The sequence below is a fragment of the Enoplosus armatus genome, chromosome 15, assembly GCF_043641665.1.
Source record: "Enoplosus armatus isolate fEnoArm2 chromosome 15, fEnoArm2.hap1, whole genome shotgun sequence".
Lineage (NCBI taxonomy): Eukaryota > Metazoa > Chordata > Actinopteri > Centrarchiformes > Enoplosidae > Enoplosus > Enoplosus armatus.
Genome location: NC_092194.1, coordinates 9,956,991 through 10,010,759, shown reverse-complemented (window position 1 = coordinate 10,010,759; position 53,769 = coordinate 9,956,991). Strand labels below are relative to the sequence as shown.

The window sequence follows — 53,769 nt, the reverse complement described above, 5'->3', positions numbered from 1 at the left end:
TATGACCTCTCCTCTGTAAAGATGAGACCTCCTGGCCCTTCTGTCAACTCCCTCTGTGCTCGGCTGGAATTCCTTACACTTCCTGAGAGGAAAGGTTAGGAATGGGTTTCAGGTCATAGAAGGAAGCTCATTAATATGTTCTCTGTGTAATAGGTCTCATTCCTCTTGCTTATGAAGTGGTCAGCTTTTGCATTGGTGGGGGTTGAATATGATTGTGTTCACTACAGCACAGCAGCAGGTTCTTTTAGCATCTCACAAATGAAACCTGCAGGATATTGAGCTCTTGATTCATAACTCACTGTTGTCATAATTCACAAAATAAGAAGGGCGGATGACTTGAATACTTCCACTGGTTTGCACAAGAATCTGCATGACAGATTTGTCTAAGGCAGCCAGAATGCCTGTTTGTTGGGACAGTTGCTATGACAACGGCCTGATGGGATCTCTGCCAGTGTGGCGTGGTGGTTTTGGTGTCACATAGGTGGCTGACTGTGCTGCAAGTTTCCAGTCAGTTCCTCTATTCTACATGGAAAGAGGAAGAGTGGGAAGAAATCGAAAGAGACCCAACTCTCTATGAGTAAAGTTCTGCAATATTGGAACGCACACCTTTTTTTTTTTTTAACCTTTGACAACTTTTAGTCAACTTGACAAAGATTTAAAACAGCTCCAGAATAACTGTGGTGAGTGGTACTACAGCTGCACCCCTGACATACCTACAAACCTAAGCCTGAATAATGTTTGTGGTTTTCAGGGGTGTGGTTTGTCTTCCTCACTTGTCTTCACTTCCTCTTAGCTCCAGCTGCAGAGTAACATTTGCGCAGGTAGCACTAATATGACACGATATGATCATTTCTGACTGCGGGTTGTGAATATAGTCATCGCTGGCTTAATGTTGGCCTACACAGTTCAACAGCCACACCCAGCTGGATAATCACTGTAGGATTTGTGATGCACGCAGACAGATATTCTCGTGCACATAGGCAAACACCGTCATTAAAGCGGTTTATTTATCTCCCAAATGGTAGGAGGGAACACCTACTCCAAGCCACAGCTCACACAGCTTGGTTCAGTGGCTGCTTATCCTCAAAAGCAGTAAAACAGCCTCTGTGGTTATGAAACCTCTCCCTCTCTCTCCCTCTCTCTCTCTGTCCCCTGGTTAAGTCCTCTGCACCTTCGGTAGCCTCTTCGAGTGAGCTGTTGAATAATGAACTCACGCAGAGCTCAGAAAGCAGGTCCGGAAGTGGCTGGAAGTTGTTTCAGGTTTCCTGCTGAGGTTGACGCTCTTGAATACCATGCTAAATGTCTTAACACACATGCACTCTTTTCTGTCTACATTGCAGGTGTGACTGGGGTGTGTTTTGACTGCAGGTGTTTTCAGTGCAGGGTTAGGGTTTTACTCATAAATGTAATGGTTTTAATAGGGACTGTGCAGCGGTATAGTCCAGCTAAATAAGGTTGAAAATGTGAGGCTGTGAAGTCCAAGGTGCACTCTGGGCATCGGTCCAAATACATTCCATTCATATCTGCGACTGAAGGTTACTTGCTGTGGAGAAATTACAAATTCCGAGAACCAGAAAATTATTATGAAGTGTTGGAAGTCCACATGACTAATTTTGTTATTTTAATGGATAGATAAAGTGCTCATACAAGCATTAACTACATCATTTAATCCACTAACCATACAGTTTTGTTGGTACAGTTTCCCTGGCCTATAATCATGTTTGTGTTTCCACTTTAAAAACCATCCAATCTAAGGCCCATTACAGTTTTTAAGCCTCAGAGCTTCTATTTATATTCCATTATGTGAAAACCTGAAATTTGTCCACATGGTTCCTCTTGAGAATTGCAGGATGTTTAACACAGCTGTGTGAGAGTATGGACCGGCTTGTCCCCGGACTCGTATGCTGTGTTTTTCCAGCTGTAGCACACAGAGTGTAAAGAGGATCATAGCTGAGTGTTAACCGTCTAGCCTTCAGATGTGAGCTACAGTATAGGAGAAGGAGGGGCAGACATTATAGATGGTGCTGCAGTCTCTTGGCTGCAAGGAACAGAAATCTGAGTGCATTTGTTTCTGAAACAAAATGAAATCAATTGGATGTTTTTGAGATTGCCCGAGGCTTGTTCGTACAACACACAGAGCACTGACCTCTGCCATGAGGCGTGTGTAATTTGGCCTCACATAACACTCACAGAAACACTGAAGTAAGTGTAAGGGTACAGTAACATAGACAGGAGTCATTCACCCAGCAGCAGTATCCACCAGCCACATGTGTTCACTCAAAGGCTCCACACACTGACTGACAGAATGATGAAGATCCATGCAAAGCAACCTCAAAGGCTTCCTTCAGCAGCTCGCCACCACACTGTCACACTCCATGACTGACTACATCTGTATATCTGACACGATTGCTGTAATTACAGAGGAGTCAGTGTTTGGAGTGACAGTGCATCTGGATTAGACAACAGTTTGGGCTTGGGAGGAAAACTCAGATCTTTGGAAAGTCAGGCGCTGCTGCTGCTCACACACACACACACACACAGTCACACAGTCCAGATTCAGTCTACAGAGAGGTAATGACTCAGGGAAACGCTACACATACACACACACACACACACGCTGCTCCCATCCCCTCTGCAATTCTCCCCTCGGTGCTGGGCCGCCACACATCCTAATGATGACAAATACATCATTGCACTAGAATGCCGTAGGGACAGCAGTCACAGGCAGTCAAGTCTCCACGAGACCTGCGGTATTTCAAGCAAGGGATCAATACACTATTACATTTTTACTGATACCATGCTGGAGTCAATCCCTCATTGAACCTGTACTGAACCTACAGTACACATACATCACTAACACTATACACAATGTTTATTACAGTTTTTAACAGTTTTACATCTTCAGAGACTTACAGGAGTTATACATGTTTGTCTTATTACTCAAATTCTGTTACTACAAAAATGAAAATAAGGTAATTTTTTGCTTTTTATAACTTTTTTTTTACAGCTTCAGCTCTTTTAATTTCAGTATAAACAATCGCTGGCACGTCATAGTGCTAATATTACTGAACAGGAATGGAAGAAAGCGGCAAGTGCGCACAATATTCTCACAGTACTGGATTTGTGTCCCCTCTCAACTGCAGCACAGCTGTCTTAACAGCACCCCCGCCCTCCTCCTGTTCCCCTGCAGGGTGGTTGGGGTGAGTGTGTGTTGGGGGGTGGAGTCAGCATTGTGTTTCTATAAGCTAGTTGTCCTGTCAGGCTGTGCTTCACTGGCACCGCACCACCTCCTACTAAATCCACTGAATAAGAGTGCCACAAATTATTAGCACTGTTGCGCCTCATTAATGGAGATGGGGATAGAGAGCTGCAGAACAACACTAATCACATGCTCTATTTTGGAATGGAGCTCCGGCCTGTCGTCTCTTTGTGCAGCATAAAGTTCAGTAGGCTCAAGTTGTCATGTGAAAGAGAGAAGGGTGCTCTGTGTGTGTGGAAAGGGTGTTGGTGGTGATGGTGGGGGGGCACTTTTTACAGGATCAGAGGAGTCACACATTTTTGCAGCCTTCTTCTATTTTTAATCAGCCCAGTTTGATGTCTATTCTTGAGCCACTCCCTAATAGTTAGTGAGAAAATGAGTCTTCCTTTCTGGAACAGTGTCTCTTGGCTCCAGGCAGCGTGATGATGGTGACACAAAGGCTCTTCTGTGTCACTTGGCTATGATGCAGCAGAGTGGAGCACACCACACAGGCTCCATGGGAGTCAGACTCTCCTCCGCCCATCTGGTTTGGAGGGGCGCTGCACTGCTTCCTCATGTTCTCTTGTTTTAAAACAACCAGGGAAGGATGCGTGTGGATTACGGAGTCCAAGCTGATGTTTTTGCACTGTGTTTTAACGTGTAGAAAGTGCAAACAGGCCTGGGGTTGAATTTGCGCATGAATCTCAAAGATAACAGTGAAACCAGAAGCACACAAAAAGACAAAACAGCCACAGCGAATGTCCTCATCATGTCATAGGCTAATAAACTGACTGTTAAAGCAGTGCACTATGTGGCCTATTCAGCTATTTATCAGGAGTGTTTTGTTCTTCCTGCAGGTTTTTCCACACAGGTAAAGAGTTATTTCTACTAATAGCACCATCTGTTGGCAGAAAATGCCCCCATTCTGTCTTGGTGCATGCAGCATGTACGCCACATGTTCAGTAATGACTGTTTACGGTCACCAGAATCAACTGTAATGTGTATATGATAACAGATTAGAGCCACCACTGCCTCACTGTTACGCTGTCCTCATTTACTGTGAGCCGCCCTGTATTCCCCTGTAGTGCTAGCCTAATTAGCCAACCACAAGAAGACTATAACTACATTATTTTAATTATTTTTGGTTAACATTTAAAGAGAGAGCACCAGAGAGACTGGAAAATAGATTCTAAATTATTTGACTGAGAGAGCTGTGAGTGGGCAGGGGGATGAAATGTTGACACAGAATAGAGTAGCTTCCCTCTATCCCTCTAATCTTCCCTGTAGCCCCTCTGGGTGCTGTCCCCGCCACACTGGGGGACATGGACTTAATACCAACTGTGAGTCAAATTAATTAGCTGAACATGCCCTGGTCAAAGCCAAAGGAGACCTCAGTAGTAGGCTGATTCTGATTGTAGCAGTCCAGCTGCCTCCCAGGCAGCAGTGAGAGGGCAGAGGAGGGCCACAGGGAGTGATCTGTAGTAATTTTAGTTATTGTTAAAAAAAAAAAAAAAAGGCAATTAATCTCACTCTATTCCTCTTGTGATAGGCCATATCATCGACCAAGGCCTACAGGGATTCAGAGGTCAGACTGTTAAACTATTCAACCCAACCACACCTCCACCTTTCTCCATCAGACACATTTCAAACACTTCATATTGGTTAATAATGAATCTGTTAGTTGGGGCAGGAAGGGTTGTGTTTGTACGTGTATGTGTGTTTTCAGATGAGCAAACAGTTGATAATGTTGTATTTAAACGTATTTAACGAGTGTTAATTAACTCTATACACAGAGCTAAAGGCGTCTGCTGAAGACCGGATTGTGAGGAGATACTTGTTTCTGTTTAAATAAAAAAGTCTAACCATTAAATTCAGGAATATTCATGAGTCTGAGGCACTGTGCCATCACAGATGTTCCTGCCTTACAGAATCAGCAGATTTCAGGCAAGTAGGTTAGCTTTGCACCTCTCGATCCCAGTAGAGAAATACCAGGATGAGCATCTTATTAATGCATAATCAAACTTAGTTCCCATCGCATTCTTCTATAAAGTGATTTGATTATTTAATGGGACCTTCGGAGTTAACCCCACACTGTCAACTTCAGCATTAACATTTTTATTTGGTCTGAGCGTTGGAGGCCACCCTGCTCATTACGCTACAGCTCCGCTGTGTAAACAGAGAGCAGCATGAAAGGCTGTGAGGGGCCCCTGCATGCCTGTGGGAGTATGGGGCGTACTTCATGGTTTATGCTTGAAAAAGAGCCATAATCTTCCAGCTAATCTGGGGCTTGGTGTGGAATTCCCCTCGCATGGAGGGCAGAAGCTTTCAGCAGAGCTGGCATACACTATGTTGGCTTCAGTTTTAAAAACTACATAAAGACAAACATATGGATTGAGATATTTAGTTGATTTATTTTCCTACCTCTCTCGATGCAGTAAGTTCTAATAATGTAGCAACAACATTGTCTTCACAATTTAAGTTAATATTTAGTTCTGCAATAACCATCTTCAGATAAATAATGAGAGGGCCAAGATACTAAACATTTACACATACGTCGCTTTTTGTTTTTTGGATTTTAAGCAACTATTGCCCCCTAGTGCTCCACATGGAAAATGACTGAATTTACATACATCATTTAGAGTAAGAAGACATCCTGTAAGTTATGATGAAAACCTCTCTGACAGCAATTTATGGCATGAAAAAAAACATGAAAATGCTGACTTGGTTTATAGTGTATGAAACAAATAATTTTCACAATGGGCTCACTTTTTTATGCTTTTACTTTACTCCAATCACGCATCAGGACAGTGTATAGTGATAAAGCAGAAAATATTTTTCTTTAAAAAACATTTTAAAAAAGTGCACAAATGAAGATACATTGAATGGTTCATACATGGCAGTAAAGACTTCACAATCTGATTTTCATGTGGTTTCAGGGTGGAACATGTGATTACTGTATGCACAAATTTCAGCACACAAACTCAGACTTTTCTTCGGATGTGCAGGATGTGGATGTCTGGACTACTAAACTCTGGGTCTTGCTTGTCTGAAGGGATCTCCTCACAGCTGAAGTTTTGTTGCAGCAACTAAAAAAAATAACAAGACTCACTGAGAGGTGATGCCAAATATCTCAACTTCTTAATATTTATTTATTAGTATTTAAAAACGGAACACACAGTTGGGTTCTCACCTCAAAAAAACGCCTTTCCACTTTTGGGTTGAAGCCCTCGGTGCGTTGCTCATAGCAGCAAATAATGCAGGTCTCTGGTCCAGAGAGCAGCTTCAAGCTCTCCACCAGTGGAACAACAGACTGTGTGGAAATAAATGATGAGTCACAAAGAGAAAGAAAGAGCAACACTTTGTTCTGTTTTGCAATAATGGTAATACAGAGCAAAAGTCTAAGTAGAGAACTATAGTAAATGACCTGCTCATAGTAGATGCAATCTGCCATAAGGATATAATGTGGGGGAGGCAGGAAGTCAGACACATCTTCACCCCTTTAAGGAAAGTAGAAATCAAACAGTTAGCATTTGGACATATCTTACAATATGTTGAACATGCATCTTGAATATATGAATTAAATCCAATGCAAAAATATATACTAAAGGAAATAAGTACAAACCATTTCAGTACCTTGACAGTAATTGATCCACTGCTGACAAGTGCCTGGTTTTCCTGGATGTTCAGCCTCATGAGGGTCTGCAAATCCTCCAGGTCTGTCACAGTAACTTGAGCTCTATGGGATTTAATACACAGTAATGAAATCTATCTTTTGGTTTTCTATGCCATTAGTTTGAATTAAAGTGATACCGTGGCTGTCGCCCACACACTGCGAAGTACGGGGGTACAAGCAACTACTTAGTCGTTAAACTGGAGTACATGTATATTAACATTTAAACGACAAACTAACCAGTCATCTCACCCCAGTGTTGCTGCCATCAGACCAACAACTCCTGTTCCAGCTCCTAACTCCAACACACTCCTGCCAGCCCAGACGTTCACTCCTGAGGACGGATCATGAAATTGTTTAGTCTCCAAATATTTTGCTAGAACGATAGCTGCATCCCAAACAACACAGCCGACGTCTCCCAAGTAGCACTGCTTCACTTTTAAGGTACAGCCGTCGTTTTTCTCAATTTCTCTCACAAAATAGTGACTCTCATCTGCGTCGGCCGCCATGTTGGCCGCGGCAGGAACAAGAGGAGCACATCCGGTCTGATTTTTCCAGAATAAAATACTTTACACATAGAGTAGAGTAGAAAACTCTATGTGTAAACCACAATTTCAAAATGTTCCCACACCTAAACAGGGACTCCTATCTGGGAAAAGAATTTGAGGCTAACATGTGGCAATCAATATGAGATACCTGAGGTTACTGCATTTCCTAGTCTGACGTTGTATTATTGAGGCATTTAGTTCTTCTTTTCATAAGGTGTATCATTATCCACGGAAAGGACCCATAGACACCCTCGTTTACTCTGGATATCAAGCAATTCCTTTCTCTTAATATCTTTCTTTCTTTTTTCCCTTTTACAGTATTGTCATTTTAACGACTATGAAACCTGAGAACATATAAATAAATATGTCAATAATGTCAATCAATCAATCAGTCTAGCTCCGTGGTTTTAGTGTGACTGACATGCGCAGATGGTAGCTGCTGACGCCAGGACGATCTGATGGTCGCGCGCGAATTTGTTCAGTGTCGGCCTTTGGTAGCTGTCGTCACCTGTGGGGCTTCTTTGCATTTCACTGAGGCCCCATGTTGTTGATAACAGCATTTTGACTGAATTGTACAGTTGTACGAATTAATTTTGTAATATACGTTCATTAACCAGTCTTTGCGAGGTTTTAAGATGTTTCGCAGCAGCACAGAGGAGGTGACAACCGGCGGTGACACCTCGGAATGTGGACACTGGGGGGTGTCCCCGATGGACAGAAGCGGTTCATCCCACCAAAGTTTAGACGAAGGCAGTACGAGCTCCAGCCATGGTCCATCCCTCCCCCCAGTGGCCTCAGGTGATCTGAAGGATAGCCAGAGCACTTTAAGCTAACGCTAGTATCTTCGACTTCCTCCAGCAGGGGTGGGGCCACACAAAGGTTTAGAGACAGTAAAATATGATAACATGAGATTTCCTATATTCAATTCTCAAATCTTTGAATTTGTTTTGATAGTGGATCATAGAAGGACAACTGAGCCACATTTGACTAAAAACCTTGTCTCTGGGCAGGGCACTGCAGTAATAACATGACACTGTCTTGTCGTAGGTCAGTTTCATCGCAGCTTCAGGTTAGGCAGGACAAATTCATCCATCCTTGTATCTACTAGTACCTCGGACAGCTCCCCCCTCCACAGCCATGGAGGAACGCCAAGACTCAGGAGGACCCTGGGGTCTGCTGGGGCCACAGGCTCACATCCTGCACGGACCCCACTGACTGATCCCGCCGGTACTTCAGCCCTTGATGTTTCAAGTGGGTGTCCAACATGGCTGAAGCTGTGTTTCTAATCCTGATTACTCGGTTTTTGCAGCAACAAGTTGCTCCTCTGTGACCACAACCTCTGGTGCCTCGGTGGTTGTGGCGGTGGTTGAAGGCCGTGGTTTGGCCAGGGGAGAGATTGGCATGGCTAGTCTCAACTTGAAATGTCCAGAGCTTATATTGTCTCAGTTTGCAGACACTGGGACATATGCCAAGGTAACCCATGCATTATCTAAAGCTGCAAACTACATGCTTGATTGATTGACTGTTGATCTTAGCTACACTCAGCAGAGACTCTAAAATAGAGGGGACTCCTGTCTCAGTCATATGTTACTCTTCTGAAGGTCATAACCAAGATTCACATCTTGGTGCCACTGGAAATACTGATGCCAGACACAGCCAGTGAGAAGGGGAAAGGGACAAAGCTGTTCAACCTCATCACAGAGAACTTCCCGGTACCAGTGTAGAATAGGTGTTATAAGTAAAACACACAATTCATTCAAACAAATACCTTTAAAGCAGAAAATAGCTCATTCATGCTCAGTCACTCATTCCTGGTTAGCACTACTGTGAAATGTGTGTGCTGCGTCCCACCTATTGACATGCAGCACAGAGGTGGTGTCTTGTCAACTGTTAGTGTGAGGTAATATGTGCATTTTATGTTTTTTTTGTCAGGGAGTAGCTTTCACTGCTATCCAAAGGAAGTATTTCAATGAGAGGAAAGGACTGGAGTACATTCAGCAGCTGTGTGCTCCAGAATTTGGCACTGTCCTCATGGAAGTGCAAGCTAAGTACGCCAGTGAGTGCGATATAGTATAGAAGTTGATATACGTTAATATATATTTTTTATTACCAAATGTCATGATCTGTTCAGGTATTATTGCCTAGCAGCAGCAGCTGCTTTGCTGAAATATTTAGAGTTCATCCAGAACTCTGTCTACGCTGCCAAGTCTCTCAAAGTGAGCTTTAAAGGGAGTGAACAGACGGCAATGATTGACTCAGCGTCTGCCTCTAACTTGGAGTTGGTGGTCAATAATAGAGACCACAGGTAAGAGAGCAAGGCCATGACAGCATTATCTTTGCATGTGTTCCTGTATAATCACATAAGTGTTCAGTCCGTCTGTCTCTGCTTATCTGTGTATAGGAGTGAACACAGTCTTTTAGGGGTACTTAACCACACCAAAACACCTGGTGGTGCTAGGAGGTTGCGCTCCAATATTCTGGAGCCTCTGGTTGATGTAGACACCATCAACATACGCTTGGACACCATACAAGAGCTGCTGCAGGATGAGGAGCTCTTCTTTGGCCTGAAGAATGGTAAGGAACAAGCACGTACAGTTTTTAATCACAAGTTTAATATTGTGAATATCGAAGATGAGGGCATGACTTTATTTTAAATATCTCTTCTTTTGCACTCCTCAGCCATAGGTCATTTCCTTGACATTGACCAGCTGCTCTCTGTTCTTGTCCAAATCCCAAAGCAGGAAACAGTACGTACAATTCTTTCATTACCCATGATTGTATTAGATCGTTTCATTGCAATGGATTTCATGTGCGTTTATTTTAGAATTCTTAACGAACTAAATGCCACAAATGCGCACATGTGAAATGTTGGTCTGTCTTTCTCTGTTGGTGCACTTTTCACTGCTATTAATATATTTCTACAGGTTCAGGTTGCTGAAGCAAAAATTACACACATCATTCAGCTGAAACACACATTGGATCTGGTGCCACGGTTAAGGGTCTGTGTCTGTTTGTATGCATGAAATGAGTTTAAAATCATGGACAAGCCATGGATAGAATGAGGAAAACAAGCATTTTATTCCACAAAAAGCATTGCACTGATTGTTATTTAATTACAATACAAATAGTAAACCCTTCAAGCATTACACTTTATCAACAGATGGTGTTGAAGAACTGCAACACAGCCCTGCTCAAGGCATACAGCACCTCACTGGAAGACAACAGGTACTAAGCCTTGTGCCTATGTCAGATGTAAATGTACTATCGTGTACTGTCTACAGACTTCTTCCAATGTGTATATTTGTGTCTACCTCAGGTTTGACATGATCCTAGAGCAGATCAAGACAGTGATTAATGATGATACCACCTACCTGAAGGGGAGCCTGAACATGCGCGCACAAAAGTGTTACGCTGTCCGCCCAAACATCAATGAGTTCCTCGACATTGCTCGCAGAGCTTACACGGAGATAGTGGACGACATTGCAGGTGTTTATTCTGGCTGTTCAGTTAATATCATTGTATAAAGTGTACGTTTATATATACCACAAAGGTTATTGACATTGTGTTGCACAGGGCTAGTGAACCAGATGGGGGAGAAATATGGTTTGCCAATGCGTACCAGCTTCAGCACAGTACGAGGTTTCTTCATCCAGATGAAGCTTGAAGGAGTGGTCTTGCCTGAAGGGAAACTCCCCCCAGACTTTATCAAGGTAGACTCCACTAAAAGCAGGGATATTGAGAACACAGAGAGCTAACAGACTAATTAAAAAGAGAAAAAAAGCTAAATTGCCCCCATGGGGACAATAAAGTTTGGATCATTGACTGACCATAAAAGCTGTCTTTCAACATCTGCAAACCTCAGGTAACCAAGCACAAGAACAGCTATGGCTTCACTACTGCAGACCTGATGAAGATGAATGACCGCTGTGATGAGGCCCTGAGGGAGATCTTTCACATGTCCTATGTGTGAGGAGATCATGATTCTATGATTTACAAACATGCGCAGTAATATATTGTATGCACTTTACTACTATTACACTGTACTGAATGTTGAAAGAAAGAAAGATTGCTCCGTACAAGGGCTGTCCTCGACTTCCGTGATCATGGGATTTCGTTGAGTAATTAGTTGATTTAATCTGTCAAATTGTTTCTCTGGGATTGTTTCGTTTCACAGATGAATATGATTATGCAGAAGTGGGCCTAAGTTCAAAGCTTATCTTTACATATTGTTTGGATGCCAGAGATGTGACTATTATTTTACTGTAATGACTGACTTAATCCCCAGATAAAAGGCCACATTAATAATTTCTTGGCTGACAAAGACCTTAACAACTAATTAATCAACTCATTCATTAAAAAAGGGGGCACTGCAAGTTTGTACATTTCTCTATCTAAACAAGTTTTCATGTCATGAACAGCTGAATTAGATCATTTTATTTTGTACTACTTTGTGTCCACTAGAGGGTGCTGTTAGTTAGATATAATCTTCCTCCAGTGCTTTGCCCCTGCAGCATCTAACCTGTCTTCATGCAGTGTGATATGTCAACTGCTGAGCACCGTCCACGTGCACATCCACTGCCTTTACAAGCTCTCTGATGCTGTATCCATGCTGGACATGTTGCTGTCTCTGGCCAATGCATGCACCATCTCAGACTATGGTAAGTATGAATCACTGTTGATTTCCAATCTCTAGCCAAACTGTCAAAATGAATCTTGAAGATGTGTGATCTGTTGTCTGAGGGAGAAATAAGGAGAACCCAGCCAACGTCACACATGACAGCCAGAAACTGCTCCACTGAGCTGGCAGCTCTGCTGGCCTCAGTCCTTTCTTTGTGAGGGTCGTCGGCAGCACCAGCCCCGTCAGCCATGTGGGTTGTGAGCGCTGGCCCTCAGCTGTCTGAAAGCGTATCTCCATCGACATGTGCTGAGTGCCTGCCCCCTTCTAGCCCAGCCAGCCTGTACTCAGATTACCCTTGTTACATAAGTGTGCACTGGTGCACTGAGACAAATCTCCCCAGCAGAGGAGCTAGCTGGCTGTAACCACTGCACACGCCTCTCTCAGAACTCTGTTTTTATTATATTGTGACACACCTTTCAGTTAACCAACCAGCAATTCATTATGTAAGATTATAATTATATAGATGAAATCATGCCTTTCTTTTTATATGAAACATACAACACATTCGTAATCATTGAGTCACAGTTTACTAGCTATATAGGTTTGTCACAAAATTGCCGTATTCTCATACTCAGTGTAGCTGTATTTTAATGCAATTTGTTCATCCCATGGAAGTGCATGACAGAGTTATTATATAAACAAAAGACCAACAAAACGAGGTATTCTTGATTGTTGCTTTTTTTTCTGCTGTGTCTGCCAGTGCGTCCAGAGTTCACAGACACACTGGCCATCAAACAGGGTCGTCACCCCATTCTGGAGCGAATGGCTGGACAGCAGCCGGTGTCGAACAATAGCTACATCTCCGAGGGCAGCAACTTTGTCATCATCACCGGACCCAACATGAGCGGCAAGTCCACCTACCTCAAACAGGTGGCGCTGTGTCAGATCATGGCTCAGATAGGTCAGCAGCAAACCTTTTCAGCCTCGCATGAATTTGGAATGCAAAGCTGCGCAGTGCTGTGCTTTGATTTGACTTTATGTTTGAGTAAAGCCTTTGCATTACTATTCCAGGATCTTTTGTCCCTGCTGAGTATGCCTCTTTTCGTGTTGCTGACCAGATTTTCACCAGAATTGGTGTGGATGATGATTTTGAAACCAACTCTTCCACCTTCATGTTGGAAATGAAGGAAGTATGTGTATTTTTTATTTTATTTTAGGGCTGCTCACGTTCTTCAACTACATTTATGATTTATGATCATCACTGGCTGCATATTTCCTCTCCAAAGATCTCTTACATAATCCACAACGTAAGTGACAGGTCCCTGATCATCATAGATGAGTTGGGGCGTGGTACCAGTGCTGAGGAGGGCATCGGCATCTGTCACTCCGTTTGTGAGTTCCTCCTTAGCCTCAAGGTAGAGTATGCTCCTATATAGCCCTGCACTGCCACTCCTTTCTCTAAAATGAAAACCAGACTAATCAGATTCCTGTCATGTGAACCATTTAACTTGTCATTGTTTATTGTGGTACACCTCTTTGGTCAACAGTAAAATAATAAAACAAATACAGGAACAGCGCTTGTTTTCCACTGTTTTAATCCTTGTGTGTGATGTTTCCCTACTGTTTGCAGGCGTTCACCCTGTTTGCCACACACTTTCTTGAGCTGTGCCAACTAGAGTCTCTTTATCCCAACGTGGAGAACCAGCACATGGAGGTTCAGCACACACGCAGGGTTGACACTGGTGCTGAGAGCGTGGTGTACACATACTTGCTGAATCGAGGATGCTCTGAAGAAAGACACTACGGTACAGTGAAATCTAAGTAGGACTCTGGAACTGGAAATTGGTCATGAAAATGGTCACAGAGCATGTTTTTGCTCTTCTAGGTCTGAGAGCAGCAGAAATGACTGCACTTCCTTCAAACATCATCCAAGAGGCAAAGACGATCGCCTCCAAAGTTAGCCAGCAGCTTTTGGTATGGTTCATAAAGATCAGATTTGCCTTTTTGTGCTGCTGTCTTTGGTGTCTCAACTGGTGTACCTTATATTTACATAAAGTTTTAGCTGGTGATTTTACAGCATGTCCCACATTGTGTGCAACTGTAAAACAAGCTTTAATGGACAAGAAATCAATGTTAGACACTGAGAGAGTCAAATGCTGTGCCTCTCATAACAGATAGCACAAATATTGTTGTGTCCCATAAATAATCCTGGTTTATATCAGAGAAGTGCTGGATGAAGAGACAAGACCCATGGTGTGGTTTATTGTTACTCTAGGCCAAACATCACAGTGATCCGGAAACACAGAGGCAGAGAGCTGTGTACCATCTGGCTACCCGCCTCCTGCAGACTGCCAGGAACTCCAGACTGGACCCAGACAGCTTGCGTATGTATCTGAAGGGCCTGAAGAAGCAGTATGAGGCCGAGCTGCAGGCAGCAGGACAGCCAACGTCCATTGACACAGAGGAGGAATGACTGACTCAGCCTTACAGCGGGGAGGGGCAGTGATACACTTAGAAAATCAGCCTCTGATGAGCATTACTGGGCATATTGTGTTTATAGATTGGCTTGTTTGGTATTAAATCTGTTTCTTTGAACTCTAGTGTTCATGGTTTTCTTTCTGACCATAGTATTAAAAGCAATACACCACATGTTAATTTTGAAAATGTAATGTAAAATGTTGTAGCAAGAGATGTATTAAATACCCGAAGAAACACTTTCCTGATAGCATAAGAAATTAAATAAACGAAGTGTGGTTAGATCTCTAGATACCACAGACATAGGCCGACTGGAAGTCCCCGTAAAAATATTAAAGTACTTTTTGTACTCATGTGTCTTACGGACTTGGGGGAAGTGCAATGACCACTCCCCTCTTTTGCTTTCGTCGATCGTAAGATTTAAGAGCCAAGGATGTTTCGAAAAGGCGGGGTTATCTCCTGTATAGCGCTATGTAATAACTGCTCCGTACGGTATGCCCCGAGTCACAAAACAAGCGTTCCCGAGCAGCCTGCCTATGACCCGCCCCCGCGAACCAGAAACAGGAGATAGTCTGACGGATAGCGCAGAAGAAAGCCAGGCTGGAGCTGCCCCGGGAAGTCAGGAGTCTGCCAGAGTCAACGCAGAACAACGCCATTTCACCACTTGCTAAAGGAACAGCAAACTGAAGCTACAGGTATGCTGTGAGCGGCTGTTTTCGGCGACATTATGTTTATTTCTTGTCAAAAAGCCGCTCGTCCCGGCCTTAGCGTAGCTAAGCTCTTTACGTTACCCAGGCCTGGGAACGGCCCTCAGGACCTGAACGGAAGAATGAAGCAGCAGACCGGGTCAGAGATTTCAGGAGAGAGGGAGGCTGGGTCACCAGCAAGACGAGGCCCGTGGGGGCAGATGTCCACGCCTCCAGACGGGCTGAGTGTTTGCGAAAGAGAAACAAACTTGGGTGTTTCTGTTAACATTTGAGCTTGTCAGTTTTATGGCTGAGGACTTCCACTGTACTAATAATTGGATTGGCCGGCTAACGTTAGTACCTGGCTCACGTTAGTTGGCTAGCGTTTATGTTAGCTAGCTCATTCATAGTGCTGAGCTCCAGACGAACTTGAGTGGCGAGAAGCCTTTTCCTGTATGGATTTAACTACTATAGCAACTACTTGTAGCCATGTCCAGGCCACGATTGAGCCTCCACGTTTTAAATAAACACTTTTTTTGCGAGTCATGTTGGTGAAGTCAGCTGGTCGTCGACATGTGTGCCTATTCTCTCTCTCTTTCGTGGCTCATTTGATGTTACCGTGTGACTTAGGAGCTAGCTGGGCTAACTTAGCAAGAACGATTAACGCTAGATCAGTTCTGCTTTTTCTGTATCCACACGCAGCCTTTTCTTGGTGTAGGAGCAGCTGCCATTACCTACGTATCTTGGTTCAGCAGTCTGCACAAGGCCGATGATTAGACATGACCTAGCATGCTGGGACATTTGGTACTCAACCATAGTGAAGTGCTCTGGTTGAATGGTGAGGTGGCTTGCAGGATATCACCCTACCTCAAAGACAAGTCCAGGTGTTGTAACTTATGACTGGTACTTAAAATGAACGACACTTGTGTTGGCAACCATACTACATCTGCAATAAGGTGGTGACTAAAGACATTACTATGTATAACTGTCGCACTGTGTCCTGATGACTTCTAGATCTACCTAGTTTAATTTGTTAAACCTACTTTTAAGGATAAGTGAACTAAAGTACGTTTCTGGAGATCCTTGGAGAGGCCACACTATGACAAACTTTGGCTCTGAGTCCATAAAGATGTCCCTGAGCTTCTCCTCTCTTGTGGCATGGTGTCATATCTGTCTTTTTGGCATCTTTGCCAGTTTCCTTGAGCTCTATCTGTTAAGCTCCTATCTAGGGCGTTGTGGTCTCTTTGATTCAATATGTACCATGCTCTCAAGTTTCCTTGTTACAGCCAGGGTTAGGTTAATGTTTTCCACCATAACCAGATGCCCTACTGTGTACTTTGCTACTTGTTTTATTAGTTTATTATCATTACAACTTAACTATTCAGACAGAACCATCTTCCAATAGTCCTACCTATCACTTTAAACTGGATTATTTTTAATTACCTGCAATCACTGAAACTTTCTGGGTAAATGGTACTCTCACTGGAGAGAAAATGCAACTCTATAATCTGAAAGCTGTTCCAGTATTAATACAAGAGGATAGAATGACTGCCAGTGTAGCTTTAATAGCTTTTTCTTCATTTGTGTGTGGAATTGTAATTTGTTACTCAGCTGTTTCACAAACTGCAGGTTTAGTTTAGCCAGGAAAACACTGCTTATATTTGATGTTCATGTTGTATATTACACGTGTGTTCTATGTGTATTATATATATATATATATATATATATATATATATATATATATATACACTACAGAAGTTGTTCACTTGAATAGCTCCAAGTGTCTTTCTTTTTACTGGACCATTGATGTGCTCTTTAGTCAATTGTTGCCATCTTAAAGATGTTAAGCGTAGAGTGCTGCATGGCCTGGTTTTCAAGTACTGTCTGCCCTGCTTTTTGGGCCCGATAGTTATCAGGAGTTCCCTCTCTGTCCAGTCCTGCCAAATCAGGAGGCCTGGCCAGCCAAGTGGCTAGATTCCGGGGAGCCAACAGCCCGAGAGGGCTTTGTCCTCCGGGCTCATTTTGATGCTGGGACAAGGCTCAGGCTGCATAAGGAAACTCATGCACCTTCCACTCTGAGGCCTGGGACTAAAAGAAAGCAAGCAGGCCTCAAACTTTTACACCTCTTACTCCACCCATACTTGATATGCCAAGAAGCAATGTTGCTCAAAGAGTTATATCACAGTTTCATTTTCTCTGAAACGCAAGTTTCCTAAAACATACAATATATGTGACATTGCCACTCGAAGTTATGAGTTAAAACCTTGTGACCCAGTTTACCCATGGTGTGTATGTAGTACACACTGTACTACAGCTTCTTTACGTCTTTGGTCTTATTCTATAAACCTTGAAAAGCGGCCTAGGTAGTTCATGTCCATGTTTTTAGACGGTTCTCCAGGCCCCTGAAGGCTTTTTGGTCTTTGCATGCTGTTTATTAACCTTTAGTGTTGGGTTTCTGTACTGGTATGTTGCTGTCCATCATGAATGACGAATCTTCCAATGAGGCCACACAGGTAAGAATACTATACAGGAGACAAGTAAGAATAACAAACTCTCAAGTAAAAGCTAATATTTTCAAATCGTGATATGGGTTACGATTCTGTGTGCTGAGTTTGCACAGTGCTCTCTAAACCAACAGCCATTTCAACAACATATTTTTTTACGAGTTTGCCCCCAGCTGTAGCTCGTGTGGAGGAATGCATGGTCTTTGACACAGATGCCATAGAAACACATCAGAGGAACTGAAGTGGATAGGTGTTGAATGTGTAAGGCAAAGATTTCTAGTAAGATCAGCCAATCGGATGTGTTCATCAGAGTCAAAGCTCTTCAAAAAATGTTATGTAATAAACTGTTAAGAAATAGTTTCAAAAATGTTATATAATATGTTGTTTAGTTTATGCTCAGAGGAAACGTTTGGTGTTTGAAAGGTAAAATAATGCTTCAGAATATGATTAGATATTGATCATTATATCAGGTCTGGTACATTTTATGTGTATTGTGGAAGATGTAATAAGAGGTTTTCGAAGTGGGAGTGAAACAGGGTCAACATTACACTATAAGACGTCGCCTGCAAGTCCTCAGGAAGCCCTGCAGTGGAAAGTTATTCTTAAATGTATTATCATGGGTAATCTGCTTAATCCAAATTACTAAAGAGGTCTGCTCTACGACGCTGACTCCTACGCTATATTACTGCAACAGATCTTGGGTATAGGATGGGATTGTTCTGCATGTCAGGTGACTCACCATTAGTGCCGCTCTGTACTGTTGACACACAATGCTGCTGCATCGCTGTGTGTTGGTTTGCGAGACATATTTTCCAATGTTTGAAAAGAGTGCTATTTATTTAGTCAGCATTGTTGGCACTATTATTGACTCTGTCGCTTCCAAAATTGCAGCACCACATCAGTGATTGTCACATTTAGGGTGTAGTCAGGTTGATTAAACAGAAAAACTATATGGGCTGTATTTAATTAAAAAAAAGTTAGAAATCAATCAAAGTATTTCTGATTCTAAAAAGAGGAAAATCGGGAATGACTGCCTACAGTGTTGAAACATTTCTTTGACTAATCAGATAAATTGGCTGAGAAACTGCATTAATTGATATTCATGTGTAAAATATATGAGTAACTGTTGCTATGACAAATAAGTCCACCTCATTTTAACTGCCATCATGCAGGCATTTCTTCTGTGTCATTTATTCCAAGAAATGACAATAATGCTTATAGTTGGTTTGGTTTTAGTGGCTTCTAGTGAGCAATGAAATGTGTTGTGACTCAAATTATTACTGCTCTATGTGCATTGATTCCACCCCAGTTCATTTTTACTTCATAGCCTTGAGGAGACAACACATAGTTCCTAAGAATATCTTTGGCAGATGCTAAGATGAAGTCTCAGGACCTCTTGACTCTGTAAACTTTGCCTCTGATGGAAGAGAAACCTCTTCTCCCTCGGCTTGAAGCAGGCAGGGGCCAAACTGCAGCTGCAGCAGACCTCAGCGGGTGACACTTGCATGCGGGGTGTATTTTTGCCTCTTGCAAATCCATCCTGATATGAGTTTAGAATACCACCATGTCTTCCTTGTGGGGGCTGAACGAGGGAAGTGACTAAATGAGACAGTGAGCCATCTTCTTTCTTGCCTAGTTGTCTCTCTGATGTTCTTGACCTATTTTGTCCCCCCTTTAAGCCAATGTGAGTGAAGCTGATGGCTTTTATTCTCCTCAAATAATTTTTTTTCTATCTCTTGACAAGCCATGTTTCTAGTAGGCCTTATTCTCTATGAACTTATAAAAAGGTAGTGAGGATGTTAAGCTGTGTAGCAGGGGTAGTGTTATCTAATTGGATCATATCACTAAGAGAGGACAGGGTGTGAGTGAGAGTCCTCTCACTTACACCCTCTCAGCACTATTGATGTACTAACACCTCCTTTGCAGCCTTTGTTGGTAGAAATCTGTTGCCATAATGTCATACATACAGTATGTGTAAATATTGGCAGGTGCATATCATGATGTGGAATGGAGAGGGTCTGCTGTGACCAAGTGGCCTAAATTAAACAGTTTTTATTCTTGTGTCTTTCTCCTCCTCTTAAGAATGGCGGTGGATATCTACGACTCTCAGTACCTGCTTATCCTGGCCCCTTCCCTGGTCATCGCCCTCATGTTCCTCTTCTTCTGGCTCTTCATGAAGGAAACCTCCTATGATGAGGTGCTGGCCAGGCAGAAACGCGACCTCAAGGTACCACCGTCCAAGCCAGACACCCGTAAGAAGAATGAAAAGAAGAAGAGCAAGAAGAAGGAGAGTGCCAGCGGGGGAGGCGTTGGAGGTGGCGGAGGCGGCGGAGGTGGAGGAGAGTCGGAAGAGGACCTTCAGGATTTTGATGTGGCTGATGGTGCTAACAGCTCCATCCTGGAGGTAGAGGAGGAACCTGCACCGGTGGCCACACCAGATCCTGCTCCACCTACACCTACTCCCTATGTGCCTGTTTCAGTGTCACCGGAGGCTCCTGTCGGTCTGAGGGAGAGAAAGAAGAAGGAGAAAAAGGCCGCCAAGGCCGCCGCTGCAGCTGCTGCTGCTGCTGCTGCTGCAGCTGCTGCTGCAGCTACAGCTCCCTCTTCTGAGGAGCCAGAAGTGAACGGCTCAAAGCCGGTCAGTCGCAAGTCAGAGGCACCTTTGGCTGCAAGCAAACAGTCCAGCCCTCCCTCTCCCCAGCTTGAGGTTCAGGTCCAGGTCCAAGCCGCTCAGGCTCCTGTTCAGGCTCAGACACCTCCCCAGGTCTCTGGGAAGAAGAAGGAGAAGAAGAAACAAAAAGCAGAGCCTGGTGAGTAGCCAAAAGTACAGTTACATTTGGGAGTGTCACTTAGTTTTCTTGGAAAACATGGAAATTGCTAACTCTTTCATTCAATAAACTCCTCCTAAGTTATTGTGGGAATTGGTAGAAAAATGTGAGATGAGAAGTTAGCCTTGGTTGTCACATCCTCAATAGCTGTAATGATAATTAAATATCCTCTATCATCAGTCTCAAGGTAGACTGGCAGAGATTGACAGTATTCTTCCGTTACCTGTCCTTTTCCAGTGGATGAACAGCAGCCAGAGGCTAAAGCAGAGCAGGCTCCGGCTCCAGCTCCAGTCAAGAAGGAGGCTCCCATTGTGGCTGAAACCAAAGTTCTGGACGGTGCAGCCCCAAGTGCTACCAGTGGCAAGAAGAAGAACTCTTCCAAGAAGCAGAAGGCCGAGCCTGGTAATGATGATACAATAGTCCTACACACAAAATATATCTGTTTTTGTTTCATACCTGGACATGTGCTCAAACCAAATCCTGAACTTGTAATCTCCAAATCCAGTAGATGAAGCCCATGTTCTGGCTGACTCGGCAGCTTCTGCCAACCACCAGGCAGCCCATAACGATGACGTACCATCCAAAGGGAGTGGCAAGAAACAGAAGAATGAGACTGACAAAGGTTGGAGGGGGGAAAAAAAGGTTTTTTTTCTGTCCCACATCTACTGTCCAGCCATATAATAACGTGCTAAATTGCATCCCGTCTTGTGTGTTTTAACAGAGAACACGGAGGTGAAGCTGAAGGAGCTGCTGTCTGGTCTGTCCAGCCTGGCTCTGTCAGAAGCAGAGGCTGTCAGTGTGATGGCTCTCCTCAGAGAGAAGAGCCCTAATGCCTTGGATGCCTGGCACAAAGTGAGAGATTAATAAGTGATACATTTGAATTAGGTGTTCTTGACAAGTGACATTTCACGCCATTTGCATTTGGCAGGAGACCTGGTATTTGTAGTTGGACTTACTATTCCCGCTTTTTTAACGTTATGTGTCTCACCACCAGTCTGCGGCTAGGCCTGACCCAGCTGCACAGGAGCGAGAGAGACTTCTCACAACTCTGCAGGAGGAGGCCTCCATTGCCAAGGACAAAGTGAAACAGCTCAGCCAGGTCTAGATCTCCATGTTCTACTCCATGAATCACACAATATGATTTATGATTTATTCCCAGTGCATTCTTTATATGGCAGGAATAATTCCATTTGTTTTAGCAAAGACCTTCATATGCCCTCTTGCCTCTGTGCTTTAGGAGCTTCAGGTGGAGAAGCAAAAGACGGGCCGGGTGGAGGCAGTGATGAGAGAGCAACGTGCAGCCATGGAGAAAGAATTGGGGAGCATGCAGGGCAAAGCACAGGGCAGCTACCAGGAGCTCCAGACCATGCAGATAAAGGTGAGGGCTTTGATTGTTTGCAGAAATATGGAGATGAATTCACTTGTTATTATATTATATTACACAACACTCTATATCACCAATAGTGTGGGAAAAATGTGAAGGAACCCAGAGCTTTTGGCATTCTTCTCCAGGCTGCATCGACACTGAATCCTTTTGTTTATGTGCAGTTCCAGCAGGTGAGGGAGCAGCTGGAAAGCCAGATCACTCGACTGCAGCAGGAGAACGGCATCCTGAGGGACGCGGTCAGCTCTGCCACCAACCAGATGGAGAGCAAGTCAGTGTTACACTACAATAGATAAGACCCAACTGGTCATGCTCTCTTGAGCTTCATACATGTCTCATCTGCTCAGCTTGGCGAAACAGTCGTAGTGATCCAATTCATATTAGTTCACATACAAGTTTAGACTTCCTCTCAACATTATCCTTCATTTCTTCTGCCTATGCTGCTCACATTCATCTGCATGCACAGTTACATAATGTGAAATGCCCCATACAGGCTATTTGTAGTTTGATTCATCAACAAAATCCCACAATAATGCCCCATCAACCATTTTCACATTTTCATTTGTGCTTGTTTGCGTGTGTTCCTTGATAGGAATTCAGCAGAGCTGAACAAGCTGCGTTCTGAGTACGCTGTTCTGATGAAAGAGCTGGGAGAAAACAACAGCAAGCTGCAGCAGGAGGAGCACCAGAGGAAGTCACTGGAGGTCAGCTACAAGCAGAACGTGTCCCAGCTGGAGGTACACTAATCCAGATGCACAATGTGTTGATTTAGCCTGTGCTTCAGTTTCCCCCAGCCGAGACAAAAACGAACTGAGTTGTACAAAACCTTGGCCGTGCCGCACAGCTTTAAATCTGGTTAGCGGGTGTGGCAGCACTATCGGGGGAAATGGAAGGAGGTTGTAGTGGAAGTCCTGGGGAGGGGTGTGGGAAATAGAACCTGGGTTGGGAGGATTGTGTTGGCTTTGGAAGCTGGAATGTTTGAGGCTTTGTGTTGTGTATAAACAACACTTTCCTGCTAGACACCCAGATCAGCCTTTCCTGTCTTTTCATGACAGAATACCCGGTTTTCTTTATCACACACGCTCATAAAATCAAGGAAACAAAGTCCACAAGATCCACTAACTTAGTTTGACAGATCCAGAACTATATTTGAATTCTTGAGGAAAAAGAGTGAAAAGTGAAGGAGAAAAGTGTTACATTGGATAAAAACAATTGGATACATCTCTCCATCTCCAGGCCCAACTGCAGGATGCCAAGCGACGATGGGAAGAACTGCAGAACTTCCTCCACAATGTCAATGCTGAGAGAGAACAACTTCAGGCCTCAAAGAAAGGTGATAAAATATAATGTCACACTGAAAATTTGATCCTTTACTTGTTGCTTCCGCTACGTCAAAGTGAATCTTCAGGTTACATTCAGCAACTGAATATATATGTATGTGTGTGTGTGTGTGTGCGCAGAGCTCCACAACCAGATGTTGGCAGTGGAGACAGAGATGAACAACAAGAACAAGGAGATCCAGACCCTCCACGGCAGCCTGACTGAAGCCATGGTCTCCAAGGAGCGGCTGGAGCAGAGAGTGATGGAGCTTATGGAGATGTCCCAGCACAGTGTGCCTGATGACTCAATGCAGACCCGGGTTCAGGTGAGCCACCACAATATCACATACACAAAATCCATTTTATATTACATCTCTGCTTGATTCGCTATATGAGATTATGCGGAGGTTTGTCAGTTGAGCTGTCACATTGCATTTACACTGATGGATTCTTGAAATGCATTTTAGTGCTCTGAAGTGTTGATTCCACATTGAGATGCAGAGTGAAGCAGAGCAACACAACCACTTTTGTATACGCTAATACAGTCTATGTTTAACAGGAACTAGTGAATGAAAACAAAGGTCTTCAGGTCCAGAATGAGAGCATGCAGGCCCAGATCTCTTCACAGGTATATTTGTCAACCTGATTTGCCTGTGTTTGGTCAGAATACGATTCCCACCTGCATACATGTATGTAGGATAATAGGATTTCTTCTCTTCTCATTTAGGCCGCCCATGTCTCCCATATTGAGGAGATACAGAAGCTGTGAGTTTTTTTCTTTTTACCTTTTCAGACATACTGATACATACAAAGTGATACTGTTGAGCCATGTTTTCATGTGCTCTCCCTACTCTTCCCCTGTTCTGTTCAGATTGGCTGAGAAGGAGTTGCAGAGGAAGAGTCTGGAGGATTCTCTAAATGCTGAGAGGAGCAGCGGGGCCTGTCGAGAGACTAACATGCAGGTATAGTCACAAGAGCGCTTCATCTACAGATTCTTACACTAACATTGCATCGGTTCATTAGTCTGCAGGAATTTGGTGAACATGTTCTAGTCCTCTCATTGTGTTGAGAGGGAATATGGATTGAAGACGATGTACACCCGCCCTGCCAGAAAAAGGGCACGTGGGTTCACATTTTCAGATATTTTGGTTTCAGATAGTGCTATGTCATTGTTCAAACTATTGCTGTCTTTCAGAACCTGTATTGTCTTGGCACAATAAGTGATGTCATCTCTTTCCTGCCTCTTGTCTTTTCCTCTGCAGGCCTTGCACAATGACAACATGTCACTGAAGGCAGAGATTCAGAATCTGCAGGCACAGATTTCTGATCAGGTGAGCTACATACCTTGACTGTTTTTTCCACATTTAAAAGAGGCCTACGTGTTTGGGTTCTTCTGTTTGACACACCCTCTCTCTCTATTTGCTCTCCCCACGCAGACTGCCTCCCAACTGGCTTTGGACCAGTTCCAGATGAGGTGTGTGCATTGGAACATAGTTTGAATACATCAACTGGTTAGGCTTGCTTTGTCCATAAAGCTAATAAGCCATAATCATTAACTGAATGACCTTATAAAACATTGCTTCCTACCCAGTGTCCGGGAGAAGGAGGAGAACATGAAAACCGTAGAGGGCCTGCTGGAGAAGGGGCTGATTGAGGTGGCCAACAAGGAGGAAGAGCTGAAGGTGACTGTTTTCTCTTGTTTAGGAAGGGACGGCCTCAAGAAACAACTGAAAACATGCTGCCTCACACACACCCACATTTAACTGACATCAGCATGCTTTAGGTGACTCTGCATTTTGCTGTTTGCCTTGTAATCACAATCCCTAATGAGCAAAAGAAACTTGTATTTTCCCTGATGCAGGCTCTAAGAGAAGAGAACGAGGCACTAAAACAAGAAATGGAGGCCGTTAAGAGAAAGACAGCAGAACAGGTGATTTGTCTAAAATGACTTATTGAAGTTTTTTTCCCCCTTATTCTGTATTTATTTATTTTGAATGGTCTTCTCTTGTCTCCCTAATCACAGGCATCATCAGAGTCGACAGTGGAAGAACTCCAGAGCAAGTAAGATCAATCAAGTTGACTTCGGTATTTAGGGATCATGACAGTGTAGCTGTACAAAGTCTTATGTTCGCCCACCCCGGTCCACAACACACAAAGACTCATCAGCCAGAGAGGAAGAGTAGCTGATGCAAGTCATAATTACATGTTATGAAACCAAAGGCTACTACTTACTCTACTGTAAGCTTATCAAATCTAATTCCTCCCTAGACACACCCCAGATAATGAAGTCTTTTAACATCTGATTTGTGCTTGCAATTGTTAAATGTCCTCTTGTCGTGGATATCATTATAGATGGAAACATCAGCAGATTCTGAATGATGAACCCTTGTTTCATTTTGCTTTATAGGATCCAAGAGAAGGATGTGACGCTAAAATCAATGGAGGCGAGTCTACAGGCGGCACAAGACAGCAGCTCCGTCAGAGAGAAGACAGTTGAGGTGTGTGCGTCAATGAAATACGGGGTTTGCATATTTCAAATGCTGCTCCTTCTATTGTTCATGTTGTATTGTCCTAGTTTGAGCTCTTGTCTGAAGCAGTTTTTTTTTTGTCTCGCAGGCTCTGGAGCAGCAGTTGGCTGCACTGCAGGCAGAGATGGAGCAGCTGAGACAAACGGAGACACCAGAAGAGCTGACCAGTTGTGGTGCCCAGGTCCAAGAACTCCAGGCTCAGTAAGTTCACCACCCCTCATACACAGACACACACACACCTCCAGAGTAGCCCTTTACAAATCAGACTAAAGCTGAGCACATCTGACCCGCAGGCTAGCAGAGAAGGACCAGGAGATCCAGATGCTGCAGGCTGAGCTGGAGGCAAGGACTAATGAGCTGAGTGAGAAGATGGAGCAGATACATCAACAGGTGAGGAACAATCTCAAAAAATGGCTGTGTGGTTATGGTTTGGAATTAGGAAGATTTGTCCAGCTATAAAAGATTTTACCATTGTTCTTAAATTTGATCGTTCTGTCTTTGTTATGAGGGTCATAAGAGATACAACTGTCATTCATTGAGTCTTTTTCCTCTCTTCAAATAGCAGTCCCACACAGCAGTGCCAAGCCCAGAGCTTCTTACAGCGTGAGTAATGTTGCATGCCCCATGATAACATTTTATCATTGCATTGAAACATTTTTCACATGCATTCTTTTACTACATAGCTTAAGTACATAATAATGTTCATAATGAGTGGTTATGTTGTTGTCTATCAGGCTGTCAGAGAAGGAGAAGCAGGTCTCAGATCTGCAGGGTGAGCTGGCTGAGCTGAGAGACTCCCTGGAGCTTCATAGAAAGAAGAACAACGTAGGTTTCCTACAGAGATGATCTGAGCCATGTAACACCAGTAACTGCTCTGGTCTAAAGCCCTGCGAGACATACCCCCCCCTCCTTTTGTGCGGTACCCCAACACACTCCCCTCACACTGGAGTTGCACACTGCATACATCCATACTTCCTGTTGTCCGCTGCCACTTAGTCTCACTCGTTTTGCCTTTTGTTCTTTTTAAAAGCGATTTTAAACCACATAGAAAGCTTTCTTTAGCGAAGGTGGTGTTCTCAACAATGATCATACACATCAGCACAGATGTCTATTTTGATTTGGATTGCTTAAGCTGAGCATTGCATAACAGGGCTTCCAGCCTACTCTTGTTATGCTTGCCGTTGGCCCTGACTGTTTCAGCTAGCTTGTCTGTGCTTGTGGGTGATTCAGAGCTTTAGAAACTCGCCTACCTTTTATTTTCAAGAGAGGCATATTTGATTTGATATGTTTCTGTGGACCTTTTCTTAATTTTTGTTTCTGCTGAAATAATCTCTAGACATTTTTACCTTTTAATTTGAATAGAAAGTACTTGCAGAACATTGTTACTATACATATCTAGCATCGTACTGTGCATGTTGCTTTTACCCACACGAGGTGCGAGACTGGGACTCTCGAGGCTATTTGTTCATACTTATATTTAGCGGTTGGAGCATGGGTGAAAAGCAGAGTGTAGTAATTTTAAAATGAGAAATGCGTTCGGTTTGTTCTGTTACTCAACCAGTCTTTATTTGAGGGTCACTGAATGCATTTTCCCTGAGGCTGAACTGAAAGTAGTATCTCTCTGGAACTGACCAAAACAGGAGCTTCGGGAGAAAAACTGGAGTGCAATGGAAGCTCTGTCAGCCACCGAGTCCATGCTTCAAGGGAAACTCAGCAAAGCTGTCAAGGTTCGACACCCCCACCTCAGTCTGCTTCACTCTAGTTCCAATCTGATGCATCCCCCCCAAAATGCTGTTGGTTTTTCTTTTTTGCCATAATTGACCCAGTGAGATTTCTTTTCCACCATCTTCCATAACAAAGCTGCATACTCATTTACCTCACTCTCGCCCCTCCCCTCTGTTGTTTGGCCTCAAGTTTTCAATTGGCTGTGTGTGGAGCTGTTGAACTACTACTCCCCTCGGGAATCTCCAGACTTTATTAACTTTTAGCGGATATGTTTTTGCTTTCAGCTCTGAAATATAAAAGATTACTCCATGCCCAAAGCTCAGGCTGATGCTTGGAAATGAGTGTGCAGTGACCCAGAATTTATTTCACTAGATGTCATTAGATTGAGATTCATGGCAATCATTTTACAGCTTCCTGTCTTTCTGTCATGTGACTCATTCTAGCATGTTTTCCCCCATTCTGTCTTGTGACATCTGTACTGTCAATATCACCAGTTAATCAGTCAATGAAAATCTGTTTAATTCACTTCAATTTTAATGCAGTTATCACTTTTAAAGGAAGTGTGATCATTCAAAACCTTCAATGAATACACAACAGTGCCCTTATGTTTCTTCCCTGTACTCGCATCTGAAATGTCTTTTGTTCTCCATCAGGACGAACAAGTGTAACTAAATGTAAATCCACAGTATTACTTGTAGCTTCAGGTCCCTTGGTGTAGACATAGAGTGGGCTACCAGATAGCTGGTCTATTAACAGTTACAGTGACGTGTGTGTCCTCCCCCTACATCAGGGGAAGGGTACATGCTGACCCATCAGTGCAGCAGCTGCTCTTCTGCCATCTGAGTACAGTAGAAAGCACCTTTTCAGAGCTGAGCCAGGGAGCTCCTTGGCAGCTGTTGTGTACTGTCATTGCATGCCGGTTGTATTCAACTCTACACTCGTCTCAGAGCTGCCTTGTGACACAGTGTGTTAATGTGAATAGTGGTTAGAATGCCAGCTGGCTAGTGCTTGGCATACGTTCTCCCTTCAGGCCTCAGAGTGACAGTGCATGATGCTAGCCTATTGTGGGTGGACTGATAGCTACCTTTTTTATCTATTGAAGAGTTTCAAGGTACTTTGTACATTTTCATGAAAACAGATTGATGTATTTGTGGTTGCAGGAGGACTGAAGCATGTGATGTGCTCTGAATCTGAGGTTGCTGACACTTGGTGTAGGTGTGGCCTGTTTGAAAGATGTTTTCTCAGGGTAATTGGAAGTAGGAGCGAGCGTTTATCCTCAGGTTCTTAAGATAATAATTTAAGATTATGTTAAATGAATCATTCCTGTGAAATTGATTGGAGCGGCTCGATGGATGACTTTATGACAATGGAGAGTAGGATGAGGAAGAAGGAAAGGTGGTGGTCATATCTGCTCTGATGACCACTGGACCTTGTCTTCGCAGTGACTGAACTATTTGAACAGTCTGAGCTCAATCCCCTCTCCTCTCTCTTTGTCTTTTTCCTCTTTGCCCCCTACCATCGCCTCACAGGAGAACCAGACCGCACTGGCAGTGTCTCAGGCTGAGTGTCGAGAAGTTCTGCACAGACTTCTGCCCCATGTGCCTCTGCCTAGTGAGCAGGTATGGATAATATTAGATTTTTACCTCCATGTTTGAATGCCATTCTTACTTTGTCGCACTTCTCCTCCTGTGTCGTGATGTTTCACTTCTCTCTCTACTAGAACCATCAGGAGTGGCTCCACAGATTTGAGAGGGCAGTAGCTGAAAGCTCGGCTGCACAATCCACCCCTGCATCAGGGGACTCTACGGTAAATAAAGTGGGGGAAAATGTACATTTGAACATCTTTCCTTAAACTGACGGTATCTTTAGCAACAAATACTTCTCTCTCTCTTGCTAGGGACTGGCTGAGAAGCTGAAAGAAGCTGAGGAAACCCAAAGGATTTTCCAGAAAGACTGTGAGACGTACAAGAAAGTTTTGGCAGAGACGGTGAGATGAGGTTCTTTATTTTAACATTTGTGGCTCCATGGTGGCACTTCTTGCCAAACTGAGCTGTCATTCCTGCTGCATCCACAGGAGGGCATCCTGCAGCGCCTCCAGAGCAGCGTGGAGCAGGAGGAGTCTCGCTGGAAGGTGAAGCTGGAGCTATCGCAGGGAGAACTCAGAGAGGTTTGTGTTCAGCCTCAGCAGGAAATGACTCTCCGTATTGAATACCAAATCACTGATGTGATATATTATTTCACCATGTGTGCTTTTCATTGCATCATTCCTCTGTCTCTTACCTTAGATGAGCCAGAAAGTCACAGCTCTGGAGCAAGAGATTGAGAGACTAACTGATGGAGCAGAGTTGGAAAATGTCAGTCCTCTTGAAACAAACATCTCAAACTAAAACACTCATATTTCTTCTGAGACTTATTGTAGTTCAAACATCAAACATTCTGCCATTTTACCTTGTGTTTGTCTCAGTCGTAAGTGTATCTCTGTTGTGCTCTGTAGATGAGAAGAGAAAAGCAGCACTTGGAGTCTGAGTTGGAGAGGGCAGAGCGTGAGAGTGCCACCTATGTGACAGAAGTCAGAGAGGTGAGCAGAAACAGGGACTTCATCCGGTCTTGTGATCCTCAGTCATGTCATAGCGTCTCCTGTGGCAAAATAATGGGCTCTATTGTGTGTCACTTTCATGCTCATGAAGGTTTTATGTTTTTGTGACATCCTGTACTCTTTTTATTTGGGTAATATGAAATCCACACAACACAGCCAGCTCTAGCATTGACATGGATACACCACTTACAGACTAACTGGTAATTTACAGCCATGCACAACAGGATCCTGTGCTTTATTTATCGCCATGCGGCTCTGCTAGCTATCAGCTCATATCACTGTGTAGGCTAGACTGTGTGCTAGTAGTGCTGTCCTGGACCGACTCCCACAGATGTTAAACGCATCATCTCAAACTTAATTTCAGCTCAAAGATCTGTTGACTGAATTGCAGACCAGACTTGATGGCTCATATACAGAGGCTATCAGACAGAATGAGGAGCTGAATTTGGTAAGCGTTGCTCCCCCCCTCTAGCTAGAGCTCTTTTTAAACCCTATCCCTTATTGCGCTCTAGTGGCTCTGCACTGACTGCCACAGGACGGGGGTTCTCCATCTTCTGCAACTGTGGGTCATCATGCATAACCTCAGTGAATGTGCTTACTCAACCTTTAACTTCAAGAATATTTTCTCACGTTTTCAGGAGCTGAGAATGTGATTTGTTTTGTAAAGTAGCAAAAATCCGAGGTTGAGAATGATGACTCACCTTTGCACTCAGTGATACTTACAAGACTAACCCTTCTCTACACTGGCACTCCACTTCGTCTCACTTTGCCGTGTCAGGCATCTAACAAATGGCTTACTGGTCAACTTGCCTTCATTCTGCAGAGTCCGAAAAAACATTTTGTCCATCTTCAGCACCTTGAACTGCACACTGTTATTCCCTCTTCAGCCTTCTTACAAACCTCATCTGTCTGTTTTGTCTAATTGTCTTTGTCTTGCCATGTCACTGGGCATTTGTCTGTGGTCTTTGTGAAGTGTTAGCAGTCAGTAGTCTTCTAACAATATATTGGCTGTGTTCAGACCAACAATAGCACTATGATGATGTAGCCTCCAGGATCGTCAAACCTTTGTTGCGACACATTGCCACACTGTCCACACTACATTGTAAGGTGAATGACGTAATTATACTGTTTATCTTGCAATCATGGAGGCACTGGAAATGAATTACTACAGCGGTGATAACTTTCCAGAGTTGTAAAATCCAGTTGTAAAGTATAATAGAGTGTTGTGTTATGGTATCTGATAAGCCTTTAAAACATGAATGTATTGCTCAAACTGGACTTCCCGGGTCGTGATTCATCCTCTCACCGGTACCTGTAGCAACATGCCCACACCAACGCAGCCCCTTTGCACTCTTCTACACAATGCTATTTTTGGTTTGAGCATGGCTCAAGTAGGACAAGAAAAAACTGTTAAATCTATGCAAATGTTGAGCACTTTAATGTAGGCAATGCTGGCAAGAGGCTCTGAATATATGCTCTTTGTGTACATGCAACGCTAAATTGTAAATGGGATTTGCCGGTGTCCTTGGGAAGCTTTAATGTGCTGTAGAACATGTGCTGAGTGTCTGTTTTGTTTCCAGCTGAAAACCCAGCTCACTCAGACTCTGTCCAAGCTTGAGACAGAAGAGAACGAGAGGCAAAGGGTGGCTGGTGACCTGTATAAGGTAAGCATGCTCATTTATATTTTATAACTGCTGCTGATATGGGTCCAATTCCAAGTCATATTATTAACAAGTGGAACTTTGTGGTCCTTTATCCAGGCCCAGCAGTCTCTTGATCTGATCCAGGGGGAGCTCTCAAAAGTGACGGACCACGCTGACAACCTGATAGAGAACAGCAGTCTGACGTCACAGACAGTAAGAGTCTGGGGTGTTGTAACAGTTGGTGGTGTATGTCTTTTCTTGTATGGTAATTAGGTGCTTAAATTGCGCTCTAAACCAGAAATTCTGTCTCTGACAGGAAGAGATTGACAGAAAGGAGAAAATGACTGCAGGACTGAACCAAACAGTCAGAGAATTGCAGCAGCTGCTACAAGCCGTCAGCCGGCAACTCGCCAAGGGACAGGAAGGGGTAAGACCGGTCACTGCACTGCTCTTACCGCCCAATAAAACATTATAGAATCATAGTCCTGTCTTTCCACTTGCAACAGTGTGTTTGAATGTGAAGGCTGAACTTTCTACACTTGTGATTTCCTCCAGGAGGCTGACAAAGATCTGCCCAAGGTATAGTGAGAGGAGGATAGACCCCCACGCAGCCATCCTGACTGCAATTCAGAGACCACCTTCGACCTTCGGTCTCATCACTACCACCGTCGCACCATACTGTCACACCCAGCCACCCCCTTTCCCCAACCTCCGTCACCTCACCTGTACTGTAGGCAGCCTCCAACTGAGTCTGGTCGAGGTGCTGGCAAACCACTCCCAGTCTCACTGTTGGCCGTGAGGGAGCAGGCAGAGGTCACTGTTGATTCCAAGCACTCCAGACACTGTACCAAAACACACTACTCTGCTCCCAGCACATTCCTCTTCTTCAGCAGCATCGCCAGTTAATTTTTATTCTAAACTTAAAAATGACATCCAGCATAATTAAACTGCGTGGTGACCATTCCTCTGTTTAAAACACCTGTATTTTTTCATTGAATCCTTTTGAATTCTGCAGTAGTTATTTGTCAAGAGATGGCAGTGATACAAATTTCCAACATGACGAAACAAACTTTGGGTTTTCAGTTCTTTTTTTTTTTTCTTAACTTAAATACATGTTTTGTTTAAATGTACCAGTTAGGACCTGCTGAAATACACTATGTTGTTGATCTGTTTGCCTCCTGACCAGAAAACTATCACAAACTGTGCATCATTGTGTATTCATGAATTCATAGCTCCATGCATACCTTGGCTCGGTATTGGGTGGGAGAAGGGAGATCAGAAGGGGTCTCAGCATATCTGAAGGGTCACTACGTGACTGTAACTATGGAGATGCATGGACAAATTGTAGTCTGTACTGCAGCTCCAGAGAGGAGGGAGTCTGTGACCCTGGCTGTGGAAAGCAGAAGTGGAAAGGCCAGGTCAACAGTGTTAGAGGTTTTTAATCCTACTGCAACTACTCTAGAAATAAGCGTCCCATATCATCTGTAATCAACACTCGCTATATTGTTGCTAAGTTCATTAACACTGAAGATTTTGTTCTTTTTGTAACAGGTGATCTTAATAAAAGGGATGCTTGATAAATCTGTCCAGCGTCCTGTGTTGCTTCTTTTTCTTCCGCTGCAATTCTTTCTTCCTACCACTGCGGGGCAGCACACTACCTTAGTTGAAATTTGAAATTGATTTGCTTCATGGCCTTTAAAAATTTGTGTACAGGGAAATTACAAAGCTTCTGTTCATGACACTTTTGCTGACAGGTATAGTCTGCTTGGCAAAATATTCATCTGACTTCCCTGTTCTGAATAAACATGTTTGTCATGCAGTGGTGTTATTTTAGGTAAGTGTTTTGTATGAAGGTAGAGATGCTGACACTGATGCTGAGCCTCGATTATGGAACGTTTGGGGTGTGACCAGTTTCCTGTGATGGTAACATGCTGTATAATCCCTCAGAAATGGAGACCGTTTTCTCAGCTCCTGCATGAGGTTTTACAAAATATTTCCCATCAGTAAGATGTGAAAGTGTGAATGCAACTGGTAGCTGAAATAATCAAAAAGACAACATCTGACTTGGCTGTAATGTTGGGGGGAAAATCACCCTGTTGTGGTCACTTGTTGATGCTGTGAGTGGCTGAGTGTGAAAGTGTATTGTAAGCCCAGATGTGCCATGGTTGTGATTTATCTTTACCAGCTTTCTCTTTTATTGAAAGCATAAATACACGTTCTGTGTGACTGGACCTGACTTGACTTTGGGTATCTGCACAGAAAGCTCTTGCTCTCATCTTTTGCATGTTAAAAGGCCTTTAAAACAATAGGACTGTTGTTCTACTGGGCGCGAGCAACATGGGATCAGCACATTCCTCGCATTCTCCCACACTGTCATGCTGCAGTCAGCTGATTGGAGATCTGGCTTTTACCTTCATGGAAACCTCGCGACGAAACAGGCGCCACTGTATCTTCAACATACTCGTCATTAACTGGATAACAGGGAGCGCCTTTCACAGCTTGCTGCTGGAGGCTGCTGTTGTACTGTATGTACACAGTCCCCTATTACGCAGCTGAATCCTAATATACAGTCATGGGTTTAAATGTCTTGATTCCTCTGATAACAATAAACAAGCTGTTTGCAATACATTTCATTGTATGATGATCTCTAAAACTGACACATTTATACTTTAATTATATATATTTCTGTCACTTTTATCTCATATAATGTGTCTCACTGTTCTGGGAAAAGCCTGACATGTCATCCTATGTGGGTAAATGACAAAAGATTTCAAAATTGTGGGAGAAACCAGCAATAAATCTGCCTGAAGTTAGTCAGACACTTACGCCTAGTCTCATGACTCCCATAGAAAGTCTGACGTGTAAAGCCTGCTGAGCAGTGAGGAAGTTAATGGGTGCTTTGTCTTTCCTATGTCATCATTGCTCACACTGTTTTGTCTCAATTGCGCAATTTAGCTCATTGCAGTAGGCCTCTGCTCTGCATGCTTCTTGCCTGGTAACATTTGACTCCTCCTCCTAAACATAGATTTGCACTCACACTATGCCAGCGCAACTTCAGCAAAGCAGCCCACTCCCTGCATCTGCTCTCCATCAGTGTGGTATGTGCTAGAGAGCCTTTGATCCCCCCCTCCAACTCTACTGTGTATGTGTGTGTGTTTGTGTGCATGCGGGAGGGTGAGTCAGACAGACACAGAAAAGACTGTAGTGCTCTTTTACACAGACAATGCTCAGTGGATGAAAGCAAGCGGAAAGAGACAGTGACACAAAAGAGCAGTAAACATTCATTATACCCGCAGCTTTAAGGCCAGCCCCTAGGCCTGTAGTTAAAAGCCTAATGCAGCTTGATCCTTGTGCACAACTGCTGAAGAAGCTGAAGTTCACTCCTCTGTACTATTAATGGACAAGTATGTGCAGCTATGAACGGAACTAACAAATGCCATGGATTAATCTGAGTTGTATTGCTTGCAAAAGGAATAACACATCAATGCTGTATCATATTGTACCGCAGAGTTTAAGTTGTGGTACATAAGGGCGGGGAGGAAAGTATCTTCATGGGCCCCAGTGACCCCCTAGTACCTTTTGTTTTTCTGTCAAGTGTTATTGCACTTTGAAACTGAACACCAGTTCAAACAGAAGGCCGTAATTACAGAGGCAATAGGGCCACTGAAGGGGCCTGAAGCAGTAAAGGCACCTCCAGCCATACAGGTTCTTGTGAAAACAAGACAGAGGCAGTAAAATGTTGATGAGACTGCCAGACCAAAGCGGAGAAGTGGCACATTCATCAGAAAGGCGAACAATTGGACATGTGGGATATCGGAAGGGGTGACATTGGAGGTCGAGAAGTTCTTGACATCCTCACATAAGGTGTTAACTTTTGGTTACATTAGAAGGTCTGTGAGTAATTCCCAGATGAAGCACTTAAGCAAATGACTAGGCCTTGGTGTTGTTATTATTATTAGACTGATTTGCATCTTCTCACATGGACCAAGGTGACTGATATTACAGGAAGAAATAAGCAGATACCTGTAGGCCCGCAACCAACAAAAGGAAAGATGAAAATAGGAAGCTAGACAACAAAATGATCAAAATGATCAATGGTAATGTGAAAATAAAACTTCCAGGCATGCAGATAAATAGTGATGTCATTATGTTGCATAATCAATCACATGCATTAGCCACCTGCAATAAAGTCATAATCAAATAAAGTTCTTGAAAGGGCCCGCGGGAGTCACCAATAAAATAAGCAAATCTGATTTCACCATCCTTTCCACTCTCTGCATGTTGTCTCAGTCAGGAAATGTACCAGGATGATTATTTTCACTGCCCCACCTTCTTGTAGACTCACTTAGGCCCGTGTAACTGTATACAAAACTCACATCTAATATTATGTGATCCCTGATACATTTGTGCTGAAGTGACTCCTATGATGCCAATACTCACAAGATGTTGTGACGAAAAGTGTGTAAACCCTTATTCTCGTTCAATATGGGAAACTGGAAACTTTGCAAAACATATCACGAAAAGTATGATCCCTTTAAGAATTCCCAGATTGTACTCTTTGTTTACATAACACAGGGTGCGATCCATGGGCCGTGCGAGGTGGCGAAACTGGGACGTTTTACTCAAAGTACGATAACGTTGCTTATCCAAGAATAAGTTAAACGCAAAATACTTCTCTCTAATGTAGTTAATAACTTTTAGTAACTATATACGACACACATAGGTCAAAAACACTACTTTAAACACATATTTGGTATGGAGTCCCCCTACACAAAGTAAAGAACAAGGGAATGGTACATTCCGGCCCTGCTGCTCGCTGTTTTTGTATCTGCTTCAGAGAGGATTCAACCGCCAAGTAAGTTACATTTTGCAATGTCACGCTAAAGAAGTTTAAGACCAGTTTATTTATAGAAAACTGGATCGGTGTGGGCACAGAGACATATGCCGCTGGATATATGATCTGAAATGAGAGCCTGTCGTGTTTTTTGAAGGGAATCCCGGGTGATTTTTGAGCCGCTGTTATTACTGTATAGCTAATGTTACACAGTGAAGCCAGAAGCCTCATGTTTTCGTCAAGCCAGGAGGAGCACTGCGCCCCGTCCAAAGACCCAGTGAAATACGGGGAGCTGGTGGTGCTGGGGTAAGTTTAGCCTTGCTAATGTATATTTAGGGATTATTTTACTTGACAGACTCTCCTACGTTGACGCTAAAGCTAGTGTTTATCTTGAGGAAGTTTCTCAAGAGGGTACTCGCGTAGCTAACGTAACTAGCGACGTGACTGCTTTGAAAATATGATGTGAACTTTTAGTAATGTGTTTTTATTTTAGGCAAACATCGACTTTTATACCAATAACTCTCATGATATACCGTGATTATGAGAAACGCCAAGCCCAGTTGAGATTCACGCGCTCACGTTACTCTACTAATCAGACACGTGCGCAATCAGAAATGTGTACGTTTTATTTTTGCTGAGCTTTTGGCGATGTTTCATTCCCTGATAACCGGAAACGACACAACAGTCGCGAGTGTCGCTGCATTTGAACAAGCCGATGTCCGCCATATAGATACGTTCAGGACAACTTTAGAAACCCCGGTGAAATGAATCCATCCATCTCAGCAACTCGGACCAGGGCGCTCCTTCTACCTTAAAGTTGGATTCATGGGGTTTTAGGAATTCGGAAGTGGTGGTGGTCCCCTCCCCCAGTCCCCAGGGTTCCTCTTATTTTCAATACTGTCTGTAGCTCAGACCGCACAACTTTACATCTGTAGTCACGCGCACATGCACTACAAAGCCATAGTTTGTATAGTTTCCAAGATGCAAAGAAATTATCTATAGATTATTGTTGCTTTAAATAGATTGAAATCACACAACTCAACACCTAAACAGGTTTCATTCTCTAATGTCTGCTGTTCACATGGTGAGGTAGGGGACCTGAAACAGTACCAGGCCCCAGGACCACTTATATTGCGATATCCATGTATATCGTTTATATAATAATTTATTTTCTTTATGGACTAAATTACCAAATAGGATATATGTGTTCTTGGCTAATCCAGCAAATTAAACACTTGAAAAATCAAGGTAAAATCTTGCCATAAAAGTGTCCTGCTCATTGATTTGCAATATTGCCCACAGTGGCCTGACACAACCCAAGATAGAAGAGGAAAGCTAGCACAGATCTATATTGTCATATTGTCCTATAGCAGCCTTTAAGATAATCCCCTATTAATCCCTCTGTGGGGAAATTTGCGTTGTTACAGCAGCATACAGGATAGTGCAGTTTATCAGAGATCCCAAACTCTCTGTGGGCACAGTTTTATTTCCTTTTCTGTAAGGTAGTCAGTAGTTAGTTATTTTTATCTCAGTATGTCTTTGTTTATATCAGTAAACTTGACAGTACTTTTGGTCACAGATTTTATAATTTTATGCCAAAATACCATTAGAATCAAGGTGCTTAAACTTCTGCCAGTAATCTTGTGTGTGGTGGGGTATCAAGCCTTAATACTTTGTCAAATCTGTCAAATAGGGCTGTTACTTACTATTTTATCAGACAGACACTTTTCCCATTTTAGACAACTTGAAGTTCTTGCATTGTGTTTAGACAGCATTTAACATTTGAGTACTTGGGCTTCTTTTGTTCAATGCAGTTTGGGCATTGATACTGAAACTATCACACTAGTATTGCAAAATATCAAACAATATCCAGCCCTGATCTATTGATGTTAAAAACACACAAGGCAGTGACATTTGTATATGTGTCTCATCCTGCCACTGAGTAGAAACTGGCCTGGCTTTTTCTTTGTTTATTTCAGAGCTATTTCAAAATCACTACTGGGTTGTTGTTGTTTTCAGGGTTTGTTCAGGATAAACTGCTGCCAGTTATCATTTTTTTTAAACTAATATGTTTATATTTATAAACTGTCAGGGCTGTCTGTGGCAACAGTTGCCACAGATGATGGGAAACACCTGCTGTGTCATCAGTGATTGGAGTTTGGCCAGTGCTGCAACTCACTTGGAAGTTATTAAAATTTAAAATGAACATTAGGTGTTTGTGCTGTGGGATGTATACAGCGTTTGTGTGAAGCACTTGAAATGAGCTGCTTGTACACAGAGCATGGCAGAGTGTGGTTTTTGTCCCTTGCCCTCCACCCATACACTCACAGCCATACTGCTTATTATAAGGGACAGAAAGTGCTGACTGCTTATTACCCCAGGCTGAACATGTGGAATGTTTTTTGGAGCTGATACTTTTGTTCTCCCTCCTGACATAAAGACACATATCTGAATCAGATGTGACGGTTGTATAATCACTGCCATGACATCACATCCCATTGATAAAACTGATGGTAGACAAGATAGCTGACAGCATGGGACAAAGCTTGTTTGAGCAGCAGTTCCCTCAGCGGTTTGTTGCCATGACCGTGGTGGCTCTTATTACTTGCATGGCTGCCCCCCATCTCTGCCTGGGCGGATTGGCTTGGTGCTGGTCAGTGAGGAGGGGGATGGGGGTGGAGAGGGTGGGGGCGACTGCGTGGGTATCCTGGAAATGAAAGGATGGATTGATCAGGACCCAGCCTTTGCCTCTCCTCAGCTTCCTCTGTCCATTGTGGCTGAGAGACTGGGCCTATTGATTGAACTCTGTACATTTCTCCCTAAAGAACCACTTGGTAAAGGAAGTGTACAAATCAACTTGGGGACATCTTTAGTACAAACTGGCACTGATTGTTGAGATGTGCTGCTTTTTTTATTCTTTAGAAATCCCATTCATCCAAGAAGGAGAAGAGTTCTCCTTTTGCATTCCTAACCTCCACAACAAGGTCAGAGTGTAGCTGGAGCTGGTGTGGTGTCAGTCTTGTACAAGGTTATATCAGTCAGATGGATACTTGAAGCCATGACAGCTTGAATGTGAGTCACTTAACTGATGGCTGCCTACCATGTAGTGATGGTTTACTGTTGATGTATTTGTACAGTTTAGATTGACCTAGTTTAGTAGTCTTACTTTGCAGCATCATGTAACCTCTGTGCCATCGTCTGTGACCTTTTAAGGCCACCCTGCCTCTGTGTCATGCTAATGAGGGTTATAACAGCTCAGCATATCTCCTCCTCATTCTGCAAACACTAGCCTTTCATGTTAGCATAAGAGGTAGGAGGTGCTGTTGGCTCCTTAGTGCAACCCTTGAGGATAGGTGATACGCCAGAGTCGTCTAATCCCTGCTCCTAAGTATTGGAAGGTAAATCCGCTGTCTGTCTGGCACAGGTCAAAAGGGAAAGCGATCACAATTAGTTGGAGCACAGCTTTAAAGAGCCTGTCCTAGCTAATGTGACGGTGGCGGTTCCTAGCTGACAGAATATTGTTCCTCAATGTAATGATGAATAATAGAAGGCACGTGTAGTGTTTCTCAGAGAGCCTGGGTTATATTCTGCAGTTGGAATTCATCAAGGAGAAAATGCTAAGCTGCATATCATCTTATTGTGCTGTATGTGAGACATCCAGGCACCAGGTATCCCACAGATAGCCCCCCCCTCCCCAACTAAATAGAAATCTGAACAATATATAGGCCTGGCTGCTCTTTATTTAGGTAGGGAGTTTCTGGGACAGGTCTAATGAAATTGGAGTCAGCACACTGTTAAATTAGCTTCAAAAGAGTGTTTATTAACGAGAGATCATCAGTATTTCTATCCCATATTTCTATCTTCTTAAGGTTGAGGATCAGTATGTTTATGATCTGATTTAATAAATATATCATAAGAGCATATTTAACATTGTTTTTTTTTTTCTGTAATTTTGAAGTGCTTTCTGTCCTGTACCTTATAACCAGAGTGGATGTCTTTTTACAGCAACATGTAAAAGAAAACCACTTTTAAACAATGATCAACATTAGAAATAAAAGCTGAAGAGTCTGTGAACCATTTTAAAACACTGATACAATTATATATCCAGTATTATTTTGTCATTTTCCTCCTGCTGTCAGTGTATTAGTCGTAGCTTTGTCCACAGTATCATCTAGTGCCTCTCTAGCTCTCTGTGGGTGGCTTGTCCTACAGGCCAGCTTTGTGCACTGTGCTGACTGGGACCATGTGTTTCCATGCCTGGCCAGCCGTGTGGAGACATGGGACAGGTGGACTAGCTTTGGAGGGAGGTAGGGAGGAGCAGAAAGAGGCTCTCGTTGCTACTGTTGCATTTGTCGCAACAAAGAGAAGAGATGTCAGGTCATGTCACGGTTGGTGGAGCTCATTCCCTCATCGTATGCATTGCTATGCAAATTTGAGGCTTTTAATAGAGATATTTCCGTTGTGCAAAGTTGCCCGATGTTGCCTGCTCAGCACACCGTGAGTGTGTGTGACAGAAGGTCTGTGTGTTGGATGGGAGTAGAGCATGGGGTGTCCCAGCTGTAGGAACCAGCTGGTGGATGGGGAGAGGACCAGTCCTACCGGAAGGGGCTTCTTCATTCACAAGGAGTTGCCTAGGCTAGGTGCCTCACAGCAGACTGAAGGGAAAATGGGAAACTGCTACTGACAAGTGAAAATAAGATGTTCCTCTGGTTATGCTGAGGCTTTTAAATTGAGATCTTAGAGCTTTCTGTATCAGTGTAAAAAAAATCCAGCTATGAGAGAACGTGTTCCAGTCATGTGTGCCCGTTCTCCACCCAGACTGTGCGTTCCCAAAGTGATAGCAAACCTGACGTGCATCTTAAAAACCGCTCCTGCCTGGGACAGAGAGCAAAAGAACAGCTGCAGTTTACACAGAGTTGGCTCGCTGAAATCACAAGTACCAGAGTGCATTATGTAATAAGAGACATTATCCAAGGTAACGCTTGCTAATAGGGTGCATTAGATTGCCAGTGATGTAATGCATGGCAAAGCTCCTTTTCAAAACGCATGAATGTTTCTAATTCCCCGTGTTTACTTGTTATATGATTACAAGAATTTTGCCTGCAAATCTCATTAGACACGTCTTTTTGCAGCTACAAAAAAAACCAGTTTGCGTTTTCATAAAAAATTTAACTGTGAATTTGCTGTCCTTCCCTCCATCCCCACCCACCCCCTCTCTGTGACAGGTACAATGGCTCTCTGCCCAATGGAGATCGGGGTAGACGGAAAAGCAGATTTGCGCTATACAGGAGGACCAAAGCCAATGGTGTTAAGCCAAGCACTGTGCACATCCTCAACACACCCCAGGCCAGCAAGGTACAGAACAGATCAGAGGATGGAAGTGATTCAATGAACAGACTCTCAGTGAGAAGGAACAATTGTCTGCTTGTCTTTTGATGTATATTTTAGTCAAAAAAACGTATTAGCATGCTATTGAATAACTGAGGCAGAGGATGATGAGTAATTTTGTCAATATACTTATGCAGTTTTGAATACATATTGAGATTGAAGGTAGAGAAATCACAGCTGAAGGAAAATTGGACTTTTTCAGAGCAGCAGAATGTTTTTTCAGTGATTTCAGTAGCTTATGGAACGCACAGTAAACTCCTTTACATTATTGTTGGCAGACCTTAATGTTGACATTTCCTATGTGTAAGTGTAGTTCCCAGCCGGGCCTCATAGCTTTTCTTTGCACCGGAATACCTGCCAGAAACTGCCCCGTCGAGTCTGCCTTCCTGCATTCCTGCCTTTGGTTCCCAAGCAAAACTGCTAAACAAGCTAGAGGAGCTGCTTACCTCTGCACCTCTCGCAGGCCAATATTCCAGACTTTATTTACAGATTTGTTAAAGGCCCAAAGGCCCTCTGGTTCAGGTTACTCTCACCATGTGGAACTCGACTCCTGCTTAGAGGTTTTTCTGTGACGGAGGCTTTTTCATTGCAGAGATAGTGCATCATTCCAGTCGAGTTTGAGCTGAATGTTGTGCTGCAGCGGTCTATGAAATATGGCAAAATGTTTGTGCTGCTCCACACTACAAGTTGTTTCTCAGACAGTTTGCTCAGAAAACCATGTTACATTGGAACATGGCCATTTTTACTGCACAGCTCAACTGTGCAAAGAGCGCCATTTGCACAATTAGTTACAGACTGTTTCAGAGAGCTGTGAGCTTCTTCCCCTTTCACCACTCTTCCTCTCTGCCACCCTGTTACCAGGCCTGGGATTCGGAGGGTGAGCTGAGGAGGAAGTTGTTGCAGTTGCCTGACCCTGCACTCCCAGCTGTACACAAGGTCAAAAATAGCCATTCCTTAGAGACGAGCAGTTTGGTGAGCTTGATTTGAGGAGAGACTTCTTTTGGAGTACCAAGCGGTCTCCCACCTTTTCTGTTATTACTTACTACTATTCTTTTCTACATTTCTACATCTACAGCTCTACCTGCTCCAGCTCCCCTCACAGTGGGGCAGTCTCGTACGAATGAACTGTGAATGCTCTGTGGCTCCAGAGCTGAGTGGGAAAGCTCACGTGTCTGCGCACACTCTGGTGTTCATGACAGATAATGAGGAGCTCCCGTGATGCCACTGCCAGCCTCATATTCAAGTCCTGCCCCTGCTTTCTCATTTCCCCACTTGATCTCAATTACTGCATTTGTGCATGTGTGATTGTTTGCATTGGCCTTCCTTCGGGGGTTGGATGGCCCGAGGCGGCGTTTTTATTTTCACTTCTTCAACTGAGGAACAGGGGATTGAGAGAGACATTTTGGTGTTTTGTGCTTACAAAAATACATGTTTCTGTTTGGAGTGTGTATGAACTTGTTTCAGCCGTTGAACAGGTGGAGCACCATTTGTTTGTAGCGGCGCAGTCGAGACAAGACTGCATGTGATGATGACATTTGTCCCCGTCTGTCTCTGAGGTTACAGCAGAGTGTGGCAGTGCTGATGACCCACTTTCTCTCTCCCTCTTTCCCTCTTGCACGTGACAAAGAGAAGGGGGGGGGGTTGTTTTGGAAATGGAATTTGCAGATTATAGCGGGATGATAGTGGCATGTGGTTAAGTGTTGATGGGAGCTGGGCCTGAGTGGCTTTAACCCGCCCTCTGTCACTGAGGCGGTTCAGCTGGTAGGTGAGCTCGTGTTAACCGAGGCCAGTGGGCAGTTTTATGGTCACTGCCATGGGAGTGTGACTTTACACACTCTTCTCTGTTCCTCTCCCAGAAATTCCTGCCACAGCTCTTTTGGTTTTAGGTAATATGAAGTTCTTGCTTTAATGTCTAGTCTAAGAAAATACAGTGATAATCTATTGTAAAGCCTGAGAATGTTTAAATAACAGGGTGAAAATGAGGACAAATATATATTCTCTTCTATAGTGGTTGTTGAATCTTTGGTGTTTTGTCTTGATCTGTAATTTAACCTCAGCAACAATGCAGTGATTGCATGTGGCAGTAAACAATGAAACACTCCTTTGTTGTTGGTGGAATTTATACTTAAATTGTTAAACTATCTATTTGTTATATTTCAGGCCGTGAACTGTAAAGGCCAACACAGCATCTCCTACACTCTGTCCAGAAACCAGACGGTGGTGGTGGAGTACTGCCATGATAAAGACACAGACATGTTTCAGGTAAAAACCCATTAAATGACACTGTTACTTGTCTGATTAGGGCTGCAACAAACAATTACTTTCATTATGGATACAGTATAATTTCCCAGAGCCCAAAGGGATGTGTTCAAATTGCTTGTTTTTATATGGCTTGCATATTTTACTGTACTGTTTTTTGGTGTCCTAAACATTATTTGCAATACAATGTAATATTATATATAATGAAGAAATCATCAAAACCACTGACGATCGACTAATGGTTTATCTGACTGAACCTTTCAGCTCTACATTTAATTCAGAATATTTGCAGCTATGCCTTCAAAATCTATACACATTTTTACGTTGTTTCCCTTCCTGAGCCTTACACTCCACCAGTGAGTGCATGTGTACTGTCAACTCTTCTGTCTGTAGCGTTAATCTGAATGTACGGCAAGGAGAAGATGACCAGAGGGAAGTTAGCCATGCAGACACATGCTTCACATTCACATTGTGTCCATGTGTCTGTGAACAACACTGAATAAATAGCAACACAGACCCAGCAGAGACAGGGAAACCATTCAAAAAATAGGACTTTAGGACAATTTGAGAAGGAAAAAAATGAGGAAATGAAAGGGGGAAATGCTTTATTTTTGTTTGTTCAGCTTGAGAACAGTTTGGACATTTTTCTGTGTTGAACTCTGTGGTCTGCGTCAAAATAAACCTGAAATACTATTTTTGGGGGGAAAAAAAGAAGAAACTTGGATCAGGTGCACTGATATAATAACATGCTGCTGTATGAAACTTTGTGTACCAAAGTATGACGTGTCTCAGCAGTTTTACCACACACATACACACACACACACACAAATGTCAACCCACCACAAACTGAATTGCAGGGGAAGCAGAACAGTTCAGAGTTTAAATGTTCACAGGTTTTGTATTGTATTGACAAGAGCTCACAAGAAACCATATAATAATGTAGCATGATATTGATTAATTACTGTGTTGTTTGTAGATTGGGCGTTCCACTGAGAGTCCCATAGACTTTGTGGTGACTGACACAATAGCCGGAGGCCAGGAGGGAGAGGAGACTCCCATCACACAGAGCACCATCTCCCGCTTTGCCTGCAGAGTTGTCTGCGAGCGTAACCCGCCCTACACTGCTCGTATCTACGCAGCTGGTTTTGATTCTTCCAAAAACATCTTCCTCGGGGTAATTACTATTCAGTGTACCATGCCAGATATCTCTGGGGTATCTCTATTTACAGTGCTGTCGAATGCAAGGTTGGATGTTCAGTTTGTGCCTTTTTAAATCTATAAGTTCTAACCAGATAAACAAATGTGATACCTTTTATTGGCAGTGTAGTGTAAAAAGTGGACTGCCACACAGCACATCAGTTTGCATCTTCATCCATGTTCTGTCTGGCCTACAGGAAAAAGCTGCAAAATGGAAGAACCCTGACGGTCACATGGACGGACTAACAACCAATGGCGTGCTGGTAATGCACCCTAAGGGTGGGTTCACGGAAGAGTCGAAGCCTGGTGTATGGAGAGAGATCTCTGTTTGTGGGGATGTTTACACACTGAGAGAGACCCGCTCAGCACAGACCCCAGGAAAACTGGTCAGTAGCTTGATACATACAGTAATCGAACGTCACAGAGTATTAAGCAGATGTTCTAAATATGGTTGTGATGGTTACATGCATGACATAAGCATTCTTTCTTTCTTTTGCTAAGTGAAACTAAATGTGTCTGCTACATCACCCTCTGCAGGTGGAGATTGAGAGTAACATACTGCAGGACGGCTCCCTGGTGGATCTATGTGGAGCCACTTTGCTGTGGCGTACCGCAGAAGGCCTCTTTCACACTCCCACCCAAAAGCATCTGGAGGCTCTCAGGCAGGAGATCAACGCGGCGCGGCCCCAGTGCCCCGTAGGTCTCAACACGCTCGCCTTCCCCAGCATGCAACGCAGCCGTGCCCTCTCCTCTCTGGAGGACAAGCAGCCCTGGGTCTACTTGGCCTGTGGCCACGTGCACGGCTACCACAACTGGGGCCACCGTTCAGAGCAGGAGCCCAACACTCAGCGAGAGTGTCCCATGTGCCGGGTGGTCGGGCCCTACGTACCACTGTGGCTGGGCTGTGAGCCGGCCTTCTATGTGGACACCGGTGCGCCCACGCATGCCTTCGTGCCATGTGGACACGTGTGCTCGGAGAAGTCGGTCAAATACTGGGCCGAGATCCCCCTGCCCCACGGCACCCACGCCTTCCATGCCGCCTGCCCCTTCTGTGCCACCCAGCTCGGTCTCACTCAGGGCTGTTCCAAGCTAATCTTCCAGGGCCCGGTGGACTGAGCTGAAGGGTCCTGCTCAGGCAGAGAAGATTAGACAGGAATGCCAACATGCTGTGAAACTGTTCAGATTATTTTGTGCTTTCTTTTGTTCATGTAAGCCAGCCGTGGAAAGGAGTAAGTCTTCTAAAAGTTCTGGTCATATACTGTGGATTCTGCACAACAGAGAGCCATTACAGATTGTTCAGGGCCCCTTGTGGCTGTTTGGACGGCCACTGTGGGATACAGAGATGTGGAGCACACTGGACCACAGATGCCTGGCTCCTACAGAATGAAATACTGTTTCAGTTACCCTAAAAAAAAACTACCGCTTTGAACAAGGCTCCGGCGCTAGGCTGTTTTTAAACTACAATGGCTGCTGGTTTTCTGTCAGAAGGCCATAGAATTAAAGTTGTAGAAGGAATGAATTGATTTGACTCATGAATCAGACTGAACCAGATAATAGTGGTGTAGTTGGGTCTGTTGGGAATGAAAAAAAGGGGGGGAGGGTTTAAAGTTCAATTCCTGGTGGGTCTAAGACAAAGTTTTTACAGAGCCAGACAGCTGGACTGTTGGCTGGGAGAAAAGCCAGGAGAAACTTGGGGTCTAATGGCTGACTAGTTAAGGGCTCCCCATCGCCCTCTTGTCCCTGAACCCCTAATGACATCTAGATCATGTAGCTCTCCGGATTTGGCTTCCATTTGCTGAACAAACTTTAAGGAGGGGGGAAAAGACTTTGTGTGTATAGAGATATAATCCAGTGCCTCAAATCCCATTAAACTGTGGGAATATTTTTCATAAATGAGACAAGATATTTTGTTGAAGGCAAAGGGAGAGATAGTTTTGCATACGTAAGACATAAGGAAGTGACACCCCACACGGATTCTTCTCCACATTTTTATTTGACAGAAGAGGTATTTTACTACACTGAGGCCCTTGTACTGTTTTGTAATGCAAATGTTAATATATTTTTTTTCTCCTGCATAAATAATATGTGTGAGAATGTTTGAGTGTGTGTGTGTGTGTGCGTGTGTGTGTGTGAGTGGGTTGGACTGTGTGGGTGCCCTTGGGCTTTGTTTAAATCGCCCTGCATCATTTCACCCCAATCCCCCTTTCTATGATTTCGCCCACCACCCAAATAACACTACCAGGGAGAACAGGAATGACAATGAATGTACTGAAACACATTGACTCTCCTCACTGGTGGTGCTTCAATTATACAACTTGCTTTCTCAATGGCTGTGCTGTTAGCGGTATAGGTAAGGCCTACTTGCAGTGAAAGACCACATTGGAACTGTCAACCACACCTGCTTGCTAGCACTCTAGCTTGCCGTGTCCCTGCCCCACACACATGTACTGTATTCAATCTGCACTGTTGTTAGCTTTATCCCATGCTGGGTCTGATCCAATGATTTGTACGCTGTCAAACCTGGGCACAGTCTCAGCAGCATCCAGAGATTATACCAAATATAAGGAGGAGCTGTTTTCTCTCCACATGCAAGATGTAACGACCACTCTCTCCGATCCAAAGTGTTTCTGTAAACAATCCTAAACCCAAACGGCTGCTCTGGTGGAATGTTGACAGCTCTGGATTACAGTCGAGGCTGTTCAGTTGCTCGCAAACCAGCTCCATGGGAATAATGATATTATCGCACACCATGCCAAATTTGGTTAAGTTCTATTGTGTGTGGATGAGTCAAGTTGTCCAAAACAAAGCAGCAGATGAATTGAAACTAAAGAATCTGGGACGAATCTGTGCATTCTTCTGCGATGTTAGCTTACCAGACTGTGCCCATATGTAGAGTGTAGTTGAAGGCATTCATTCTGCCACTAGCTTATCAAATATTGAGCATTAAAATTACGAAATGTAGAGGGTAACTTTCTTATTGTAGCATTCAAATTTTCTTCCACGTTGCATTATGATGAATACAAATCAAAGGTAGAGTTCAGGGGCACCTTGATTAAGAGCTCCTGGATTTCACAAAAACAAGATAGGATGACTCCAGAAGTGGTGGATGGTTGGAGTATTTTTCTTTTTTGGTTCCTTCCTAAGAGAAACATACCAAGCATTCTTAAAAGTATAAGCAGCATTACGCTTCACTCATACCACAGAGCATTTCTGAATGGCTCGATTTCTTCGGGTTTTATGTAACTGCCAGGCAGGGTCAAGTACTAAGCCACGTACTGTACAGTAGCATTCCTCTCCAACACTTTCAGCTCAAACACTGTGCCCATTGCTTAAGACCGTGTTCTGTAACAGCTGCAGAGTAGCTGCCTCAAACATTCCTCCTTGGTAAACATGGGTGGGGCCCTCAGTTCACCCAAGGGCTTGTTCTATGATTTTGTCTCCTACAGGAACTCTGTACACAAGCCATAGAACGCACTGACGCTCCCAATGCCTCCTTTGCAAAGAATAAAATATTTTTTAAAAATAACTTCTGTCTCTCTGATTTCAGGCCTTCTTAAAATCTGACAGTCATGTAAAATGTCTCACTCAGGTAAGGCTGTGGTAACGATTCAGTGATTTTAAAAAGGTATGTGCATTTGATGAGGATTTGTTCCCTTTGTGAGGCTACTTGCCTTTGAACTCCAGATGTCTCAGCTGTGTACGCACAACACAGCAGTGATGTTTAATCACAGTTACATATGTGTTTCATCATTCCTCAGTATGAGCATTTCCCTGCTATCTTGGTCGCCAAAATGGCTCTGGGTTTTGATTGCTCTATCAAACACAGTATTTTGTTTTGAGATAAGGGACACATTTTTCTTGAAGTCTATTTTATTCATATTTCATGTTCTATCTTATCAGCCTCATCTTAATATTAACCATAGAAAATGACTGCATGAGCAACATTCCCTGGTGTTCAATGCTGGGTGTAGTTTCCTCTCTGGAGCCTCAAGAGGGCACTATTTCCTCAACAATAGAGATGTTGGCACCAAGCCTACCAAACCACTGAGCCTGCGGCATCCAATAGCCAAACACACAGAGCAAAGACATGGAAGTTTGATGTTTATTATGAAAAGACTCTGTATTAATACATCACAAATATATTTGAAACAAGAGAAATTGAATTAACTAAATTGGCATGCCTGAAAATCCTCTCTGTACAATTACGCTACCAGAGGATGGATGTATGTAGGCTATATATTTAAAATTGTACATTTACTGATTAATCTTTAACATTCCATATGTCTTTGCTTTTGCAATTTCAAAAAAATTAATTATACTGTTCTTAGATTTATTTAAGATTTAAATCCTGGCATCAGGCATGGCTGACAAATATGCACAGTTGTGAGCCATTTTTAGCTTTTATTTTTATGTGCATGCACAAATATTGTACCACGATGATGATGACATTTTCCATCACTCGCATGTGACTTCATCTCCTCTATAATAAGGGCACATGAAAGAGATTTAAATACATAACATGTCAGTTAGGCGTTTGGAGAGGAGTGGAGCCGTGGGATGCCTTGCTTCCTAATTAACATTTCTGCAGTAGATGTGAGATGGGTTCATATGTCTACACACTTGCCTGTTTTTCTGAATGACAGAAGAGACACTGAAGGTGACAGCATGCTAATTTTGAGATCACTCGGTGGCTCCCCTGCCTTAAGCAGGGCAGGGTTATGCAAATAAAGTGGAATGATACAATATTTTTTTTTCTTGAACCAGCTTCCTGGATGAGAAAGTAAGGTTCATGTGCTATACTGACGCTGGTCTTTGTAATAGATTGACACAAACCTTAGTACTTCCATCATCACCTTTTAAAACCTAATTAACTTCTAACACTTTTCACAGCCACACAGCTCAGTTTTACAGAATCATATTTTTCAGCTGCATCAGTTGCATTATAATGGTACTGAAAGTTTCTCTTTGGATAAATAACACATTTATTGCGACACAGAATGGCCCATTCTGCGTTAGCAAAGCAAAGCAGGGGGAACACAAACCACCGTCTTTAAAAACTCCATATCTTGTTCATTTAATCAGGGCGGTTCAGGAAAATGGTGCATGAGACGCACAGCTATGACATCAAGCCAGACAATTTGCTTATGGAATGAGTGAAATGTTGAGAGAGATGGTATGTCAGTGAATACAGTGAAAAAACCCTTGATATTAAAGAGGTACTCCAGAAATGTATTATTGCACTTCCATAAAGTTGTGGGGCTCACTAGAGACAGATAAAAAGAAAAGAAAAATCAAAGCAGGAGAGGCAGTGATATCTTGACTTTTAGTTCCTATAGAATAGATAAAGCTCCAAAAACACTGAATTCTACATTTCCCATAATGCAGCTCAATAGCGTCTTTCATTAGACCCTCTCCCATGATGACATCATTAGGGTTATTTTTTTAACTTTGAAAATCTCCCCATGTATAAAATTGGTGGCGTGCCCCTTTGAGGAGTAATGTGGCCTCCACCAAATTAATAACATAGGAGGAAACAGTTACCTGCAGAGTGATAATGGTGCAATAATATTACAGTGGCTCCAAAATACTGTTGCTGTCCAGTAGTTACTCCAATACTGCCGTTGTTCATGTTTTAGTCAGTCTGCTGAGTTGAGGAAACATTTTAACAGCAAGATGGGTAGACATCTTTTAGATTGGTGGTTGTAGGCTGGAACATGATATGCGACAGCTGTCTGTCACCCAGCTGTCACATAGCAGAAGATACCTTCAATTAGCTGTTTTAAAGGCTTCAGCTTTACTTCTGTGTTTCTTTGCGCTCTGTCTTTCCCCCGAGACCCAACATGTGAAATGCCACAGGTGGCTGCGGGATGTGCGCCAAAGCTATCAGCAGGCCACCTTAGCTGGCAAGTTGAAGGCTGTGTGATATTTACCTCAATTACCCAGCATGCAACTGAGTCAAATTATATGCAGATCATCATCTGTAAATAAGAGATAGTGCTCTTCCCCTTGCGTAAATTAAGTAACAGCACATACAACCCTCAGAAGCAAACACAAGACGCATTTGTCTCCCTGGTTTTTAATATAGTAAACTTGGCAGCCATTTTTTTTTATCTCCCGGCAAATTGGACTGCCATAGCACGGTGGCACATATTGGACGATGTTGTTAATTCCTCACTATTTCTGTCTTGTGTGGTTAGTCATTATTTGTTACATAGACTGTTTTCGTCACTTACCGACACTGCTGCTGATATGTTGCTGTGAGTTGGGTTCACCTTTCTGTATCCACGCCCAAGGTCAAACACCTCACACAGGACTCTCACTTTTGATTCAGGCAATTTGATCTTGTCAAACAAAATCATCATTTTATTTTGGTATTTTTTCCGCTTTAGCTTTCAGCAAGCTTTGCAGGGGCAACATTACACAATTCAAGCTGTATGCAGTGCAGTTTGAAGAGGATTATGATTATATCAGGCCTATTTACTATTTCATGTGGCTCTTGATGATACTTTGGACTCAGCCTACTCAGCTTATTACTTTCTCAATGAATAACAAATGAGTTGTCAAATAAAAGGCAAATAAACACAGGCTAAAGAGAAGCTGATACAAATATTTTATTAGAGCATATGAGGGGCAAATAGGTTTGGAAAATCGAGCATTAAATTCAAACATTAAGAGTCTACCTCTTTGAGCCTCTGATGCCCTCTTTCTCTCATCTGCTCCTGCAGAGGCACATGTGGCGTCTTGCCTACTCATCCAAACAAGGGGACAAATTACTTTAATTATGGAGTAATTGCAGAGTCTTGTGTTAATTAAATCTTTATCAGTTCAAGTAAGTGGATTTCTCCCACATGGAAACCATGCAGAGACGTGCTGTCTTGCCCCCCCCCTCCTCTTGCTCTGTCTAAATTTTCCACCAACACCACAGTCTGAGGCCATCTTTCATTCCCAGTCTCACCCGACTCTCCCTCTCTCTCTCACCCCTCTCTCTCTCACACTGAAGTGATTAGCGTCATTCGTGGAAGGGGGGGGGGTTGTTTTACCAACTCTGTCAGTAGCCAGCTGTTTCTTAAAAATACCATAACAAACATGATGGCGCCAGTGTGAGGAAGTGTCCTCCGCTGGAAAATGAGATACAAGATTTATCTTAGGTTCCTGGTGTTTGACAAAATTGAATCCTCTCATTTTAATTGCTCTCGACTAGGTGTGCTGCTCCAGGCGGTGGAAGCAGGAGCTCTGTATGTTGTCCCTTGTTCTCTTCAGACTATTATGCTCCATTGTGCAAAATGCCGATTATGATTTGCTTTATCCTTGTCATCTATCTTATTTAGGATCATTTAGGTAGCCACATGTTACAAAGGAACAGCGGTGCACCCTGTTATTATGTGTGTTTGAGTCCCCTGCTTCTTGTAATGAGAACAGGATCACAGAGGAGAGTTAATCTCTTTGAAGACTTACTCACTGGTTCAAGGCCTCACTACATTTTACAGAAAATGCAGGAAAATTGACTTGTTTTGTGGATTTTTGTCAGCCCAGCATTTGATCCAAGGTTTGCAATATTATTACAAACACGTGTCTTGCAGCATTTGCAGTTACAGTTTCGGCCCAGAATATTGGTCCATGGTGTTCTGAGTGAAAGTTATCCATTATGAATTTGTCATTGGTGCCAATAAAACAGAATTTGCAAATTGAAATGATTATTTTCACTGTCTACTGTATCATATTGTGCCTAAAACAGCGTAATGTGTTATTTTATTACTTATTTTAACTTTTTTTTAAACCTAAGAAAAGTCAACTAAGCACGCTCTCTCTTTGCAGTGCCACTTGCAAACACCGCCGTTTTTGATCTTTTAATGTCTACAGTGTGTGAATTTTGGCTTGTGGACCCTCTCAGTGAGCAACTGTTTAGTAGTAAGAATGTTTATGGGATGATGAATGGGTGTAATATGGCTGTGAAGCAGATTCAAAAGGGCTTAACTGGATTACACCTCATTTCAAGGATGCTTAAGGTAAGATTAAAACAGATATGCGGTAAGTGGGGAAAATACAAAATCAAATAGATTGAATTTCACTCAGTGGTCTCTAAGCCACTTGCTCATGCATGTGTGTTTTTGTGAGGCACCGAGTTAAAAACTCTGCAACAATCAGAGACGCCTTTCTACGTGGTGAGACAATCTGTGAGATTGTTAGTGTAAAAAGGATTCAGCAAACGAAAACATACGCACATTTTCAAACAACAGTTTTGCTCTGTTGGACCGTCACAATTCACCATTAATGCCCTTTCTTATCTCATGCTACAAATCCCCAGAGCTGGAACATTAGAAGTCTCTAA

General features: G+C 43.2%; 4 protein-coding genes across 4 annotated transcripts; 3 read left to right on the top strand and 1 right to left on the bottom strand.

Annotated features, from left to right (window-relative positions):
- Nucleotides 1–5,840: 5,840 nt before the first annotated feature.
- vcpkmt (valosin containing protein lysine (K) methyltransferase) lies at nucleotides 5,841–7,417 on the bottom strand. Its single transcript, XM_070920621.1, has 5 exons — nucleotides 7,161–7,417; nucleotides 6,861–6,974; nucleotides 6,663–6,735; nucleotides 6,429–6,548; nucleotides 5,841–6,324 (listed from the first exon to the last, which is right to left on the bottom strand). The coding sequence occupies exons 1-5, from the start codon at nucleotides 7,415–7,417 to the stop codon at nucleotides 6,220–6,222; spliced, it is 669 nt and encodes a 222-aa protein (XP_070776722.1). The 3' UTR covers nucleotides 5,841–6,219.
- A 674-nt stretch (nucleotides 7,418–8,091) lies between these two features.
- Nucleotides 8,092–14,587, top strand: msh4 (mutS homolog 4). Its single transcript, XM_070920787.1, has 20 exons — nucleotides 8,092–8,254; nucleotides 8,504–8,683; nucleotides 8,766–8,929; nucleotides 9,058–9,168; nucleotides 9,389–9,504; nucleotides 9,588–9,761; nucleotides 9,858–10,030; nucleotides 10,136–10,203; nucleotides 10,381–10,455; nucleotides 10,617–10,681; nucleotides 10,773–10,942; nucleotides 11,030–11,166; nucleotides 11,319–11,422; nucleotides 11,990–12,114; nucleotides 12,835–13,035; nucleotides 13,146–13,264; nucleotides 13,361–13,489; nucleotides 13,705–13,879; nucleotides 13,960–14,048; nucleotides 14,350–14,587. Exons 1-20 carry the CDS (start codon nucleotides 8,092–8,094, stop codon nucleotides 14,545–14,547), a joined length of 2,736 nt encoding a protein of 911 aa, XP_070776888.1. The 3' UTR covers nucleotides 14,548–14,587.
- A 544-nt stretch (nucleotides 14,588–15,131) lies between these two features.
- Nucleotides 15,132–33,347, top strand: ktn1 (kinectin 1). Its single transcript, XM_070920053.1, has 35 exons — nucleotides 15,132–15,244; nucleotides 19,822–20,549; nucleotides 20,805–20,969; nucleotides 21,073–21,189; nucleotides 21,289–21,419; nucleotides 21,562–21,666; nucleotides 21,805–21,945; nucleotides 22,116–22,222; nucleotides 22,544–22,688; nucleotides 23,188–23,284; nucleotides 23,412–23,596; nucleotides 23,830–23,898; nucleotides 23,998–24,035; nucleotides 24,142–24,232; nucleotides 24,533–24,601; nucleotides 24,707–24,744; nucleotides 24,862–24,952; nucleotides 25,132–25,200; nucleotides 25,294–25,331; nucleotides 25,678–25,768; nucleotides 25,887–25,999; nucleotides 26,092–26,188; nucleotides 26,361–26,401; nucleotides 26,533–26,623; nucleotides 29,053–29,142; nucleotides 29,244–29,330; nucleotides 29,421–29,510; nucleotides 29,598–29,690; nucleotides 29,809–29,877; nucleotides 30,018–30,101; nucleotides 30,484–30,567; nucleotides 31,700–31,783; nucleotides 31,880–31,975; nucleotides 32,079–32,189; nucleotides 32,318–33,347. The coding sequence occupies exons 2-35, from the start codon at nucleotides 19,823–19,825 to the stop codon at nucleotides 32,345–32,347; spliced, it is 3,774 nt and encodes a 1,257-aa protein (XP_070776154.1). The 5' UTR covers nucleotides 15,132–15,244; nucleotide 19,822; the 3' UTR covers nucleotides 32,348–33,347.
- A 3,353-nt stretch (nucleotides 33,348–36,700) lies between these two features.
- peli2 (pellino E3 ubiquitin protein ligase family member 2) lies at nucleotides 36,701–48,966 on the top strand. Its single transcript, XM_070920343.1, has 6 exons — nucleotides 36,701–36,902; nucleotides 41,822–41,951; nucleotides 44,145–44,246; nucleotides 45,220–45,417; nucleotides 45,638–45,826; nucleotides 45,978–48,966. The coding sequence occupies exons 1-6, from the start codon at nucleotides 36,799–36,801 to the stop codon at nucleotides 46,554–46,556; spliced, it is 1,302 nt and encodes a 433-aa protein (XP_070776444.1). The 5' UTR covers nucleotides 36,701–36,798; the 3' UTR covers nucleotides 46,557–48,966.
- The last annotated feature ends 4,803 nt before the right edge of the window (nucleotides 48,967–53,769 follow it).

What these genes read in the sequence shown, in the direction of transcription:
- ktn1 (XM_070920053.1), top strand. Translation starts at nt 19,823, where the DNA reads ATGGCGGTGGATATCTACGACTCTCAGTACCTGCTTATCCTGGCCCCT. An exon ending in AGGCCCAGATCTCTTCACAG is followed by an intron (nt 23,899 to 23,997) that starts GTATATTTGTCA and finishes CTTCTCATTTAG; the next exon opens with GCCGCCCATGTCTCCCATAT. An exon ending in AGAATGAGGAGCTGAATTTG is followed by an intron (nt 30,568 to 31,699) that starts GTAAGCGTTGCT and finishes TTTTGTTTCCAG; the next exon opens with CTGAAAACCCAGCTCACTCA.
- peli2 (XM_070920343.1), top strand. Translation starts at nt 36,799, where the DNA reads ATGTTACACAGTGAAGCCAGAAGCCTCATGTTTTCGTCAAGCCAGGAG. An exon ending in GGGGAGCTGGTGGTGCTGGG is followed by an intron (nt 36,903 to 41,821) that starts GTAAGTTTAGCC and finishes TCTCTGTGACAG; the next exon opens with GTACAATGGCTCTCTGCCCA. An exon ending in ACACACCCCAGGCCAGCAAG is followed by an intron (nt 41,952 to 44,144) that starts GTACAGAACAGA and finishes GTTATATTTCAG; the next exon opens with GCCGTGAACTGTAAAGGCCA.
- msh4 (XM_070920787.1), top strand. Translation starts at nt 8,092, where the DNA reads ATGTTTCGCAGCAGCACAGAGGAGGTGACAACCGGCGGTGACACCTCG. An exon ending in GTCAATAATAGAGACCACAG is followed by an intron (nt 9,762 to 9,857) that starts GTAAGAGAGCAA and finishes ATCTGTGTATAG; the next exon opens with GAGTGAACACAGTCTTTTAG. An exon ending in AGTTCCTCCTTAGCCTCAAG is followed by an intron (nt 13,490 to 13,704) that starts GTAGAGTATGCT and finishes TACTGTTTGCAG; the next exon opens with GCGTTCACCCTGTTTGCCAC.
- vcpkmt (XM_070920621.1), bottom strand. Translation starts at nt 7,417, where the DNA reads ATGGCGGCCGACGCAGATGAGAGTCACTATTTTGTGAGAGAAATTGAG. An exon ending in CTGATGGCAGCAACACTGGG is followed by an intron (nt 6,975 to 7,160) that starts GTGAGATGACTG and finishes TAAATCCCATAG; the next exon opens with AGCTCAAGTTACTGTGACAG. An exon ending in ATTGCATCTACTATGAGCAG is followed by an intron (nt 6,549 to 6,662) that starts GTCATTTACTAT and finishes ATTTCCACACAG; the next exon opens with TCTGTTGTTCCACTGGTGGA.